We start from the raw sequence: 60,948 nt of genomic DNA, 5'->3' as shown, positions 1-60,948 counted from the left end.
CAGCAGTCTCCAGTCCAGGGAAGACACTTTATTGCAGAGCAGTTTTCTCCTCAGGAAAACAAAGACCATGCTGAGCGAGAGAGATGTTTATAGAGAGGATAAAACTGTTTCTTGTACCACCTGAAGAGCCGGAGCCCAGCAGGAACTCGCTGCTAGCTGAACTTACAGCTGCAAAGTTCTTCGTGGGGATTGAGAAATTAGATTTAAAAGAAATTTAAGAACCATTTCCAAACAACACTTTTATTTCTGCTTAAACAATACACAGCCCTGAGTTATTTTTCCACACCCTATCTCTTGATCAAAAGGCCTTAAAACAAGTCTCTCATTATCTTTAGTTGTAACTTCGTTCTATTCAGAAGTGACATGTTTATCTTTGTTTTTGAGACAGGGTCTCACTATGTAGTTCAGACTGGTCATGAACTTACTATGTAGCCTTGGCTGGCTTCAAACTTGAAGTGACCCTGCTGCCTTAGCCCCCTGAGTGTTGGGATTACAGGTGTGCACCACCACATCCAGCCAACATGTTTAGTTTTAAAACCCTGATCTTACAGCTCAGGCACTGGCTGCTTAAGCATCTATGATTAGTTTAAGCACAGAATAGCACCTATTGGCTGCATGGAACGCTGTTTTTGCGAGAGGAAGCAACAAAAGCTGTTCACCCACCTGCAAGCTAAGTTTTGATAGGTTTGCCTTCAAAGACATCAAACATGTCTTCTAAGGACTTCTCAACACACTGTAGAAACTCCCGGGCATTGCGTCCCGGATAAGAAGAGATATTGCAGCCTATCCAATTGTCATGAACAGCATAGCCAACACCAAAGCCATCAGGGACCACGGGGGCAAAACCGCCAAGGCTCACTGCGGGGCTGTTCAGTGTGCTGGTGGACAGGATGTTGTGGTTTATCTGCCCATATGCAGGGTCGAGGTAGAGCTCAGGAAGGGTAGTCCCTTTGGCTGTCGCCAGGTACCGCAGAGCAAACAAGTGTCGGTCAAAGCCCTGGCCTGTCAACAGACAAAATGGAAAAAGAATCACAGCACTGAAAAGACCACAGACAAACCCTCCAGCCATGGTAGGAATCCTCTTCCCAGAACCCTGCAGAAAGGAAGAAGGGTCTGTCTAGCTCTGAATGCATACCTCTTGCACACTTACCTTTGGAGCAGCTCATTCCAGAATAGTTTACATTATTTTAAAAACATATTTTTAGCTGTCAACTGCTGGACTAAAAACAGAGAATAACATGGAAACATGGTATTAAAAACTGAGTCACGTTTTGCTGGTAAGGCCTATGTCAGACTTCTGACCTACAAAACTGAGAGGTAATAAATTTATGTTGCTTTTTTTTGGTTTTTTTTTTTTTTTTTTTTTTTTTTTTTTGAGATGGGGTCTCACTATGCAGTTTAGGCTGGCCTTGAGCTCACTTTATAGCCCAGGCTGGTCTCGAACTCGCAACGATCCTCCTACCTCAGCCTCCGGAGTGCTGGGATTACAGGTGTGAGCCACCACGCCCGGCTTTATGTTGTTTTTAAAAAATAAAACAAGTGACCAAATCCCAACAGATCTCAAACATTACTGTCCTACAAAATATATATCAGTCATCAGCCATGATGACTCCCCTATCTAAGAAAAAGAAAAAATTTAAAAAATAAGATAAAAACTGAGTCACAGTCAAACTGTCAAGATCATACAAGAAAGCTAGACTCAAAAACTAAGATATGGGGCTAGATGTGTAGCTCTGTGATACAGCATGTGCTGAGCACGCGTGAGGCTGATTCAGTCCCCAGCACACATGCACACACACACAAAACTAAGACAAAACTCAAAGTCCAGTCCACATGTGAAAAGCCAGATTGAGCTGGCCTTCTACTTGCTGTGTAACACCAGGCCAGCAGTCCCACTTTCCTACCTACAAATGGAAAAGGTCCCCAAGGTCCCTTTCTGTTTCAAGACTTTATAGCTGCACAGAAGGACTGGACTAAGGAATTCATCACATCCTTTCCAGGTCTTAAATTTTATCACCAAGAGGTGAAGAAGGATGACATTTGAAATTGGGAAGAGCTTCTGAGGTACTGTATTTATAGGGAGCCAGCACACTACATGTGAGAATGAGGAAAGGCTGGAGCTTAGAAATCTTCAACTGTCAGAAATGACTGGCAACAGAGAGAGAGGAGAAAGAGAGAGAGAGGGAGAGAGAGAGAATGAATCGTGTTACAGCTGAAAGTGACCTTAAATGAGGGGAAAGTTAGGTCCATTTCCCCATTTCTGTGGAGGACATGAGGTCATTCTGATCCCTAGTGGCCAGTCTAGCTCTTCAGACTGCTAGTGTGGAAAGCAATCACTCTGGGAGGTGTTGGGTAGAATAAGCCCCGTGACAGCCCAGAAATCAAGTGTAGGATGGAATATTCTAGAAACTGACCATGCACCAAAGGTCACAGAACACAGGGGCTCCTCACCCCGCCTCACCCATTGCTGCCTCTTTGGTCAGCTGCCCATGATACTTGGAGCACTCAGCCACCATCTGGCGGAGCTCGCTAGTGCTGTGCTTGGAGGGCTCCCTGACAAAGGCCTTGGAGCACCTCTTTGTGAAGATGGAGGCTGGCCGGATGGTCTCGGTGCGACCATGCTTGAAGGCTGCAGTGCTGCAGGACTCGTAGGTGGCCACTGTTTGCCCGTACTGCCGCAGGAAAGCCATCTGGAAGGCCAGCTGGGCCACTGCATCAGGGCTCAGCTTCTGCTTCTTCAAGAATTCTTTGCCTGCTCTCTGAAACTGTATACAGTCAATGGTTAGGGTTTTCATGGTGGCATCAAACTTTTCCTTAGCAGCCATGATGCCTGCCTTTAAGGCATCATTCAGCTTGAAGCTGAGTCTCTGCACACATGCAGAAGAGTTGGTGGTAGCTGGCTGGTTCTGGGGAGTTATGGCAGGGGTCTGGGTGCTATCTTTAAATACTTCATTGAAAAACCTGAGCACTGCCACACCATCACCCCACGCATGCTCGAAGTGGACAGCAGCACAGCCATCCTGGGCTACAATGAGGTTAAAGGACTTGTCAAACCATCGGTTTGTGCCATCTCCGTGCAGCATGGTGTGAGACAAGTGGACAAGGTCCTTGATGGGGAAGTCATCGAGGCAGAGGCAGAACACGGCAGAGTCTACTTTCCACAGCGCCTCCTCATTGCCACCGTGCACCAGCTTCTGCCTGAGCTCTGCCCACACATCACGGTTCTCACTAGTAAGGAAGGTCAGAGGAAGCTCGGGCGCAGGACTGCTGTCCTCGAGAATGTACTTCAGGTGAGCCTGGATCTCTGAGGGGCTCACGATGTTCCCGTCTCGATCCAGGACGTCAAAGACATAGAAATGTCCTTTTCTTAGGACCAGGAGGTGTCTGGCCTTGTCGTCAGTAAACAGTTCATCCCGACTGGGTTTGGGTAGACGAGTTGAATTGAAAAGCCGAAAATACTGGGACATGTCTAGGGGATATGCATTGACCAAGTACGCCCCATACCAGGACAGAGAGGAAGGCACAAAGCGGATGAGTCTCTTAAAGGTGTTGGTATCACTTTTGGCAGGGTTCAAGTGAAACACCTCTGGTTCCAGAAGGCCAGCCCGCAGCGTCTTCAGAAACCGGAGGGCAGAAACAACCAGGTTGGTTGCCCGGGTAAGCTGGTCATTGTATCCAGATTTAGGGTCAGGATTGAATGCCATAAATGGATTAAAGTTCAGGACAATGGAGTCCCGAGCAGTTAAATACATATCAAACCAAGGCCCTAGGGAAAAAAAGAGAAAAGCCAACATAAAGAGTCAGTACAGCCCCTAAAAATAAAAATAAAAGTCTGGCATAGGCAGTAAAAATGACTTCCACTTCCACAGGGTGGGATTCCATGATTATTTTTTGACTGTGCAATAATTTCTGACAGATACATGGGATCACCCAATATGTGATGGTCTTTTGCATCTGGATTCTGTCACTTTCAGTGTTTTTGAGGTTCATCCATGATGTAGCATGCATTTCTTTTTATTGTCAAATAATGTTCCACTGTATAAATATACTACATTTTGTTTATCCACTCATCAGCTGATAGACATCTGGGTAGTTTCTACTTCTTAGCTATTATGAATTATATTGCTGTGAGCCTTCATATGTAAGTTTTTGTGTGGACATATGCTCTCATATGAACATATATATACAGATAGATACAAATATATATATAGTAGATAAAAATATCTATAGATAGTAGACAGTAATGTTTAGATGGTAGTACAGTAGATAGATATTGAATATGTATCTGTATGTATCTACATACATGAGTGGAATTGCTAGGTTATGAGGTACATATCTGTTAAGCTTTTCTTTTTTCAGTACTGAGGACAGAACTCAGTACTGAACTCGGACCTTCATACTGAGCCATATTCCCAGCCTTTTAAAATTTTGAGACAGGTTTTCACAAAGTTGCTAAGGTACCCAGACTGGGCTTGAATTCACAATCTCCTGCCTCAGCCTCCCATTGTTCTGAGATTACAAGCAAGTGCCCCCTCACACTTGGCTCTGTTAAACCTTTTTGAGAACTTTCAGGTCATTTTCCAAAGTGGCTGTATATAAGGGTTACAATTTCCCATCCTCACCCATACCTGTATTTTTTTCCCCATGAGACGTCACTGTGTTGCCCAAGCCGACTGCCAACTCCCTGTCTGCTGCCTCAGCCTCCCTAGAAGCTGGGAATCCAGGTGCACGCCACCCGCGCCTGTATGTCTTTGACTGAAGCCATTCTGGTAGGTGTGAAGCAGTGTAGCACTGTGTGTGATCTGCAGTTCCCTAATGTCTGTCAGCTGCTCATTCTTCCCATTCTAGTTCCTTTCCTGGTTCTTGAACTGGAGTCCCCAAGGTCACACCCTCCAGCCCCCCACCCACCCCAACACACCTACAAAGTGTGGTTTACTAATCTCTTGGCAGCTCTCAATCCAATTAAGCTTGCAAACAAGATTAACCATGAAAATAGTGCCTAAAACTAATAGATAATGCCTAAAACTAAAAAGATCAGATACAGTAATATAAGCATATAATTTAGATGTATGGAAGTATTTCAAAAGAGGAGCTGAAAGAAGGTAAGAATTTTGAAATTAGGGGAGTGGCAAAAAAAATTTTCCCCTAATAAGTTATAGAACCACTTAATTTTTTAAGTGATGTGCATGTATAACCTTGATGAAAATATAAACTACACCATAAAGCATGGCAGTCATCAAGAAATCAAAAAGTAACAAACGATGCTGTCACTGCAGTGAAAAACAAACCCTCCTACGTTGTTGGTGGGAATGAAAACTAGTACTCGACAACCGCTATGGAAATTTCTCAAAGATTGAAATTAGAAATTCTATATAAACAGCTATCCCTCTTCTAGGCAAAGAGCTAAAGACATCATACAATACGTATGACACATATGTAACAGTGTTTATAGCGGCACAATCATAATAGCTAAAGCCTGCATTCCCATCAACAGATGATAGAGAAAATGTGGTATCTATGTGTAATGGAATACTACTCATGTCTAAAAAAGGCAGATTTGAGACATTTGTAGGAAAACAGATGCTCCTGGAAAATATAATGTTAAGTGAAATAAATCAGACACAGCAGCTTACACATCACATAGTGTCTCTCATTTGAGTGAGGCAAAGTACAAACAAAAAGCACAATAAAGGTAGAAGGAAACGAGGGGAACAGATCTTTTGCAAATGGGAGGATGTCCCAGAGAAGGTGAGCGAGAGGAGAGAAGGAGGGCAGGGGAAGTAAGTGAATAAAGACACGGCGCCTACAGGAGGCTAATAACCTCACTGAATGCAAATATTGTATGTTATAAACCTGAGATAAGATTAATAATATGAACAAAACAAACATGGAGAAAGGAGATTTAGAGGAGGGAAGGAGGGAGGCAAAGGAAAGGGATTTTAAAAAAAGAACTGTGTTGCATTTGTGTACCTCCTCCCTCAGATGATTATAAACTGAACGTACTGCTGACATGTACTAATAAAAAAGAGAATAAATTAAAAGTACCAAAGGAAAAAGGGTGGAGATAACCGATTCTGAATGGAGAGGTAAAAGGACTGAGGTTGCCTGGATCCCGAGGAAGAATTTTCCAGGTCAAGAACGGAAGTGGGGACGAGATGGATAAAGGCACAGAAGGATGGAGGACACTGTGGGGTTCAGACTTGCTGAGGCATGAGGAGTGTCAGGGAAGTCATGAGAGACGAGGCCTGAGCGGGAGGGTCTGGAATGGCACGCTGAGGCACGGCACTCGACTCTGCGTCCTTTTCAGACACAGCCATCAAGTAGGCTCGGCCTTGATCCACTCCCCTGGACACAAGTCACACCTCAGTTAAGTGAGGAACTCACACAGCCGTAACTGTGCTCCAGCCACAGGTGGTGAGCCATTCCTTCAATGCTGGTCTGCTAAAAATGTTACTGAGACTAAAACAGGAGAGAAGATACCTTATTTTTTATTGCGGAAGGTTCTAGGAAGAAATCATGGCCACAGCTCAGCAAACCTACCGGAAATGTAGCTTGTATGTTTATTCTGCTTGTCGTGAGCAACCAGCTGCTTGTGCAGTTCCTTTCCAGTGCCATTTTCAAAACTCTTACAAAATTGTTCTGTTTTCCTGAAATGTCCAAGAACAGACAGAATCAATGGTAGGAAATACATGATTTTTAGGTTCATGGCTAAGAGCTCATACACAGAGCCTTGGGTTCCCATCAGCATATCCTGGAAGCTAGGAATGAAGCGAGAAAGTAGCTCTGAATAGAAGAACAGGAGTCAACCTACCACTGATAAATCTAGGACATGAAGATGGTCAGTAAATACCTCACAGAGGAGTATGTACCCTAGTTTGGCATTGAGAAAAGGATACATGGTCTGGAATAAAAAGTGTCACTTTCAAATTATGTGACACTGGACAAGTTATTCAGTTTCTCTGAGATAATACCACCTTACAAGATTAAAAAATACTTGTAAACCTGAGGATATATGGCTGTCTAAAACTTAATACTTTGTAACTGGTAGCTGTTAATTTGCTGCCATATTAGGAGAAACTGCAGTTCCTAAGTGACTAACAGGGAATATTTAAAAGCACAAGCCTAGATATGAACAGTTCATCTGTTTCTCTGTCACTGTCCAATAAAGAACTTCATGATTTGAATACAATGCCAGTTATCTGTGCCCCAAAAAAACCCGTTATGGAAGAAGACTATGGAACCACACTGGACTCTGGGAGTTTAATGCAATCCACTTTTTGACCATGACCGATATTATCATCCGGCATGAAAGAGGTATTCTTTTTTCTTTTATATCCAATATTATTAGATTCCACTATGTATTAGTTTCCTAGAGCTGCAATAACAAAGTATCACATCCTGAGAGGTACTTAAAACAAGGATATTTATTCTCTCTCAGCTCTCAAGGCTGGAAATACAAAACCAAGACCATATTCTCTCTGAAGACACTAGGGAAAAACCTGTGCCATCATCTTTCTTGCATCTGATGTTGCCAACAGTCTTCACTGTCCTCAGCTTATGGATGTGACACTCTAGTCCTGCCTCTGTCTTCACATGCTGTCTCTGTGTCGCTTCTGTCTTCTGAGGACTCCAGTTATAGAGATCTCTTTCCTGTCCTCGTCATGATCCAGGAAGTTAATATTTGGAATCCCATGGAGAAGTTACTGGAATTCTAGTGAGTTAATTCCAATCTGCTCTTCCAGTGCAACCCAAGATGAGAATAAAGTCACTAAGACATGTGGGGAGCCAAGTGGGTCCTAAGTCCAGCCAAGATGGTGGTTCACCAGAACAAAGGCCACAACCCAGGGCCCAATCCACGTTTTATTAATTCTCCATGAGGGGAGTGGCTCAGGAATGAGTGACAGTGAGAGTGGTGGGGAATATATGACTGCCTGAGCCGGGCTAGATAGATCATCTCTGCAAGATGCAGAGGGCAAGAAATACAGAGAGAGTAATCTGCTTAACACAGCTGAAGCAGTATCTATAACTTGGGGTTGGTGCTTCAGCTCTGATGTACAATCTTCTTTTTGCCCTGGGGAGTCCTAGCTTCTTTCTCAAGGCTTGGTCCCAGCCCACAGCATGGTGCACGGCTCTCTATCCCACCTGGCGCAACCATGTTTTTCTGAGAGTCCCTAGGTGGGGAAACAGTGGCTGTGCCTTGCTTCAAGATTACATATCAGTTCCTCAGCTAGCCGAATTTACAGTGCTTAAAGCGAATTGAAGGAATAGAGAAACAGCCTAGCCAGCTCTGTACACGTCAATATGCAGAGACAGGGCCAAGTTCATGCAAACTGGAGATAACTGCTCTTCTTTCAAGGAGAGTGAGTCCTCTGGTGGTTCCCGACAACCAGTCATACTGGATGAAGGACTTACTCTGCTCCAGGAGGCCCTGACCCTACCTCACTGTACTGCAGTAATCCTGTTTCCGAAAGAGGTCACATTCAGAGCTTCTGAAAGGGCAGGGATGTGGGAGGCCACTATCCAACTCAGGACACTCACTCAGCAAGCGAACTTCGGGTCTCCCACGTGGCCCTCTGTGGCTCTCTCTACCAAGAACACTTGGCCTCTTGCTGATGACCAGTACCAGCTGTCAGTCCAGCTGCACTTGCCAGTACCAAGTACAAACCTGGCATTGTGGCTTCTACACCAGCTCTGGTTGGGTCAGGTTAGGGACTCTCACCTCAGGGCTTGGTCACAGCTTCAAGAATGAAAACTTATTTCCTAAACTTGAACTTGCAGACTGGGCTCTGGGTTCTGGAGACCAGTTAAGTTGCAGACATTGTTTGAAGCCCACCACTACTTTCCAGCCTCTTGAACCACCATGATCATGGCCTATGGAGGTCTCAGCGTTTACCTGAACTGGTCGTCACTCAGGAGAGGCTTCTGCGCACTGAGATACCTCCGAATAGTGTCCTCAAGTTTGGGAATAGGCAGCCTGAGGAGACAGCAAAGTCAGTGTTGGGGTGACGGTAGATGTGAGCGGGTGATTAGTTTCATAAGCCAAGGGAGTAAACCGATTACAGGATAATTCATTTCCCTACTTATAAAACAACAGAGCGACTTGTTCACCAATCAGAATGGATGGGTGGGAGAGGGGTGCAGCTCGGCAGTGGAGCACTTGCTGAGTATGAATGAGGGCCTGGGTTTGACCCCCAGCACCACACATGCACATGCAGACGTATGCACAGCTGCACACACATGCACACACACACACCCCTCCCAGAACTGATGATTTACTAATGTATCAATGGTAACTCTATTTTTAAGTAAAATTAAAACATAATTCTTTTTAATAATAATAGATTCTAAATGAGAAAGCAGAATTTGTCCTTAATATTCCTGTTTCCTGGCCACAAAAATAATCCTTGTGCTAACATTGTGCTGATACTGACTGAATTCTACCCTTGAACAACTGTGTTTTCCTCTCTCAGGATAAAAAGAAAAAGATTCATTTTTTAATTTTCGTGTATGTGTGTGTGTGTGTGTGTGTGTGTGTAGTTTGTGCATCTGCATGTTTGGGGGGTTGTGCAATCTTTGATTTTTTTTTTAATTGCTATTTTGTTGTTATTTTTTTGAAATGGGGTCTCACTAAGTTGCCTGGGCCTACCTTGAACTTTAGATCCTCCTGCCTCAGCCTCCCAAGTAGCTGGGAGTACTGCGTGCCAGTATGCTTAGGACTATTTCTTAGACATTTCACCACAGAGAATCATGTAAGACCTGTCCTAAAGCCAGCCCAATATGTGGGCTACATTTGCTAAGGCAAAAAACTGATCATGAAGCCATGCCTAGTCACCGGAAGTCCTACTAGGAAACACTAGGTATTTCCATGAGCTTAAAACTCAGGATGGCAGGGTGCCTGCCGACTCCTCGGCCTCCAGCAGTGGGCTCCAAGGATGGCTGTCAGGGGGAAGTGACTGGTCCACAGTGAAATGAAAGCACGGACGTGTGCAAGGTGTACTCTCTCTTTCATTTCAGTGGTTTCAGTGACAGGTATATCCCAGTGTTAAACCAGCAGGAGTCTGGTGACTCAAAATCGACACTGATACTTACATATAAAACCTAAATGCATTTGTCGTTGAGGAACACTGAAACATCATGCACAAGCATAGTTTAAAAATTCAGTTCGTGACATACAGTGGTTCTGCTTATTTTCCAGTGCATATTTATCTAAAACATGACAATAAAAATAAATCCAAATGATCTGTAGCTGTAAACTGGGCATGGTGGCGCATGCCTGGGATCCAAGCCCTGAGGCAAGAGGAGCACACCAAGTTTGAGGCGACCTGGGTCACACAGAGAGTTCAAGGCCAGTTCGAACTACACAGCAAGACAATGTCTCAAAAAAGTCTTTACAGCCACTATGGACTTATCCTAAATAATTTTCACAAGGTTTCTTTCTACCCAAGTCTTACATTCACTGACTCACAAACACTACCACAGTTACCTCCTAATTACAAAGCTGCTTACTTATGTTTCTCAGGACTTTAACAGCCAGAATATTAACAAAGTTTTATCTTTTTAAAAGAAAATTCTAAATTACAGATAATAGGCAATTTGATAAAAGTTTGTATTAAAAAACTTGTCATTAATTCTAGTCTGCCCTTCCTTTAATGGGGTAAAGCAAGTCTCAGGAAAACATTTTTATAAATATAATAGACTAAACTTTCCAAATGGAATTGAAATTGAAGCAGCATACTTTACACACAAAAATTACTACTGCGGATACAAAAATCACCTGTTTCCTACGAACAGCTTACTGTCAGCCTTCCCAGGTCTGCATTTTTGCCTTACATAAAGTACCCTCAACGTAGATGCCATCTAGCAATGCAGATCTCATCCCTGGATTACCTGCTACTGGTCAGACAATAGCCACAGTGACAGTTACTGGTTCACTGTGAATGAAAAATACGGACAGTGTGATCCTTGTTCCCAAAGCTGAATTTGCTCCATTGAACAATCTTCTCAGTATTTTGATAGGTACCATTAAAAGTCATCCCTTTATGAAAATCCTGACAGTTCAGTGTTTTTTCCCCTGAAATTGTATTGATCTGTGAAATCTTGACTGACATAGGAGAAACAGAATGAGGTTTAAACTCACAACTGGGACCTCAGTTCTGCTGGTTTTCTCTGGTAACATGGATCTAGGTGGCACACTGCTGATGCTTCAAAGATCCACTTCTGGACTACGTGGTAGAGAAAACTGCCTCGTAGATCTGAAATTTACTTGTCCAGTTCCAAGCTCACCCAGCCCATGTCTATCACTGACATGTCCAGGATATTAGAGAGATGAATATCACTGCTTTTAGAATCACACAGATTGAGTCTTGGATCCTGGACTTACTATCCATGTGATCTTGGGTAAATTTTTTATCTCTCTAACCCTTCTATATTTGTTAAATGACAGCTCATTAGGCTTCTGATTAAATGAAATAAAATATATGAGAACTCATCAAGGTACCTATATAATAAACTTTGAAATACAGATACACTAAAGTTGTAGCTATCCAGATGTCTACAAGTACACACAGATAGGACAGACACGCTAAGCCTTCCCATTTCCTTGTTAGTTTCCTGCTTCATTAGGCACTAACTTGGTCCCCTTCTATTTCCTTCTGTCCGCTTGGCAACATCTAGTATGGCCTCATGGACCTCTGACTATGCTTCAGCCCCTTCCACTACACCTTTTGGCACACCCATTCCATCTAAAAAACCTACCTCTACTCTGTAACGTCTTCTCTAATAGGTGTCCTGCTCTTCTTTCTAAAACTCACTATTGTGAAATACCACCTGCCTTGGATTTATCCCTAAAAGAGCCACTCTCAACCTTCTAGACAGGACCAGCTCTCTCCTCACCTGAGCTGCCATCATGGTTTAACAAGTCTCTTTCCTCTCAAAGCCAATCGTACAACCTCCTCCCAGCCTTCATCTCTATCCAGCTCCAAAGAGAGGTGAGCTGTAAACTAGCTCGCTGTACAGTACATCCCTGAATTGTAGCATTTACTAATTTCTGTGGTGGATAAGATACTTCCACCATGGTCAGTTTCCACAGCTGTCCAAATGATGTCACTGAATAAGGAGCGGGAAAGAAGAGTACAGGATTGGTTCTCACCGTTAAGGTTATGCATACAGGGGCCCTCGCCGCAATATTCTTTCTCTGATATCCCTCTCTGACCTCCATTAGCCACAGAGAAAGCATTTAATACATGTATATTCAACAAATTCATTGGTTTCTCCTTTCTTTTTCTTTCTTTCTTTCTTGGCACTGAACACTGAACCCAGGGCCTTTGCACTGAGTTATATTCCCAGCACCTTGTGTGTGTATGTGTGCTTGAGAGCAATATCTCACTAAGTGGCAGCATGGCACAGGTTGAGCTTGAACTGGTGATCCTTCTATCTCAGCCTCCCAGAGTGCTGGAATTTCAAGGGTATACCACCATGCCCAGCTACTACTCATTCTTTAATCCTGTCTTCATCCATTTCATGATGCTGTAACAGAATACCAGAGACTTAGTAATCTATAAAGAAAAGAATTTGAATCCTCACGTTCTGGGGGCTGGAAGTCCAAGATCAAGGTGCTAGCATTTGCAAGGGTTTCCTGCTGCACCACAGCCTGGCACCACGGGCAGGGCCCTCATGACCTGGTCACTTCCTAAGATCCCATCTCTTGATGCTGCACTGAGGATGAGGGTTCCCACATACAGACTTTGGGGCACACGTTCAAACCACAGCAGCCCCAGCCAAGCTCAGAACCTCTGTCATGTTTAGTGGATTTGCTTTCTCTCTACTCACTGGACTGGGAGATTCTAAAGAGATGCCTGAAACTGAAATCATGTAGAAGATATAGAGAGCAACGCCCTCCACCCGCCTTTTGGATTTGATGTCGTCTTCTCTGTCTCTTCCCTGGTTGTTTTCTTCCCCTAAACACATGTTTTCTCCAGACAGGTCCTCTGCCCTCTTCTGACTGCATGTTCTGTTGTTACCTGCCTCCTCTAACTGCCGCTCCTCAACTGTGGCAGGCTCCTCCAACAGGCAGTGACGTGACAACTGAAGAAGCAGAATCCTGCCAACCGCAGGTCTATGCTTTGTTTAGGGAGAGCGTGGAATGCTCGGGCAAGGGATAAGCTTAAATCAGACAAACCTGAGTTCAAACATTTCTAGAAGGTAGATTAACACTTACAAAGGGTGAAGGGGTGGGGGTGGGACTAGGAGAGAAAGCATGGTTTTGAGGGGAGGGGTAAATGAATTAGTGGTGATAATTACACAACCCTGCAGATACTCTTATTAAAAAGTGGGTCTTATGGCATGTGAATTATATCTCAATGAAGCTGTTACAATTTTTTTAAATAAGTCATTTTTCATCGCTGCTAACAGCACTGCCCAGTGGGTCAGAGAGCAGACTCCAGCCTCATCACTCACAGAGTGTGGTTGCGGGTTCGTACCCACCCTGCACTTTGGCTGCCTGGCCGATACTATGAGAGTAACATGCATGTGCACCTCTGAAAGTCTGCACAGATGACTGTCTCAGGGCAGTGCCTGGCACATAGTAAACTCGTTCTCAAGTCCTGTGGAGCCAAATTTGGCCTGTTCACTTTCCTGGGAAACTAACTCAGCTTCTCTGCTCAGTGCCAGGCACAGAATTGTGAGAGATTTTCACAGCAGTTCCCCACCCCCACCCTTATGGAAAAGTTTTCTGTCATAATACAGCTGGAAGACAAGTACGCGCCGGGCGGATCCATCTCCTGTGTGAGCTCCTCTTAGTCACCTGCTATCAAAGCAGTCTGCCTGAGCAGTAGGCACCTCGGTGTTCTTCCTGCAAGAACACAGCTAAAAAGCCTTTTCCATGTTTGCAAGACTGAGTTGTAAATATTCATAGTTACTGACTTACAAGCACTGTACAGCATTACTGGGGAATAAAATTATTCTAGAAGTCAGGATGATCATTCTAAAAGATGTCTTTGAGGCCTAAAATATTTTGTGTCTATATTATCCTCCATGTCCTCTCTGGCTTCATACTTTAGAAAACCTGCCCATTATGTTTGGAACCCCAGTTATCACCTAAAGTAGTAGGGATTAAAAGACAGATAAATGACTTTTTTATTTTACCAAATATAGACCTAACATAATGCCTTTCTCCCCCCACTACCTCCAACCCAGGTCAATTTTAATAATGTAAGGACTAAATGGTGAGTCTCTGGGCTATGTATAACATAAACCTCAAAATTTCTGATCCTATCTCGTATTTTAGGTGCCTGTTCTTCGCAGGTGCGTTTCCGTCCCTCTCTCATTTCTCTTACACAGGTCCCCTTCTCTACTCACACAGCAGTGGCTCTCTTATGACACATTCAGACACACAATGGACACCGGCCTACAGCCGCTACAGTACCATGAATGTCCACTAAGTACTACGTGCAGACTCAGCACTTTATGCTTTATATTAGGGTTTTTAATTCTTACTACTCAGAAAGGAAGTTAATATTATCATTTCTTTTCTTAGGAAAGATGACTTCTTCATGGCCATGCTTCAAGGAAGAAGTAGAAATAAAAGTCAGGTCTGAGATTCACTTCCCAGCAACATACATAAACACTCAAGCCTCATGATCTTAAGAATTATAAGATGATGCTTCTCAGTTATCCAATTACAACTCTGCCTATTCTCCTCCAGTGTACTCTGGGTGTTTTTTGTTTTGTTTTGTTTTGGGGGGTTTTTTTGGTACTGGGGACTGAATTCAGGACCTTGAGCTTACCGGGTAAGTACTTGAGCCACTGAGCTAAATCCCAAGGCCCTCCTACATTGTAATCTTAAGTGCTTTAACCATGATCAATATGTGCTGATCAAATTAGTAATGTGAGTAAGGGATACAGCTTAGTGGCACAGTACCTGCCTGGCAAGCGCAAGGTCCTGATTTCAATTCTTGATATAAAACGAAAAATGGCATGTAGCTAAAGCATATAGCCAAAAATGGTTAAATGGTCAATTTTGTTAAATATATTTTACCACACTCACCAAAGAGAGAAGGAAAAAACACACATGTAAAAAAAAGATGAAATAAGTGACAGTGCAAGGTTCCCTAGTGCAAAGAGTCCAAGGTTCCCTGGTGCTTGACTAATTACAAGGGTATTTATCTCAGGCATTTTATTTCAGTGTGCTGCCTTTCTGACATGACAGGTGATTGTGGCTCCAAGAAGTTAGCTAAACTGCCCAAAATTATAGCCAAAGATTTGCAGATATAGAATCTGAAACTAGAATTTTCAAACTCAGAGGCTTTTCAGCAAATTTGACATCAACATGAAATGTCAAAGATAGTATCTTTTCCTAGCCCAGAATCTCAGAGAGAAGAAATTTCACCTCTCATCTAACTCCTGCTTTACTGATGAGTTAATGGTTGCTTAAAGGGTGATGAGTGGTATTGTCTGTACTTTCAGATTCCTACAGATTTTTGTGCTACAGATGGGCTCGGTCTAAACAATCTTGAATATTCTTTCCAGCGTTCCAATTCTCAAATCCTGAACATCCTCTGATCTTAAATCTAGGTGGGGCCTGGGCTGGCCTGCTACAAAGTCAATGACCATGACTCTTGGCTTGGCTAGTGAAGACAGGCTCTGCCAGTCCACAGTCACCTTTCCCCTACATAGTGATGCAACTCAGACACACTGGCTGTCAGGAGGAGGTGGGTCCCAGGCTAATCATGCAGTCACAGAGACCTACCTTCTTTCCCTCTGCCCCTTCCAAACTCAGATTACTGCATTATTTAGCTTGTCTTAAGAGTCTGAAGTGTAATTTCACAGGATGCTGGCACTGAGAGCACAGTGAGCAATGACAGTGCAGGCTTAAACAACTCCGGGATACAGAGAAAAACCACAACCCAACCATTGAGGCAATGCCTGGGAAACAATGTTTTTTTTCTGGGGAGGAAGCACAGGCCTCCAGCCTCTGGACAGAGGTATCCTGACAGAAATTTGCTAATTAAACGTGAGAAGGCTTTATGAGACAAATTTGGAGTTTGGCCTCAGAAACTAAAAGGTGAATGAATGGAGAAGACAGTTCAGGTTTAATTTTAGACAGTAAAGGAAATTTCTAGTATTAAAAGATGAGACTTGGTAAATCAGAGGCTAGGGGACCAGAGATGGGTGAAACCAGAAGGAAGATTGCAGTTAGAAGTTACAGTGGAAATGGGGGGCAGGGAGTAAGCAGGGTGAGGGTGAACTGGAGGGGACTGACAGGTTACTAAGGGGACTTGAGGGGACTGACAGGTTACTAAGGGGACTTGAGGGGACTGACAGGTTACTAAGGGGACTTAAGGGGACTGACAAGTTACTAAGAGCAGGAGGAATGAGGTGAAGGCTGAGGGTTACGAGTAATCGGTGAACAAGATGAAGTACTGGGGGTTGAGGGAGAGTAACTTCTGTGCTATGTGTCAGAAATTGGACACCTACATCAGCGCGGTCATTAAAGTACGGGGGGGGGGGGGCTGCCCTAGTTGTGGGGTTAGGGAAGTGTTGGAGTTAGGCAGAAAGGATGCTTTTCAGGGAGAATGAAAGATGAGATTAGGATACATAGCCGGAAGATAAGTTAAACAGAGAATCTGAGCAGGGAGTTTAAGAAGGGCTCAAAACACAGGAATCTCAACAGCGGGGGGGGGGGGGGGGGTTCCAGAAGAGAACTCGGGGTGCTGGAGTCCCTAGGTTGAAGATTCTGGAAGTCCCAGGACTTCCAGACTGTGTTCTGGGGTTGCCTGCAGGGTAGACAGCTGCGAGCCGGTCCTGCCTGAGTAGACTTAGGCGCAGGCCGATCCAGGGCAGGCGGCGGGGCAGGGAGGCCGGGCTCACCTGGGCAGGCTATCCTGGTAGTGCATGGTGGGCACGATGCTGTGCTGCAGGAACTGGCCGGGCCCGGGGCCGGCGCTAAGGGGTCGAGAGGGCGCTCCCGGGCCCAAGGCAGGGGCCCGGGACAGGGCGCGCAGCAGCAGGCGGGGCACCATCGTCCTGGCGGCGGCGGCGGCGGCGGGAGAGCGCGGCGGCGGGCGAGGAAGTTCCGCGATCGAGCAGAGCTGCCAGCCGCAGCACCGCGAGCGGGCACCCGGGACCTGAAACCCAGGTCGCCTGCCCCCGGGGGCACTTCCGGCCGGCGGCGGCCACCGCCCCGCCCATCGAGGGCCCGCCCACACGGAGGCCCCGCCCCTGGAGGAAGGCCCGCCCTCTGCCCGCCCAGGAAGCGCTGGAGGCGGCGAGCCGAGCTCAGGAGCGGCGGTTTTCTTTTATCCTGCGCGTTAGAAGCGGCAGCTGAAGCGAAGGAGACACTGAAATATACTTGTGCACTCTGGTAAGCCTCTGTTGATCAAGGCTTGGTCCCTGGAGACGTAGACACTTTAAGTCTCTGCGCTTCACTGAAGCAGAGATCGTGTCCAGCGTACCTCCCGCAATTCTGGATTTACTTCACAATTACTAGGTTTGTTTCACCAAGATAGTTCCATATGTGAAGTACTCAGCGTTTACTGGGTAAGCAGTGGAGGCGACTGCTGTCACTAAGTGGCGATCCGTGGCGCCCGCCTCGCTGGAGATCCTCCACGTGCAGTCGCTCAGTGCAGTGCACCCTCAGCTGGCTGGTGATGGCGTTTGCACCGAGCCCAAAGCCACGAAGTCTCAGGTCTGTCCCCCGTCCCCTGTCGAAAGCCCCTTTTGAGCAGAAGCCTCTTTGCATGAACAGCTGCGTTTGAACTGTTTCGAAACGGAAGGCTCGTTGCTAAGAGGAAACTCAGTCCTTGTTGCTCTGGGGTGTCTGGGCTGAGCTGACCTCAGAAGCTGCCACCCATCGTCCTCAAGACTGATTTCAACACAGACTCGAGGATTCCACAGCTTCCACGAGGCCCCAGCACCCCTCAATCATCACCAACGGCTGCAGCATAACAACTCGAACCCCTCCAACCCCAGTGGCTGATCTTAAAGGATTAAGTAAGTGCTGCTCCTATTTTACAGAAGAAGAGAGGTACCACTGCCATAAAATTATGCTGTCTGGCTAGGGGCTTAACTTAATTCTATGCTGGGAACACAACCCCCAGCTCTCAGTAGAGACCCTGTGGGTTTGAATCAGCCGAGTATTCCGTTGTGTAACTAGCTAGGCAAAGCCAGCTAGAGCCACCCAAAGAGCACTGGTTTGGGAGTGTGGAGACCTGAGTTTGGGTTTCAGCTCTCTTTCTCTAATTAGGAGACTTCTGGTTGAACGGGATGATCAGTAACCAGCTCTGCCACTTATTCAGCAGTCATTGCAAATACTGAAGCAGTACATGGAACTCAGAATACTGCTTGTCCTAACCCTTGAGAGAATGTATATGTTCAACTGACTCAGAGCAAAATGTGTGCACCATTTGCTTGTGTGTGGTGCCAGAGCCATTGCCTCTAAATCCTAAGTTGTCAGAGCTTGAGGCAGATCTCTGGATCTGTGTAGAGGTAAGAGGATGAGAGGACCAAGGAAAAAACAGCAGACCTAGCAGAAGAGCAGAGTGTCTATTCTAAAGATAGAAGAGGGCCAAGGGATAATGCGTGTCCAAACTGATGGCCAAAGCGTTAACCTGAAAGCCTTCTGAGGGTGTATGACCAATAGGAACAAATCCAACTCTGGACTGGGTTCAAGGCCTTCTGAATTCTAGCCCCCACCTGCCTCTCCCGCTCCCAACCTGTCCCCTGAAGGACTCTATGCTGTAACAACACTGAACTATTTAGTATTCTCATACCAGTCTTTATTCCGTGATTTTTAAAAAAGTTGTCTCACTACCTAGAATGTTCTTTCCATCATCTGTATCTACTAAACTCTTACTCATCCTTCAAAATCCATTTCATAACTCGCAACCTCTACTAAGTCTTCAATTCTCATCCTTCTTCCATCTCTCAAGAATGAATCCTTCGAACTGTGGGAGTAATAAAACCCAAAATGTGTAATTGTCATTGTACAAAAGAAAGGAAAAGCAAGTTCTCTAAAAGGTATAACTGCATATATATTTAAGTGTACAAGATAGATAACCATATTACTGAGTTTTGTTGGATCATTGAGCAAAACTGTTTGCAATCTCACTGTTTGAAAGTCCCTCTACATGCTTTAATTTTGTAACTTCAACAACTGTTTCTAAGATGACAATATGTAATTAATTAGTGATTTCCTACTGTTTATTTTTTCTGAAATTCTGTGTAACTTGTACCCTTTTTCTGTTTTTTTCTTTTTTCTCCTTAAATAAAATTTTTTAAAAAATTTTATTTTTTTCGGGTGGCTCCCTCTGTTCTCCCACAGAACTTTTCACATTCTCTTATTGTTGTATGTGTTAACACAGAGTTCAGGTAGCTGAAGCTGTCATCCCCACAAAACCTAACATAGGGTTCAGGTAGATGAGGCCTGTCACCCCCAGAAAACCCAATGTAGGGTTCAGGTGGGTGAGGCCTGTCACCCCCAGAAAACCCATATGAAAATGGCACAGGTAGAGAGTGCTGGAGGGGAGCTTAGCCTTCTCTATTTGGGCAGAGCTAAATGTACAAGTCAGGAATCTACTGCTAGGAAGTCCAGAGAAGGGCAAGGGCCTCCCCCTGCCAAGGCCCTGCCCCAAAGGTGTCCTGGGCTGTGGGGAAGTCCCCACCTCCTCACCCTCCTCTTCTACTGCATCCTTGTAACCAGGGACCCAGACATCCACCAGTTCTGATGGCTGCCGCCTGTGCCTGACACGCATCACCTTAGTCCTCTGAAGCCCTCAAAAGAACCCTCTCTTTGCCACTAGCTGCAGACACTTTGCACTAAGTACCCTACATTCTGGTCATTGATTTTTTTTCCTCAATACTTTCAAGCAGTGCTTCAAAAAATAAATGTCAGGTCAGTTGTAAAGTTAAAAGGAACAGATCTTTTTTTCACACCACTGATCTTTATTGACTGATCAAATATCTAGTGTATCTACAAGTAAGTGGCAGAGAGAGCATTTTTTTAACACGGTGGTTTCACTCTTGTATTTTAATACTTTCTCACATACTTAATTTCTTTTTAAAGGTTTAGAGCACATTATGACTGTGGGGGTGACAGCCTCAGCCACCTGAACCCTGTGTTGGGTTTTGTGGGGGTGACAGGCCTCACCCATCTGCAGCCCCAAGTCCATAGCTGCATAAACACAGGGAAGACAACTTTCATAATTCCAAAATAACAAACTAATCCAGCCCCTTCCACCTGACAGGTGGTAAGGGGCCATTTTCCAATGAAAGTTTTGTTTCCTCCCTGCATCATCAGGTCCCAGATTTCTTTGTGCTCCTTTACTGATTTCAGTGAGAGAAAGAAGCTTAAAGGGTGAGTGTGTGTACTTTCTAGGTTAGTAAAAACCTCCCTGAATTCCCACCCTGAGTCATACAGAAATTCAGATTTTTTTTTTTTTAGGGTTATAGGACAAATGGGCAAATGATAAAAAAAGTTACTGGTGTCAAGAATTTGATATTTTGGGTCTGAGAATGTAGTAGTACACTTGCCTAGCATATGCAGGTCTGTAAGGTTTCATTTCCAGCACTTCTTGGGAAAAAAGTATTTAAAAATTTTTCCCAACTGCTAGCCCTATCGTGGTATCAGTATTTACTAATGGTGACCCAGAGTCGGTGCGGAGGTCCCATCAAAGAGTGAGACAAGCCAATAAAACAGAGGCTGTAAGTAACTTAGGTCTAAAGTAAAAATGATGGTTGGCCAACCTAAGGAAGCAAATTCTTTGCCGTGCATATGTTAACTGAGAAAAAGTAAAAGAAAAGGTCAGAGAGATGGGGAGAGAACATGGCAGAGTGCTGTAGGTGAAGATGGCAAGCAGGTGCCTGCCAGATGGAAGCAACATGATATGACCGGATATGATGCCCTCTTGGCATGGAAGGTAAATGATGGCAGGGCTGGGTACAAGAAGGACAAGGTGGTTATTCAGCCCCTTCACGTGTCAAAAAAGGATGGAAAAGCCTGCTCCCATGGGTCCTGGCTACCTGATCTAGATGTCTTCTACTCCACTCCAAGAAAGACTCTGTGGAGGAGGAGATTCCAACCATCATGACCCCAACGATGGGATGAGCAGCTGGGCCATGGTGGCTTTCCCCATACTTCTCATCCACACCCTTTTCTGATCATGTTGCCTGACCTATTTAGCCAGGGCCTGATGGATGGTGGGATACTAATTTAAAACAGCAGGGACTTTACCCAAGTTCTCAGTCGTATGCCTGGTTGATTCCTGGATATTCCTGCTGGAATAGCAAGTGACATTAAATTGAGGGGTCAACCTTTACTGGATATGCAATTCCAAAGCCACCAACACCAGTGACACGGGCAAGACTGCACTGCACAGCACACTTGGGGTGAGAATGTTGGGATTCATCTGAAAAGAGGCAACGTGGAAGAATCAGTTCCCTTTGCAGGCAGCTCAGGAGTGCAGACTGAACAATGTCTGTGCAGCCCCTGACCTGTAGGCAGAAAGGGAACGGAAGAAAAATTTGGCCTCAGAAGACTCCCTCAGGAACCAGCCCCACACTTCCTTCCCAGGACGAGTTGTCTCCTTCAGGCCCATTCCTTCTAGCCAGGCTGTCTTTCTACTCTCCCTAAAATACCCCAGACTCATTCTGGACAGTTTGGGCATATTTCTCATCTTCTGCTATCTCCTCCTTGTTTGTGCCGTTCTTGTCTTCCTTCAAGCTCCCATTTTACCCACTGACCCTTGCGGCTCCCTCAGTAACTGCTCCCTCTTGTCGACTCAGGCACTCTGTCGTCTCTTTCATTTGTCACTTGGCTGCATAGGAATACCTTGAGATATCACATCATGAGATGTCGTTACAGTGACATCATGTCTGAAGTCTTGTGACAGAAGCTGAATTGTGTGTATCTTGTTAACCTAAGATGGTGGCTGCTTACACTTTCCCACTGAGGGTCCTCTAGTGCGAGAGGGAAGCAAAAGTGTTCATTTGGCAGGTTCAAAGCTAGAGCCCACAGGGGATTTCTGTGTGTCTAGTTGCTGGCTTTTATCTCTGAAGTTCATGAGGATTTCTTGTTCTTTATCATGTGACACTTATGTTTGTTCTATACAAAAATATTTTTCTTCATGTTGTATAGGATTGAGGAAGTTCTTCTGTGTCTCTAAGCCTCAGTTTCCTCATCTGTGAAGGGAGATAATAGTCTCCACAGGATATGAGCTGTATGAAAGGTTCTTTATACAGGTCTCCTAAACATCAGTATTTGTAACTTCTTTTTTAGTCATGTAAACTCTGAGCCACGTATCCCCATGTTTATGGGAATACATGGAAAGAGACACACCTAGCCCATCCTGCACGGTCTCCTTAGCTCCATTCCAGCTGGGGTGGCCATGTGATCTGAGCTGGAAGCAAAATTCTGCAGGGTGTGGGCTCCAGGGGAGTTTTTGTGTTCTTGACAGAGTGAAAGACTTGGATGGCAAAGACCCTGGTTTTACTTCTGTGCCTCTTCCTACTTCTTCCGGTCAGGAAGATTCTTGGAAACACATTGCCATCTTGGGCCCCAAATCAGCATGCCAAAGGTGGCGATGTGAAAAGATGGAAGGAATCTAGAACACTGAAGACTTTGCAGAAAAGCTGCACAGCTGCCCTCAAGTACGTACCCCTGCCCTCTTGCCTACAAGGCAGAAAATGTTAGACGTTTTTTTCTCTGCCTGTTTATATTGTGTCACAGTGGGCTTGAGTTGTTCTGTTAGCAGCAGACAGGTGCCTGATGCACTAACATCAAAGTGGGAGGCCTTACACAAGTCGGTTGACACAGGTACAGTCCATGAGACATCAGATGGGTCAAGACAACTTTGCCAGCCACTTCTGCCACCCGCCCCAATATCTGCATTTCTGTCCTTTCCTTTCATATCCTGTCCTATAGCTTCATACCCTATGGCATTGGAATAAAGTGGAACCCAGGTACAGATCCTTCTCAAGATTGTCTGAGAATCCCAGTTTTGAGGACTTACTATTTCCACATCTAGGAATGTAAAGCTAATGGTAGCAAAGTCTGAACTCTGGGTCCCTTTAAGGTCACATAAATCCACTTGACCCACCAACAAGGAGGGACCTTCACCCTGCGCACAGGGTTTCCACCTTGCACATCTTGGGAGCAGGAGCCTGATGCAGCAGGAAAGGGTGGGGTTCTTCCATGACTTGTCATGTAATCTTAAACAAGTCCACTTATTTCTGAGCCTCAGTTTCCTTTATTTGCAAAATCTCACTAACACTTGTACGGACTCCTCAAGACTTGCATGAAAGGAATTAGCAAACTGGTAATGCAGATGTGGATTTTTAAATTATTGCAAGAGTGAAATCTCCCAATCTGTAAAATCTAGCTCCCCTGTATCTTTCCTATTCTTTAGCCTGTTAGGAGCAGGAACCAGGGGTCCGGCAGTGAACGGGTGTGGAAAACCACACACTGAAGCTGGACCTCAACCAGTTCCTCATCCTGCAGTAACCTCAGCCTTCTAGACAAAGCATCGCACTGATATTAACCTGAGAATAGCTTCATAACATAAACAAAAGAAGTTTCTCATGGACCCAGGAACATGTTTACCTCCTGGGCTGCACAACATAGAAGTTTCTCATGTGCCCAAGAACATGTTTACCTTTGCTGTATGCACAAGAAAGTGTCCTGAAGTGACTTGTACTGCTCTTTGTTTGAAACATTATAAAAACTCTGGAGTCCTTCAATAAATCGCCTTTTGCCTCCTGAGCAACTGGTCTCCCTGTGTCTTCAGTCTCTCGCCTGACTCCTTCCCCGCGCTGACCGTGGCACCTGGCACCTGGCGCCCAACGTGGGGCTTGGAATATAAGCATTCGGAGCGTTTTTCCAGTGGAAGGAGAATCGGCAGTTCCCAGAAGACCGCTGCTACAGACGACCCGGGTAAGTGAAAAGTGAAAGTAGCAGGGAGTGGCACATACGCAGGGATTGAGAATGGGTAACTCCCCGTCATCAGAATGGGAACTTTTTGAACAAGTTATTTCCTCTTTGTTAAAGAGTAGGGGCATTCCTGTAGCTAAGCTCCAAATTCATCGGTTTGTTGATTTTTTGCATCAGGCTTGCCCCTGGTTTCCCGAACAGGGAACAGTTAATGTTGAGACTTGGAAGACAGTAGGAGAAAAGATTAAAGATTATTATTGTGCTTGGGGTCCTGAGAAGGTTCCTGTGGATGTGTTTCCGATTTGGACTTTAATTAAGGACTGTTTAAAAGGGGACTCTGAGTCTAGTAAATGGGAAAAAAGAACTCGAGAAAGTTTTATAAGAAAAACCAAATCCTCAGAGAATGTGGCATCCTCCTTATACGCCCCCTGCCCTCTGCTCCGCCACCCGCTCTCTGAGCTGCCCTGTTACGAGCAGCTCGACCTCCCTACGACTAACAAAATAAACAATAGGCCTGATGATTTACAAGTCAATAACCCTGATAAAGAAACTGATTCAGATTCAGATGAAGAATTAGGTCCAAAAGAATGGGAAGAGTTAGAGCGTGAAGCCTCTCAATATGAGCATCAACATGAGGCTTTCATGCTTCAAGATCAGGCAAACCCACAATGTAAAGAACCAATGGAGGGCCTAGAAAACTTGATTGAAACATTTAAAAAAGAATTGTCTGATGTGGCTAAGCAGATTCAAAAGTTATCTGAGGCTAATTTAAAGGATCAACAGCATAAAAGTTGTAGTACTTCTTCATTGGCAAGGCCTTTGTTTGATCGATATGAAACTTCTACTACACCTCTTGTTGCTCGAGTAGGATTTAGACCAAAGCCTTTATTGCCCCCACCTGTGCCTATATGTCCTGTTGCACCTTCAGCGATATCCCCCTTACAATGTGCACCTCAAGAAGCTAGAAAGCAAGGCGAAAATTTAGAGGGATTTCAAGTTTATCCAGTAGTAAGGAGAGTTACTCCACAAGGACAATCATACAATGAACATGAGGGGCTTCCTTTTAAAACAATTAAAGAATTAAAAATGGCAGCTACACAATACGGAGCTACTGCTCCTTTTACTATGTCTATTCTTGAATCAGTAGTGAGCCAGGCTTTGCCACATCAAGATTGGAAGCTTTTAGCTAAGGCTATACTGAATGGGGGAGATTATCTTCTTTGGCTATCAGAATATGAAGAGACTACCATGGGATATGCATTAGACGATCAAGCTATTGCTAATGGAATGTCTATGGATCATCTTCAAGGGAAAGGAGCTTTTGCGGCCCTGGGTGCTCAATTAAATTACCCTGGCTATGCCTATGATTTGATTCGGTGGGCCGCTTTAGCAGCATGGAAAAAATTGCCCCAATCACGATCAAAGAAGGGAGAGTTAGGCAAGATTAAACAAGGCCCTGATGAGCTGTTCCAGGACTTTGTCTCTCGCCTCCTTCAGGCTGCAGGACGATTAATAAATGACCAAGAAGCCAGCAATATATTAGTAGAAGAATTGGCCTTTGAAAATGCCAATGCAGTCTGCCAAGCAGCTCTTCGACCCTGGAAGGGACGGGGCACCTTAAATGATTACATCAGACTTTGTGCAGACATAGGAGCAGGATATATTCAAGGATTGTCTATGGCAGCTGCTTTGAAGGGACAAACCCTGTAAGAATGTTTGGCAATACAACATAGCAAACGCAAAAAACGTGCCCCTGGCCCTCCAGGAAGTTGTTATAATTCTGGAAAAGTGGGGCATATTGCCAAACAATGCTCTGATTCTCCAAAAGGTGATAATAATGCAAATAATAAGGTTAAAATTGATAAAAAGCCAAAAGCCCCAGGGTTATGTCCATGCTGTAAGAGAGGAGATCACTGGGCTAATGAATGTTATTCTAAAAGAGATAAGGAAGGCAATTTACTACCCCCCCCCCAGCAGGGAAACTCCAAGAGGGGCCAGCCCCAGGCCTGACAACAAATTTTGGGGGCAATTCAACCCAGAAACAATCCGTTTCAGACCTCTCCAGTGCAGGATTGGACCTCAGTTCCACCACCCACATCATATTAACCCCAGAGCTAGGAGTCCAACTGATACCTACCGGTATTTATGGCCCGTTACCTCCAAACACTTGGGGGCTTTTACTAGGGAGAAGTGGGTTTACTTTAAAAGGACTTATAGTACTTCCTGGAGTGATAGATCAAGATTATGAGGGAGAAATTAAAGTTATGGCTAAAACTGATATAGTAGTCATTAATATACCTCCGGGTACTCGTATAGCACAGTTATTATTGTTGCCTCTTATTCAAGGAAAACAAAAGATGCTTAGGAAAAAACGAGGCACCCAAAGGTTTGGATCCTCTGATGCTTTTCTTATTCGACAAATACAAGATGAAAGGCCAGAATGCTTACTAAAAACACAGGGAAAAACCTTTCTTGGAATAATGGATACAGGGGCTGATGATGTTTCTGGTATAAGACAACAAGATTGGCCTTCATCCTGGCCCTTGGATCCTGCCCCTGCCATTCTCCAAGGAATTGGGCAAGCCTCCGCTCCTTTTAAATCCTCTTCTATATTATCTTGGGCTGATTTAGAGGGACATACTGGAGAATTCCAACCATATGTTTTACCTAATCTTCCCCTAAATTTGTGGGGACGAGACATACTAAGCCAAATGGGAGTGTACTTGTGGAGTCCAAGTCCCACTGTAACCAAACAGATGTTGCAAATGGGCCAACTGTCATTTGCAGGCATGGGAAAAAATAATCAAGGTATCAAAGACCCTTTATCCATCCCACAAAAGGTTGATAAACAGGACTTGGGTTTTTCTTAGTGGCCGCTGATCATCCTGCTATCCATGCTGATAAAATTAATTGGAAATCTGATACACCAGTATGGGTAGATCAGTGGCCCATGCCTGAGGCTAAACTCCAAGCCGCCAGGCAATTAGTGGAGGAACAGTTAGTCTGTGGTCATATCCGACCTTCCTCCTCCCCCTGGAATTCGCTTATATTTGTGATAAAAAAATAGAATCAATAAAAAAATAAAGAAATCAGGAAAATGGAGGTTATTACAAGACCTTAGAAAAGTTAATGATACTATGTTTCCTATGGGGGCTCTTCAGCCTGGACTTCTGTCACCTATGGCAATACCTCTGTCACATCATCGTATTGTTCTTGATTTGAAAGATTGTTTTTATACTATCCCTCTCCACCCCGAGGATTGCAAGAGGTTTTCTTTTAGAATTCCTTTCTGTAATTTGTCCTTACCTATGGAAAGATATGAGTGGATTGTGTTACCTCAAGGAATGGCTAATAGCCCCACCTTGTGTCAAAAGTTTGTACATGCAGCCATTGCCAATACCAGATCTAAATTTGCCTCTGCCACCATTATTCATTATATGGATGATATTTTAATAGCCTATCAAGACTCTGAGATGCTTTTGCAAGTATATGCCTCTCTTCATCAGGATTTAACAAATAATGGGCTGGTCATCGCACCTGAGAAGGTCCAAACTTCACCTCCTTATTCTTATCTAGGTTTTCACTTATATCCACGGCATTTTTCTCCTCAATGATTGTGTTAATACTTCTCACTTGTGTATGTTACATGATTTTCAAAAACTCTTAGGCGAAATTAATTGGATCCGGCTGTCTCTAAAGTTAACTACTCAAGACCTCCACCCATTGTTTTCCTTATTAGCTGGAGATTCTGACCCAAGTTCACCCCCCAAATGACAGCAGAAGCTCGCAAAGCTCTTGAACTGGTTAATAAGGCTCTTCAAAGTGCGCAGCTTCATTATTCTGATTATTCCACTCCCTGGTCTCTTATCATCATACCCACGTCCTTTTCTCCTACAGGTGTGTTATATCAACAGGGAGTTCTCTCATGGATTCATGGTTCGCATTCCCCGAAAAGGGCTCTCCCCCCTTACGCCTCTTTGGTTGCAGAAAGGATTATGCAAGGAAGGAAATTATCTATAATGCATTTAGGAAGAGACCTTCACTCTATTATAATCCCTTATACATCTGAACAGCTCGAATGGTTGCTTAATATGACTGATTATTTTCCTCTTTCTCTAGCATCCTATGCCGGTCAAATCCAACATCATTATCCCAAGGATAAAATTCTTCAGTTTGCCTCTAAAGTTACCTTCTCATTTCCTCAAATCATACGCATGAAACCCCTTGTTAATGCTATTACTTTATTTTCAGATGGAAGCTCCAATGGAAAAGCTACTTTAGTATCCCCAAATCAAACTTACGTATGGCAATTAAGGAGTACTTCAGCTCAGGAGACTGAACTTTATGCTGTTCATCAGGCTTTTATTCTTTTCTTTGATGTTCCCTTTAATTTGTTTTCAGATAGCCAATATGTAGTACAAGCCTTGTCTGTTTTAGAATGCGTACCTGTTATCAACACTGCTAATATCCTTGTTGCACAGTTATTTGGTCTTATTCAATCATCTTTACATTCTCGATCTGCACCTTGTTTTGTAGGACATATTCGCAGTCACTCTAATCTTCCAGGCGCTTTGACTCATGGAAATGCAATTGCAGAACGAGCCATGCATATTGGACTGTCTGCTGTTTTGCAAGCACAACAGTCACATGCTCTTCATCACCAAGCTGCACAGGTTTTACGTTATCAGTATGGTATAACACGGCAGCAAGCACGAGAAATTGTTAAAAACTGTCCCTCATGTGCGCCTCTCCTTCCAGTACCTCATTTTGGAGTAAACCCTCGAGGACTCCGTCCAAATGACATCTGGCAGATGGATGTCACTCATTATCCTTTTTTTGGGTCATTAAAAAACCTACACATTACCATAGACACCTTTTCTCATTACATGCTTGTTTCACCTATGACTGGAGAAACTGCCACCCATGTAATACAACACCTACTACATTGTTTCTCTATCCTGAGCATTCCTTGATCCATTAAAACTGATAATGGCCCAGCATATGTTAGTAAACCCTTTGCCAAATTCTGTCAGACTTTCCATATTAAACATGTTACTGGATTGCCTTATAACCCTCAAGGACAAGGAATTGTTGAACGTGCTAATCTCTCACTAAAAAACACATTAAAGAAATTAAAAAGGGGGAGAAGGTATAAGTATTCTCCCAAAACCCTTCTTAACCATGCTCTTTACCTTCTTAATTTTTTAACTTTTGATGCTTCCAATAGATCTGCAGAATAAGCCAATGGTTTATTGGAAAGACCCATTAACTAATCTATTACATGGTCCTGACCCAGTATTGATATGGGGAAGAGGATATGTTTGTGTTTTTCCCACAGATGGTGATACACCCAGGTGGATCCCAGAATGTTGTGTACGACACACCCAAGAGCAAGATAGACAAATTGCGCAGGAAGATGCTTCGACTAACTATGACCTCGAGGATGAGAACAACGACCAGAAGGCCTCCTGCGACAAGAGATGAAACTCTTCTGTTTTTGGCTCAACTGCTAAGCATTATTTGGGTTTTGCATACATTTTATATGCCTGTGCGGGCGGATAATTATTGGGCATTTGTACCTAATCCTCCTTTGTTGCACCCTATGTCATGGGGCGACAACGATGATGTTACTGTTTATGTAAAAATACTCTTGTCTTAAGTTTTCCTTCTTCCACTCATATACAACCTATCTCTATTGTATATAATTACACTGGAATGTCTGCTTCATTACCCCTATGTTTTTCTAAAACAAATAAGAATTGTACATTAATAGAAAGATACTCTGATTGGGATGGAAACTTTACTAATGGAATGCACTGGGGAGTAGATATGATGTATGTATTTTGCGACAGTAGTGAAATTAGAGTGGGAAAAGGCAATCCCCCTGAGCATATTCCCGAATGTAGACAAAAATACCCAAGCAAAAGTGTGTATGGACCCTCATGGTGTTTGTGCCATCATAATTATACTACATGTTACAAAGATCTATGTGACTGGGATGATTACAGAGAAACAACCTACAGGCCCTGAAATTTATTATATGGAATATGGACAAGGAATAACATCACCTTTTTTTAGCATGCTGTGGAAGTTGGTTGCAGCTCTTGATTATACTGCTGTTGCAAAAGAAAAAGTTGTATGGCAACATACAGGGACACAGGATGCTATTTCTGTTAATGGCACAGTAAAAAATGTAACTATTATAGCTTGTGTTTCTGAACCATATGGTGTTACAAGTGGAGAACTTACTGTAAATAAGAACAATGAATCTTACAAAATTACTTGTAAAGATTGCATCTTATCCAATTGTGTTAATGCTTCACAAAACCACTCATCCATATTACTGGTCAAACAACCTCCATTTGTATTTTTACCTGTTAATATCACCACAGAGTGGTATCAAGATCCTTCTGTGATTATTTTGCAAAAATTAACTAACCTTTTAAATTGGGCCAAATGATTTGTGGGGATGTTAATGACTGGAATTGCTGCACTTATTACTGTAATAGCCTCCACTGCAATGTCTGCAATATCTCTTATGGAAAGTGTGCAAACTGCATCCTATGTCAATGAATTATCCCATCATGTTTCTTTGGTTTTGAAAATACAGGAAAATTGGAATAGCCTGATTGAACAAAAATTAAATGCTCTACAAGATACAGTAATAACCTTAGGAGACCAATTATATGCTTTGCAAGTACAATCTTCTTTGAAATGTCATGCCTTATATGAACATATTTGTGTTACTTCACATAGATATAATGAAAGTGATGTACCTTGGGATAGGGTGAAAAATCATTTGCTAGGAATATGGCATAATTCCAATACTTCTCTAGATTTGCTTACGCTGCATAAAACTATCCAAGATATAACCAATGCACCAGCAATAAAAGTTGACATAGCAAAAGAAACTGAGCAAATATTCAACGCATTAACCAGCCATTTCCCAAGCCTCACGGGCATTTCACATTTTATCATTCTAGCTGGTATTGGAGCTCTAGCATTTATTGTCAAGCTAACAATTTTTCCATATTTTGTGAGAATTGTTGTTGGGCAAATGAGAAATGTGCGTTGGACTTGAAACGTTTTAAGTTAGAATCAACTGCTAATGAAATTCCCATGCGATGCTTTGTCTAAGAAATAAGGGGGATATGTTGGGAGCAGGAGCCAGGGGTCCGGCAGTGAACGGGTGTGGAAAACCACACACTGAAGCTGGACCTCAACCAGTTCCTCATCCTGCAGTAACCTCAGCCTTCTAGACAAAGCATTGCGCTGATATTAACCTGGGAATAGCTTCATAACATAAGCAAAGCAGTTTCTCATGGGCCCAGGACCATGTTTACCTTTGCTGTATGCACAAGAAAGTGTCCTGAAGTGACTTGTACTGCTCTTTGTTTTGAAACATTATAAAAACTCTGGAGTCCTTCAATAAATCACCTTTTGTCTCCTGAGCAACTGGTGTCCCTGTGTCTTCAGTCTCTCGCCTGACTCCTTCCCCGCGCTGGCCGCGGCACCTGGCATTAGCCAGATGAATTTAAGTTTCTCACCATCTTATCTATCTGCAGTCCAAGTTCCCTCCAGTCTATTCTCCATCAAACTGCCCATGTAATATTTCTAAAACGCAATCCTGGAAATTATAAAATAGTAATACAATAATAATGGTAATGATGTTTGTTACATTCCAGAATTCAGTCTTCTTAAAATCCTGGCTTTGTGATGAGGGACAAACTCTGTGCTTTAGCACTGCTTCACGATCTTGCTCCTGGCATCTTCTCTAGCCCACTTTCCTCTCCTTGAGTGAACTCAGGTCTTTTCCAGTACCTATTATCTTTCCCTCTTTTCTTTTAAATCACTCCTATAATACTTTGAACTTGGTCCTTCCTTGACCTCATACAGAGAAGTCTTCCTGTTCTTGACTCGTCTCGCTGGCTGAATGTCCCTGGCCCCATCCTGGGGTCCTGCACAAGGCCCTCTGTGCCCAGCATTTATCATATGCTCTTTCACTGCTGGCTCTTTTGTTTGTTCTCCTCACCAACATCAATGCCTGACAGAGAGTAGAAGCTCAACAACTATCAGCTGATGAATGATCAAAACTATCTGGAGATTAGAGTTAGAAAGAATACTAGGCTCTAGGCCAGTGGTTTTTAACCCTGGCTGAGAACTAGAATTATCTAGTTTACTTATTAAAACTATAAGCATGAATACATACTTTATAAATCTCACCAGATAATTCTAGTGTATAGCCTTCTTAAGATCATTGTTAATCACCTTTGATATTCGAAGTGTAGTCAGTGTTTGAAGCCACTTGGGAACTTGCTGGAAATGCAGAACCCAGCCCCCATCCATATCTTCTGACACACAGTCTACTTTTTAACAGATCCCACAGTGATGCATAGCCAAGTTAGAATTTGACACATGCTAATCTGTTTCATGTGACTGTCTTATACTGGCAGTTGGCCACTTTGTGATGCATAGAATGCATTTGAATAGTGGGAGGAAGAGCAACTGCGAAACATCAACTGCCTGTTCTCTGCTATGTGCTGTGTCTGTGTTATTTCATTTAATCTTCACAACAATCATTAAAATAGGTATGGGTCACAGTACGTGTTCCTAGAGTTTGGCCAAGGAATCCAACCAGGATGAGTTCTTAAATCAGATACACATATATTTTAAGCCTAGAGATCCTAAGATTCTTTGATTCATTAAAGTCAATCTATCACCATGTTTTTGAGGACTTGCCAGATGAGATGTAACCAAAGCGCCTCTAATGCCAGAATCAAGATTTCCGTCTAGGGCATCTAAGATGAATGCACACGTCTCAGATGAAGAAGTACAAGCTGCAAATAAATATATGAAAAAATGCTCAACATCACTGGTCTTTCAAGAGATGCAAATTAAAACAGAACTGAGATCCCACCTCACCCCAGAAAGAATGGCTAAAGAAATCAACCAATAACAAATGTTTGCAGGGCTGTGGGGGGAAAGGAAGCCTTCTCCACTGTTGGTGGGAATATAGACTGGTACAATCACCATGGAAATCAGTGTGGAGATTCCTCAAAAAACTAGGACTAGAGGTCCCACTTGACCCAGCTAGTCCCCTTCTGGATATCTTCCTGAAAGAATTAAAAGCCTCATATCACAGCAATCTATGAATACTCATGTTTATAGCAGCACAGGCTGTAATAGCTAAATCTTGGAAACAGCTCAAATGCCCATCAACTGAGGAATGGATAGAGAAGATGTGTTTTTTATATAGACAATGGAGTACTACTCTGCCATAAAGGAGAAACTTGAGACATTCCTAGCTAAATGGATGTATCTTGAGACCATACTCTTAAGTGAAATAAATCAGACACACATGTGTAAATACCACATTGTTTCTCTGATAAGAGAAACTGAAATTGTAAATAAGGACCCAAATGTATAAATAGGTATTGTGAAAAAGGAAGAAAACGTTCAAATGGGAGAACAAGAGAAGGGGAGAGGGAAGAAAAGGGGAAAGTTTTAAAAAATGAGAAAAGAAGGAAAAAGTGGAAACAAAGCATTTGTAAAGTGTGGGAGGAGGGTTGGAAGAAGGGTAGGGGATGGGGGAGAAGAATCAAGTCACATCATATACGGGTACACATTCTCTACGATGAATGTGATCAGTATGTGTATCTAAAGTGTACCAATAAAATTGGATTTAAAAAAAGGTCCCATCTACCTGACATGGCTTCTTTACCCAACTAAATGAAATAAGAACAAGGCCGAATGGTGGGTCCGTGGACTGCATCAGAGTCCTCCTAAAAAGGACTTCTTGGTGCATTTGGGAGTGGGATGGTCTTCCTGTGGCCATGCTGGAAGCCTGCGGCATTCACAGAGGATCACCCTTTGGTTGTGGAGCAAAAGAAAAAGAGTGGGTTGTCACGTGAGGGCCCCCTGCACTTCTTGGACGTGTCTTGCCTGCTCCCCGAAAACTGACTTGGTAGGTAGTGATGGCTTCATGAAGCCATTCGAATCTTCTCTGGGCCATTTTTATTTTGTAGACAAGTTCTCGTTAAGTTGTTTAGGTGGGCCTGGAACTTTCCATCTCCCTGGCTCAACCTCCTAAGTGGTTAGGATGATAGATGTGTATCAGCTGACCTGAAAAACCAGCCCCCAACTTTTAAAAAAATTTATATATATGTATATTTTTTATTAGTGCCTATTAACTTTTGTAAAGCGGTGGATTTTGATGTGATATCTTTCATACATGCATATATTTTAATTATATCTATTTCCCCTTTCTCCTCCTTTATACCACCTTACCTTTTTTTTATTTCTCTTGTCTGATAATAATCTCTCTTCTACTTTTATGTTATCTTCTAAGGATATCATATATTAGGGAAAACGTGGTATTCATCCTTCTGACTCGGGCCTATTTTGCTTAACATGATCTCTAGTTTCATACATGTTCTTGAAACATAATTTTTTTTCTTTACAGCTGAACAATATTCCATTGTGTATGTATTTTGTTATTCATTCATTTGTCGATGGGTACCTAAGCTGGTTCCATGTCTTGGTTATTGTGACTTGTACTACAATAAACATAGGTACGCAGATTGCTGACTGCAGTTCCTTCAGTCAGTTATATACCAAGGAGTGCTGTAGCTCGGCCATATGGTAGCTCTATTTTTAGTTTTCTGAGGAACCTCCATGCTGATTTCCACAATGGTTATTCTAATTTTCATTCCTACCAGCAGTGTAAAGAGTTCCTTTTCCCTTCTATCCTCATCCGCTTTTACTCTTTTATCGTCATTTTGACTGCAGTGAGATGGAATCTCAGTTTAGTTTTGATTTGCATTTCCTGATGACTCAAGATATTGAGTGATTTTTGGTAATTTGTAATTCTTTTGTTTTGTTTTCTGGTTTTGAGAATTGAACTCAGACCATTCACACTAAACTCATCCCAAGACCTTTTTATTTTTTGAGAGAGTCTCCCTACCATTGAGCAGGCTGGGCTCAAATTTGTGATCTTTCTGCCTCAGCCTTCCAGAGTGCTGGGATTATGGGCATGCACCACCTGGCCTGGTTATACTTTTTTTGAGAAGTTCTTATGAAATTCATTTGTCCAATTATTGATTGTTGTATTTTTTTCTTTTTCTGTTTTTTTTTTTTAGACAGAGTTTCAGTGTGCAGTTCAAGCTGGCCTTGAGCTCACTTTGTAGCCCAGGCTGGTCTTGAACTTGAACTTGAACTCCTGCCTCAGTCTCTGGAGTGCTGGGATTGCAGGTGTATGCCACCATGCCTGGTTGGTTTTTTTTTTTTTCTTTTAAAGGTAATAAAACAAAACAATAAAATGGAATAAAACAATGAGAACAATATTGGATTACAAAATGAGACAGTAGGATATCCCCAATAGTTACTATATTACATATTGTTATCCTCTAAATAGATGCTCAGACTACTGGCTTTAGACCAGCAAAGTCAGTCAAACTATGCAAGCATTAAATTGTTTCTTTACTTCAGTTGCTATCATCTTGTCCTGTGTTCCTCCAAATCAGTCAGTTGCTTGGAGAGGCATGTGCCTCTTCTCTCCTGGCCTGCACCCTGGCTAGCTGTTGGAACAGCACGGTTTAGTTTCTTGGTTCTGTCTCCCAGCCGCTGATTTTTAAGGCATTATTGCAGCAGCCAGAGCCTAAGGAGTCTACAAGGAGACTTCTGGAAAGATAGCAAGAAGCTGAACATTATGTCCCAGTACTCCATTCAAGGCTCCCAGCGATGGTTCAGGTCACCTATGATTGCTCCTAATCTATGACTGCAAAGCCATTCTGTGTCAGGGTGAAAGGCTCATTAAACCAGGGCTCAGACTCTGGGAGAACATGGCGGACAGACAACAGCAACTACCGGAGGCTCTCTGAAAGGCTCGGCTCAGAGGCCAGGAATGATGCGGACTAAGGAGACATGAACCGGTAGAGATATGCTCTGCTGACTCAGGAACGAACTGGGCTGAGAGAAACCAACTTAGAATACAGTCCTGGCGCTAAAATAGGAACAGAAAAGACTCGGTGTGGAGGCTCGACCCCACGCCATTGGAAACGGCGATTTGGGTTTCCCGCCGCCCGGCGGCTGGCTGCCTCCACTACGGCTCGGCAAGGAGAGACGCGCAGAAGCTCTGGGAATGGGAGTCTGCGAACGGAGTCGAAAACAGGACAGACAAGGAGGCGTACACTGACTTGTGGCGAGGTGAGTGAGAGAAACTGACACTCTACCACAGTTTGACTCCCGCGGAGGACTTTCTGGGCTCGGGCAGCCCTGTAAGAGCAGGGCGTGGTGGCGACTCCAGCCACACATTCCCCTCTCGGACAGGATTGGTGAAAAGTGCCTGGCCTGCGTGACGCTGCGGGTGGACTTGGTAGGCTGGCCTAACCCAGATCCCAGAGCCTGATGGTGGCCTGGAGGAGCAACTGACTCCCGCGTAGGCTACCTCCTCCGCAACTCCCTGGTGCGCAGCGGTGGGCGGGAACAACTAGCCAGCGCAATTTGATCAGGCTGTGGCTGACAGGCAGGGAAGCCAGGCCTCCTATGTAAGCTTGCATTTTATAAGGAACAGAAAATATGGGGAAGGGAAGCAACAAGAAAGGCCCCTTGGCCCCCAATTCTGAGAAACAGGCAATAGTGGACACCGCACCAATATACATTGAGTGCCATATAGAGAGCCTCATAGACCAATTCAGGAATGAAGTTATCAACGACCTGAAGCTAGAAGTATGCAGAATAGTTAGAGAAATTCTAAGCACCACCCAGGAAAAAACAGATGGTGGAATGGAAGAACAGAAAAAGAGGGGAGAATTGCTTGATGGAGAAAACAGAGAAAGCATTGAGTATGTGAAGCAGGTTCAAAGGGACTATCAAGAAATTAAGAAGTCTATCCAAGACTGGCATAACAGCTTGAAAGAAACTAAGGACAGACTATCTGAACTGGAGGGCAGACTTGTAATATGGGAGAATGAAATGAAAAACTTCTTAAAAATAACAAAGAAACAAACAGCAATAATACAAAGACAAGAAGATGATAAGAGGAGCCATAACTTAAGGATTAAGAACATAAAAGAAGAAGTAGGGACACAAACAAGTGAACTACAAAAGCTACTCACAGAAATAATCCAGGAGAATTTTCCTAATTTAGCAAAAGGTAAAGATACTCAGATGTATGAGGCATACAGGACCCCAGCTACCTACAACCCTAACAGAGAAACACCCAGGCATATAATAATAAAAATTCCAGAAATTCAATACAAGAACAGAATATTAAAAGCTGTCAGAGACAAGAAACAGACCACTTACAAGGGAACACCCATCAGAATTACAGCAGATTTCTCTGCACAAACCATCAAATCATGAAGAGCATGGGGGGAAATAATTCAAGCTTTGAAAGATAATAATCTCCAGCCAAGATTGAGATATCCTGCACAACTGTCCCTGGAAATTGATGGAAAAACAAGGTGCTTCCAGGATAAAGAGGAACTGGGGGAATTTGCAACCACCAATTCAACCCTACAGAAAGTATTGCAGGATATTCTAAAAAAAGAAAAATACAAAGAACCCAGAAATAGTGGCGGGGAGGCCACAACGAATGGAGCAGAGAACAAAATGAAGAAGACAAACTGACAGCTACTGACAGAAAAAGAGCTCAACAGAAATGAGACAGAGAAGATTGGATGATAGGAACAGCTATTTTGGAGAAAATGACATCTTAATAGGTAATACTGATTTAGTACCATTTGTTTTGAAGTCTCATCTAGCTTTTGTTCTTCTGTCTCCAATGGTCTAAACAGGTTGTATCTTATTGGATTTTATTATGTACGATAGTATAAGCAAAAACCTTTTAAAGACAAGGAGATTATACAGAAACCATTGTTCATTTTCTGTTAGTCGATTCTAAATACTCTATAATGCTGTCATTCTCTTAAATGGTTTTACATTGTTTTGATATACTTAATGCTACAGTATACGAAGTTGTACTCAAGGACTTCAAGGAAAGAGTCAATATGGTAACTACTTTTGGGTCGGAATTATCTGGTGGTAAAACACTATTCTGCTTAAATGGTTATGTTTTGATCTGCCCTGTTTCGCTGTTATGCCCTCTTTTTTCTCAATCTCCACTCCATTATTTACTTTTTTATTTTTATCCGTTTAATTAAAGGGAAAAACATAGCAGGATATAATATAGTAACCCACTTTGACTTTCTATTATCTCGATTTGAAGCCCTGTATTACTTTCACCATCTTGTTTTTGACTGAGGTTCCTCTATTCTGTTTTGCTGGATAGTATCGGGTTCGAAAGTTTAGGCATCAGCTGAGAAGATAATGAGATTCATTATAACGCCCATTCTCGTTGACTTTTATCTACTTTTGAAGACCTACAATGTCTCCAATGTTTTGGTTTTGTCGGTTTTGTTCAATTGTATTACAACTAATGATATAGGCAATTCTATTAGAGATAGCGGGAGGCATTATGGTAACCATTGTTGATCACCTTGTATTATATTTTTATATTATCTATTATGTCCACCCTTTTGACTTGACCGATTCTGTTCTGTTATGTCACATTTGGTTTTACTCTCTTCCAAAAAAGCAATAAGAACCGTGGGAGCAATGAAACCCAAAATATGTAATATTCATTGTACAAAAGAGAGGAAAAGAAAGTGCTCTAAACTATATAACTGCATGTATATTTAAGTGTATAAGATAGAAAATGATATCACTGAGTTTTATTGGATCATTGAACAGAACTGTTTGCAGTATCATTGTTGGAATGTCCACTCTACAAGCTTTAATTTTGTGACTTGAACAATTATTTCTAAGATGGCAATATGTAATCCATTAACTAGTGATTTCCTACTGAGCATTTTTTTCTTCTGTAAATCTGTATAACTTGTACCCCTTCACTGTTTTTTTTTCTTTTCTCCTTAAATAAAAAAAAAAAAAAAAAAAAAACCAGGGCTCACACCTGTACAGAATACAGCTGGGCCAAGTGTTTGGGGCCCATCACACACATTACTGAGGCACAGGCAGACATTTCCCCAGCCACTCCCACAAATCCACCCCCTCCACTGCGTTGTCAGCTTCTCCTACCTCATAATTCTGCATTGTCAAAGAGGATGAGAGAATCCTACAGAACGTGTATTTCAGATGGACCTAGATTTCTGAGGTTTCATATTGTTCCGACTTGTTGATGAAAGATTCAAAATGTAAAAATCTCCCCTTTCTAGTACTGAGCAGTGTTAGGTCCTTTTATCATTGTAAAGTTGTCTTTCTGAAGCTTCAGATACTAGCTTGTATTAAAAAGTAGGAAATAGGACAGGCCATGGAGTAATAGACCAACAATGTGGAGAAAATGGTACTGAACTTGAGAGGTCTGTTGAATAAACTTCTTAAATGTTTTTTTTAAAAAATTAGTGCAAGCTTGCAGTGCATAATGATTACATTCCCTGGGGGGAGTTGGCACACATACATAACGCATCTCACTTCTTTTGTATCCCCACGCTCTCCTCTTCCCCTTCACATTCGCAAAGGTTCCAGCTCCCTGTGAGACAGGGTCTCATTCTGTAGTCTCAGACTGTCAATTATCCTGCCTTGGTGTCTCTGCATATGTCGGAGTCACTCCCGGCCGGCAGGAAGGACACACAACAAAGTCTGGCAGTGGACAACCTTTTCTTTTATTTTCCTTCTCCGTACAGCCTGCCCCGGGAATCCTCCCGGCCGAAGCCTCTGTTGGTCCGCTCCCCGCGGCTCCTTGCGTGCTTCTTCTGCTTCTTTTGCTTCTTCTTTCGTGGCGGGAGAGGCACTCACTTTTATACAGTGGCCAATCAGTTCAAAGCGCGCGATGCGGGCTGATTGGCTAACATCAGTTGTTGCTAGGCAGACTATCTAACAGGGCGGGTTGTGAAGCAGGAGATCTTACAGGGCGGGTTGTTTACCAAGCAGGAAGCAGGAGATCTTACAGGGCGGGTTGTTTACCAAGCAGGAAGCAGGAGATAAGCGCCATCTTAGCACACTCGATGGGAGGGGTAATCTAGCTCAGGCTTTGCTCTTTCCTACAGGCCTCACGTCCGCCAAGTAAGGCGACCGGGCTCGGCCGCGGCTCCCAACATGCATATACTTCATAAAGCTCTCAAGGCTGATCATGTGGAGACAGAGATGCAAGACCTTGAGTTCTAGACAATCGCATCTAAAAGATGCAGGAAACTCAGTTAGACAGCTGATTTTGTGGCCTCGGTGCACAGCTCCTTACCTTTAGCTCTGTGATCTTGGTGGAATGCCAACCATGCTTTGTATTAACTAGGGCTGAGTAATGGCATTTTTGGTCAGAATCCCTCTCCATCTCCAGAAAGGAAGGGTGTGGAGCCATAAAGAGAGCAGAACGAGCGTGTTCTCTAGTGTGGCAAAGACAGCAAGCAGTTTTTTCAAGATGACTGAAGCTGTTACCTTCCTGGGGCTGATGCTTCATTCAGTCCTGCAGCCATTTCCAGGAGCTTCCTCTGGCTGGCTACAGAGATAAATATGGAGCATGGTGTAGCCTTGAAGTAGCAGATAGCCCTACAAGTAGATAAGCACACTTCAGAGTAACTGACACATGCAGCAGCAACAGCCATGCCCAGCTACTGACACAAAGAAGGCAGGCTATTCCCCATGACCCCTCAGTATGCAGACCGGGACTTGGAGGCAGCCTGGACCTCCCCTAACTCCTCAGGACTCAACAGCCTCTGTATGCTGTGCATCAGAAATGCCTTTGGCCAGCTCATGTCTCCCTGGTCTCAGCCAGGCCTTACCAGAGAGAGCTTCACTGTCACTTGTCAACTCTGGACCTCACAGTTTGTCCCATGAGAGGTCTCATTTCTCATCTCCTCTTCTCAGCTAGTCCCCCCACACTACTGCCTCTGCTTTGTGTCTGTATCACTAGCTTACTGCCAGGAGGACTGGTGCACTCCTGTAATCCTAGTGCTCTGGAGGCCAAGGCAGGAGTATCACTGCAAATTCAAGACCAGCATGACCCACATAGTGAGATCAAAGCCAGCTGGATCTATGTAGTGAGACCCTATTTCAAAAAAGAAAAAAGGAAAGGAAAACATACAAATAAAAAAGGCAGCCTCACCCGCATTTCCTGTCCTCCTCCTGGCTTTATTTTTTCCACTCCACTGCTCTCAATGCCACCTGAAAGACTATCTATGTCTTTATCTCTCTGTTTTCTGCCTGCCTCTGTGCCAGAGGGCATAAACTTTCTGTGAACAGCAGGTTTTGGTGGTCTCACGTGCCTCTGGTGCCTTGAACAGTGCCTGGCACACAATTGGCATTAAGCAAATCTTTGGATAATGGGTGCATGCTGGAGACACTGCCTGTTTCTTGCGGTGTCATCTCTCTTTTGCCCCAGCGCCACACTGCTGCTTCCACACACAGCCCCACTGTCCTACAGGAGCCTGCAGCCCTGCATTAGAAAGCTGTTTCCCGTGAGAGCGTGGCCCTCCTCGGCCTGGCCCTGGTTCTCCTCTACTTCCACTCCCCTCTCAGGGCTAGGCCCCACCACACCTGATGTTTCCTTCACTCATCTTTCGTGTCCTTTGGTGACCCTTTGGTGAATCATGCCCTGCGCTCTGTCTGGACCACCTTCCTTTTCTCCGCTGTCCACTTCTGTGTGGTCTTTTGGACAATTCCCTGAGACCTGGACAACATGGCTCTTCATCTGCAGGACCGCCCCAGGCCCCAGACCCTCCTCCTCTGCGTCAAGTTCTGACGCCCAGCACGCTCCCAAATCAAGACCTTTTACTGCATGGCATTGGCGGGTCACATTTGACCCTCATCTAAATTATAGGGCTGTGTAATAATGTAGTAAAGGCTACTAACAAACTGTGATGCTGCGTCTACAACTTCAAAATAATGCAGCTGTCCTCAGTTTAAAGTCCACTGAGGCGCCTGCTTTCAAAACTGGCAGTCAATTGCAGATGATGTTTGCAGTCTGGCCACACAGTGGCGCCCGCCAGCGGATGAATAGCGAACAGCGACCCCGGCTGGCTGGCTGAGCTGTTCACACACTCTGGGATTTCTGCAAGTGACTGTGGCGGCTTTATTCCGGTTTTGTGCCTTAAAAAAATCTAAATGACTTATAATAATGTCATCCAAATAGCCTACAACGGTGGTACTCCCGAGATCGCTGACAAACGGAAAGAACGCAGCAGAAATGGGGCATTCACATCCAGGGGCATCCGCGCGGCTCCTGGCTGCTGCTCAGGGTGACTGGCAGTGACCGTGCTCCTCCCCCGGGGCTCCTCGCCAGGCCCCCACGCGGGCTCGCTCGGGGCTCCGCTTTCCCCCAGAGCCCAGCAACCTGAGCCAAGGGCTGAGTGGCCGGCACTGGGGTCCACACAGTTGGAGAGTCATTAGGTGGATGAGAAACTCAGAGGCAGCACAGAGCGTGGGCACGGAGGGAAGAGCGTGGCATGCCCGCAGGTAGGGCAAAGCCGAGAAGGGAGGATGACAGCTGGACGGGGAGGGTCCTGTGAGGGGAAGGGGATATCAGACTGAGGTGGCAGCCATGAGAAGAACTGCGGAGAGCAGGAGCCGTCAGGCACTGGGGGAGTGACCCGGAGGCCACGGGGATGCAGGCTTTTAGAATAACGCTACTGCACATAATTGGCTTCCTGCTCTTGAATAATGGGTCCTGTCTGCCAGAGGTGACAAACATTCCATCCACTGAGGCCCCAGACAGTCTGCTTGGTTGATTGCTCAACTCCCTGGCAGGGAAAGTTCTTGCGTTAGGGTTCCTTCCAGAAACAGAACCAAAGTGTGTGTGTGTGTGTGTGTGTGTGTGTGTGGACAGGGAAGGGTGGGGTCATCTCAAACTTGTAAGAAATCAACTCACGTGACTGTGGAGAAGCAAGTCCAAAATCTGCAGGGGAGCCTGGCAGCCACTGGAGACCCAGGGAAGGGATATAGTTCCAGCCCAGAGCTGGCCAGTCAGCTGGCAGAATTCCTTCTTGCTGAGAGGCAGTCTGTCTTTGTCCTGTTAGGGCCTTCCTCTTATTAGATGAGGTTTAGCACATTTGGAAGGCAGGGGAATTCCCCCAAAGTTTGTTGATTTAAATGTTAATCTCATTTTAGAAAACATCTTTACAGAAACATCCAGAATATTTCACCCAGTTTCTAGGTGCCATAATGACCCAGCCAAAATGACACATAAAATTAACCAACATTGAACCCTATTAATTCACCCACATTCCTGACATGAACAGTCCCCCTGCGCCTGTTCACCCGTCTCTGTCTTGTCTGCTGACTCTCTATATGTATTTATGTCTATATATACACATATGTATGTGCGTGTTTATACAGAGACACCAACACACACACACACACACACACACACACACACACACACACACACACACACACAGCTTGAGGGAATTATGTGTACCACTGAGGGAAAACTCAGGGGCTGTCTCCAGCTCATTTGCCCACACAGGCCATTCCACTCCATCTGTGTTTTTCTCACCTCTAGTAACTCATGCAGAACTTCTGAGAGTAAACAGGGAGCAAGTTCTCTGCATTCCTGGGTTCTAAGTTTTGGCGGGATTATTGATGTTTCTTCTTGGCCCGGGCTGGAGAGGCAGGGGCAGAGAGCAGAGAGTATGCTCAAATTGTGCTGTGTAAGGAACCATTTACAAAGGGATGGGCGGGTTGTGTCTGATGCAGTGTCTCTGGCCTAGTCAGAGGAGTGGGTGGGTGGCCCCACTGGGATTGCAGGGGTTCACTGGTGCCATGTGACCTTGCCCAGTACACTTCTAAGTCGACAGGACTCATCAGGAAGGCAGCAGGAAGTGAGTAAATCAGCCTCGCCTTCCTCCGATCTTCTTTACCCCACTAGTCTTGCTCCCCATGATCTGAACCCCTTCAGAAGCATAGGACTAAGGAGCCCGTGGATAGGGTAGTGAGGGGCACAGAGAGCAAGAGGAAGAAGGCCAAGAGGAACCATGGACCGGCCCTAGAGCCATCTAACCCCTTCTCACGGGAATCACACCTAGAGCTTGAACTTCTCTGAAGCCTCCCACCTTGCCTCCAGCTCAAAACAGCATGATGACAGAGGATGAAGACTTGCTCTGTTTTGTTATTTCTCTTTGAAATAGTTTCTGTTCCATACCTGAGCTCTAGACTATTGTAGCTTAGGGTGAAAGTTTGTCTTTGCTTTTGAACTGGCCGTTTCTGGTAAATAGTGACCTCTAGGCCTGCTATCTAAAGTGAGGGAGGGAGTTTGAGCAGCAGATGAACATTTTTGTAAATTTCCAAAACAATGCTCCACCATAGTTCACGCTTACTAAAGGCATACTGTGTGCCACACCCCACACAGCTCAGGAACCTGCACCTGGCTCAGCAGTGGTTTCCTCCCCTCTAAGCACACACACAGATGAGGAGTGGTCTACAGCCAAGAGAATGAGGTACAGCTCCTACCCTGAAAGAGCTGGGCATCCTGTTGTAATAGTTCAGTTTAGTTTAGTTATTATGAGTAGACATTCAGAGAGACTGACAGCAGTGGAAGTGAGATAGATTAGGGCACGGCCAGCTGGCTGAACAAGTGGGAATGACCCGTGTCTATCATGGAGTGCCAGTCATGGAGAGACCAATCGGAAAGTGCTATTTTCAATTCTCCTAGAGCAAAATCAAGCACGTTTTTGATAGGATGGCTGTCTTAATTACTTTTTACTCATCGCTGAGACCCTGAAGCCCCAAATAGGGAAAGGAAAGTTTTATTTCTTACAGTTTTTGGAGTTTCAGTCCATACTCAGTTGGCTCCAAGGCAAGGTGGCATGGCTGGGCTGCAGTTCATGGCAGCTGCTACAGCAAGGCAGAAACCCCGCAAAAGAGCAAGACACACCTTCTTCCTGCCATTACATCACATCCTGGCTCCACCCCTAGGCCAGTGTAGCACTCACATCCCCAATCCAAGCCCTAGACAATGAACCAATCACAAATGCATAATGCAAATGCATGAGGCCTGGGGCCACCAACATAAACCATGACATTCCACCCCTGGCCCCCAGGACTCATGTACATCTTTTATACAAAAGATATTTATTTAGTCCATCTCCAAGAGTTGCCAAAGTCCTAATAGTTTCAGCATTGCTCAACAGTCCAAGTCCCTAGTTTCCTCCAAGATCTATGGCAAACTCTTACCTGTAACCCCCTGTACAAATGAAACAAGGTTAAACATTTCTGAAATGCAAAGGCACAAGATAAACATTACCATTCCAAAAGTTACAAACGGGAATATAAAGCATTGGAAACAAAGCAAGCCCAACATCCAGCAGGGCTAACAGTAAGTCCTAGAGTTTCATGCCCAGCATTTGAAGCAATCTGGTTGCAAGCTCCAAAAGGCTTGGGTGATTCCACTCCCACGGCACTTCCAGGGATATCAGCTCCCACAGCTTGTCTCTTAAACCCTCGATGCTCACTTCTTGCAGCTTTCCTTGGATGATCCATGTTCCTGGCTTTTCCAAACTTTTGGGGTCTCCACTGCACCTTTGGCTTCACCCTTACATCTTTACAAATTGCTCTCTCAGGGGCACACCGTTTGGCCTCCCAGGCCCTTTACGATCGAGGTGGAAGCCATCTTACCCTCAGAATTTGTGCATTTTCCTTGTACCTAAAATCAGCACCATGTGGATGCCACCAAGGTTTGCTGCCAGCTGGAGCAGTAGCCAGCCAGCTCTCTTGCCGGTTTCTGTCTTGCTGTTTGCAGCCACCATGAGCTGTGGCCCAGCCATGCCACCCTGCCTTGGAGCCAACTGAGTATGGACTGAAACCTCCAAAAAACTGTAGGAAATAAACCTTTCCTTTCCCAAGTTTGGGCTTCAGGTATTTTGTCTCAGTGATGAGTACAAAGTAACTACGACAATGGCCTTGATCTGATGTCAGCCTTAAGAAAAAGGGATACAAAAGTCTTTTACCATTAACCTTCTGGCCATTGTGAACTCTCAGTGAAATGTTCTCACTCTGCAGAGCATATTTCTTCTCCTATCTTTAACAGGTATACAATCTTGCTACCTACTTTGCATGTCTTGCCCAATTGTTTGTTTCAGGACACCAAGGACCTGGCAAGAGTACAGAATCCGATAATAGTAGCATCAGATTAAAAAAAGAAACATCGCTCGCAAGTTAATTAACTGATTCAGACAGCTAATTCAAGCTGAAAGATACAAAGGCAAATGAGAATAAAGCATAAAATAGAGAGATAAGGGATCTTCCTTCTAGGAAGAAGATGCTTATCAAAATATGCTAAATTAGACTTTAGCAGCCTTTTTTAACCTCAGACTTGGCCCATGTAAAAGTGCAGTGTAATGTAAAAGTACCTGTAAGAAATTATTATGTTCTGTATTACTCACTCATTTGCCTGTTTAATGTGTTTTAATACTAGTTAAGGTACCTATGGCTGCTTCGTTAAAGATTTTTTGACCGTATATCAATTTCATTTTTTCTAGCCTCTTTTTGAGACTCTCAATGGAAAACTGGATATTTGAGTTTTCAGAATAGCCAAACTTAATATATATATATATATATATATATATATATATATATTAAATATATATTTGGTAATTCCTTTATTCTGTTTTGTTTTTCTTGGTTTTATTCTCTTTAGAATAAAAATCACCAAAAAACTTGGTAGGTTTTAGGCTTACAAGAGGCTTACAGGTAAAAACCTTAAGGTTTGATGACAAAGATTATGTATACTTAGGTAAATGTACATGTTTCTGTGTGTTAATTTTCAAACATATGTTCTATTTTCTTTGGCTAGTAAGTGGACACTCATGATATTAGCGCAAATGCTCATTGTTCACACAGCGTAACAGCAGACTAATTTCAATTGGTTGATAAGGATAAAAATATTTTTATTTATTTATTTTTTGTCTTTTTTATTTTTATCCGTACCGGGGGTTGAACTCACGACCACCTGCTTGCAGGGCAGGTGCTTATGCCACTGAGCTAAATCCCCAGCCCCAAGAATAAAAATATTTTTTAAAATTGGTAACATGTGGGGGCTGGAGATTTAGCTCAGTGGCATAAGCGCCTGCCTTGCAAGCAGGCGGTCGTGAGTTCGATCCCTGGTACCGATAAAAAGGAAAAAGACAAAAAAAAAAAAAATTTGGTAACGTGTTTCCATACAGGTTACTAGCCTGTGAAGATAAAAATGGATTTATAAATACAAGGTCTATTGTTGTTTGTGTATAAGAATTTTTCCTTTGTTAAAGGTAATATATATAGCTTTAAAGTGTTAACTGCTATGATTTGGTTCTCATGAATCATCTAAAATAATTGTTAAGATAAATAAAAATGGGGACCCCTTGGTCTTGGGCAACTGCCAGACAAAATGTCCCTGCAATAGCAGCTGCCTGAACCAATTTCTTCAGTTTTCCCTACTAACTGGTGACTTCTTTGGTTTTTCCCAGAGTCTACCTAATATACCACCAACAAATATTATTAAATGAATTATTATAATATATTTAAATTGGTTATAATTAAAAGACTAAGCTATGTTTAAAATAATAAGGTTTTCTGAAGATATTAAGACATTCTTTTTGTTCAACTTTATAATACCTAATGAGATAGACAATTCTTTTTAAGGAAACAAGAGACATTATGGTAACCATTGTTGATAACCTTATACTCTGTTCTTACATCATGTACTATGTCTATCCTTGGTTTTGACTGACAGCTTTGTTTTGCCATATTTGACTTTATTCTCTTCCAAAAAAAAAGTAATAAGAACTAAGGAGTAATAAAACCCAAAATGTGTAAATTTTGTTGTAAAAAAGAGAGGGGAAAAAAGTGCTCTAAAGGATACAACTGCAAGTGTGTTTAGGGGTGTTGAATAGCTGACCATATTAATGTTTTTGGTTGGATCATTGAACACAACTGTTTGTAGACTCTGTTTGAATGTTCACTTTGTATGCTTTGATACTGTGACTTGAGCAACTGTCTCTAAGACGATAATGTGTAATCTATTAACTGGTGATTTCTTACTGTTTTTTTTTTTTGTAGTTCTGTATTACTTGTACCCTTACACCACTTTGTTTTGTTTTGTTTTTTCTCTTTTTCCTTTTAAATAAAATTTTTTTTAAAAAACATTCTTGGTTAAATCACAAAGGTAAATTTTTTAAAAAATGAAGATTCTATATTTTACTAAATGGGCTCTTATGTTTCCCATTGTTAGACCTTTAGTTAATAAAAGTTGAGTTTTAAGAGTTAAAGATTACTTAAATATTGCCTTATAAAATGCTTCCAATAATCAGTTTATGGTTAGATGAATAAACAACTGTTTTCTTAGTTTATGATTTCACCTACTTATCTGGGAATATATCTATGTGTATATATGTATATATATAGTCTAAAAACAATATATGCTGTGAATCCAAGCTTTAAAGTTTAATTTATAGAGTTAAGATTAGATAACCTTAATACATACAAAGTAACTAATAAATACTCTGTTTTATACATTTAGACTCTAGGTATATAAAATAATCAAGATTTTTTGACATATCTTTAAACTTGGTCCTGCCATTTTGAGGAGATTAGGGCAAGGCAAAGCTGTCTGGGAAAGAAATGTGTGATCTGTTAATTAGCAAATCCCAGGATGCATTTGCAGAACAGATTCCAAAGCCCTGCATGTGAACTTCTCATGAAGACTGGAGCAAGTTTTCAATAGGCTGGCCTAGACCTGACCTCAGTCTGAGGAGAGGGTGATACAAATAGGACAGTCACGATTCAGTTTGTGCCACCCTGTTTTCTCTTTCATAGTGGCCTACCTTCACATTTTTATCCTGCTTTTACTTTGTCCAAACTCACTCTGCAGAACCTGTTTCTTTTCCTACCTTTAATGAAACTTTGCTACCATTTGCACTTGTCTTGACTAATTCTTTGCTCAGGGCAGAAAGAACTTAGAAATCACCTGCAGAAGGAGATTCTAGCACCCTAAAATCCGGTAACAATTTTAGTTTTTTTGATACAGGGTCTCACTATGTAGTTCAGGTTGGCCTTGGACTCCAGGCAATTCTCCTGCCTCAGCCTCCAGAGTGCTGAGATTACAGGCATGTGCCACCAAACCCAGACAATCTGGTAACAATTTAAAACTTGATCTACCTCTATTGATTTTGATTAAACATTCTGTACTATATAAATGAAATACATTATGTAATATACATTATAATGTAAAATAGTGTATGTTATGTATTGGATAATAAGCCTATTGGAGATCGATAATACTATTTCCTAACATAAAAGGTTTAAGAATGTCCTTTAATGTTTTTCAAGGTTTTTTTTTTTACTTTAGTTGCTGTCATCCCAGCCTGAGTTCCTCTGAATCAGACAGTGGCTTACAGGGATGCCGCTGGTGGTGGTGTTGCTCTTCTTGTCTCCTGGCTGCCTCACAGGAAGGCATGGTTTGGCTTCTTGATTCTCTTCCAGTTCCCCATGGCTGCCCCTGGCTCATGGGAAGGTCATGTTCTTAGAGTCTAAATTTTGCCATGAGAATAAAAACTAAATATATATATATATAAAGATTTCTACACTGCTTTGATGCTAGTAATACTTCATGGTATATTAAATATGTTTATGTTTCCCAAGGGTACAGGCCTTCAAAAATACAAAACTTAAAAAACATCTTATCATACTAATGACTTCCATACTATAGCTGTTTACAGTGAAAACTTTTTCAGGCTCAAACATCTGGCTTTTTCTTACTTGTATTCCAACTAGTGATAAAATGTACATGCCAATCCAATAGGAGACAGCAAAATGATGTAAACACTCTTACATGCTTATGCTTATGTGATTGATATATAATTATGCTATAATAGATGTATCAAAATATTACACAGTTCAGATAGTGTCACTCTAATGATTAGAGATTAGGCACTAATTACCTATAAAGTACCTCTATAAACAAATATATTCTAGTTAAAAGACACTTCACTAAAAGAAAATGTAAATAAAAATTTATGTCATTTAATATCTTATAGACAAAGATAACAACTGATAAAATATGTATTTAAAGTTATTTCTACTATGATAACAAAAACATAATAGTTCTAATGTCATGATTGTTATGCTAAGATGCTATGTTTGCTCCTGGTTTCATATTTTCCTTGTAAATCTTTATAACTGTTATCTGTTAATATTCTAAAACAAGCATGATTGATAAGAAAATGACAGTTTTCTAGCCATACTTTGTATTTCAAAGTGCCTGATAGCCACACAAGCTTAGGATGGTTACCGCTCTCACTTCAATGCTGATAAAACTGACCTGGGTGTTTAACAACTGGATTAGAGACCAAAGCTCAGAAAGAGGTCACTGGGCTAAGAGGGCAGCCGTGTGGCACTCGGGCCCTCCAAGCTCAACAAAGATTCAGGACATGACGAAACCTCACTAAAAAGGTCCTACAGTGTCAATAAGTCACCTACCTTCCAGACAGGAAGACTGTTAGACCCTGGAGGACAGAGTTAACCAGTGTGCTGGAAAAAGGATCAGCAAAGAGAAAAATGTCTCCCATGTTTCCAAAGAAGCCATGTGGTCACACAAGACTGTGACCCATCCTGACAGATGACACCGGTGAAAGAGCTGAGGCTTCACACGTGGGCCCAAAAATAGTTCCTGAGGAGCGGCCACTAGCCTTGATGTATAAAGAGTTCATTTTAACTAACACCATTCTCACTTTACCTTGGCCTTAAATACCGGTAGGAAGGTGTAACCGAAATGAGATGTGGACATATAAGATAATTATGCGGGCTGAATATAGACAGGAGGCTTCCGCCCAGCCCTGGACCCCTGTCGGTCAGCAGCTGCAGGTGCAGCTTGTCATTACTATGGCTCAGTGGGGCTGAGAGGCCACAAGGGCAGCTATAAAAGCTTGACAAAATTCTTTAAATTCCTTAACTAAAATTGTCCTTCAAAACTATAAAACGCTCCATATCTTTACTGCCAAAATTAGAGAGACTTACATATTAATAAGTAAAACTTGTTGTTGGTAGATAAATAACATCAGGTTAAAAAAGGTTCTTAAACCATAAAATGTCAGACTTATAGATAACGTCTGTAAATAGAAAGGTCTAGGACCCAGTTGGTTTCAATCCCTTCTCCAGTCCCTTAAAAAGTGTCTAGACGTGGCTGCTTCTCTTCATAATAAAATTTATTCCTCCTTGCCTGAAAAATATCAGATGGTCATAAAGATAAAGCTAATAGTAAATGTGCCCAACTCTTTTTACCAAGGTCCATTAGATCGACCTTCTTAAGGGAGTCCCTAGCTGCTAAACCTCAACCTGACTTCTACCTAGGGTAACTGTCTTAGTTACTTTTTACTCATTGCTGAGACAAAATACCTGAAGCCCAAAGTTGGGAAAGGAAAGGTTTATTTCTTACAGTTTTGGGGGGTTTCAGTCTATACTCAGCTGGCTCCAAGGCAGGGAGGCATGGCGGGGCCACAGTTCATGGCGGCTGCAAACAGCAAGGCAGAAACCGGAAAAGAGTGAGACATGCCTTCTTCCTGCCATTACATCACATCCAGACTCCACTCCTATGTGGGTGTAGCACTGACACCATCAATCCAAGTATAGACAATGAACCAATCACAAATGCACAGTGCAAGCACATGAGACCTGGGAGGCCACAGACATAAACCCTGACAGTAACTTAAATTAGCTCTCTAGAAAAATCCCTGACTGATGTCTCTTCCACATAGGCCTTTCTCAGCTGGCTGAGGCCGACTCCATCTTTACCCCTTGTTCCCTAATGGCTGTTAGGGACACTTCTTCAGAGGGTGGAATGTAGCAGTTCAGTTTAGCTATGATGAGTGAACTGTCAGAGAGGCGGGTAAGAGTGGCAGTGTCAGATAGATAGATGGTAAATAGATAGATAGATAGATAGATAGATAGAGATAAATAAATCAGCCCACTCAAGTCAAGAATTAATTCAAACAACAAGTCAAACTTAAAGACACAAATGTAAACCCAAGAACAAAGGATACGAAGTTAAGACAAAAGCAGAGAAATAAGACAAGGGTCAGACCTCTTGCAGTGGAGGAGTCGTCCAAGGGAGCAGGGCTGAGAGCTGAGGAGGACGGAGGGGGAAATAAGCAGGACGGAGATGTGTCATGGACAGGAACCAAATAACCTCAAAGAATGCAAATGGTATATGCCATCCCTTGAGCTAAGACAATATTGACAGGAAAGGAAAACGGGGTGGGGAACTGGAGGGGGAGAGCAGGGAGGCGGAGGGAAGGGGAAGGGGTTTGAAAAAAAGAAACAAGCTGTAATCTGTATGTGTGACCATTTCCCGAAAAGATATAAACCATGTGAGCTGCAAACATGTACAAACCAAATAAAACTTTGGAAAAAAATAAAGAGATAAGGGCTCTTCTCTCCAGGAAGAAGGCTCTTATTCAAAATATGTAAATTAGACTTTAACAGCCATACCTCTAGACTTGGAGCAAACAGATATGCAGATTAATCTGTTTTCTTTCTAAACTTCATGAAAGAAACCCAGCCCGATACTCCCCAGTCTACTTACACATATAAAGACCCTTAGCCTTCTACTCACAATGTCGGATGGGATTGGCACCAAGAACTTTTTTCTTCTTATTTCTAGTAAACACTCTTGTAAGTTCCTCCTTTTGTGCTCAAATTTATTCTTCAGTTTCAAAACCAAAAATCTTAGCTTTATGCAAAGTTAACTGTGTCACCCCTGGGGAGGCAGACTCCGAGCAGCTGCCAGGTGTGACCCATGCTGTAGTAGGGAGATGAGGAGGCATGGATTTTATACTCCGGTGTCAGTGAGGACGTCACAGAAGAGGTGATGCTCACGTTTAGTCTTTGTTTTGAGGGTTTTTTTTTGTTTATTTGTTTTCAGTACCGAGGATTGAGCTCAGGACCCTTACACCGAGCTATATCCCAAGACCTTTTAAAACTTTCTATTTAGTGACAAGGTCTCACCAAGTTGCTAAAGTAGCCAAAATGGGTTCAAACCTGTGATCCTACTGCCTCAGCCTCCCAGAGTGTTGAGGTCACAGTATGTACCCCATGTATGCCAGTCCAGCCGTGCTGAGGTCTAATGGACTGTTGGGTTCACTGGATGACTGAGCAGAGAGGCCACCCCAGGTGATGGGAACAGCACATGCAAAGCCTCAGAGATAAGGCACGTGAGTTGGAGAGCTCTACAATGAGGGGAAGAGGCAAAAATGAGGGAAAGTGTGGGGTGGAGGCAAGCTTTTTGTCTTTGTAAAATACAGGATATGACTGCCATTAATCTCCGTCCAGATTCACCATCTTGCTTCAGACACACTTACCCCACTGTCCTTGGCACTTCGTGAAGCAGGTCTGGGGTGCCCTGTTGTGACGGTTGCACCGTGGTGACTCCTCAGTCAGCCTCCTGCACAGATTCAGAATGCTTACCTTCGTGGTTGTTTTGATTTTGGGGAGAGCCCCAAGTCACCCAGTCTCAGATCCGGTAAGTGAAGTGGGTGGGGTCATACTGCTTTTCTGATGGATGGAGTGGCAGCCACATTCGTTGTGTTTTTTATCAACCACGTAGAGACACTCACGAAAGAGGACTCCTAGAACTGCTTCAGAAGGTCTTAAGCAGGATGGGATAAGTGTATTGAAGCAAGGGGCTGAGTTTGGGGGGAATTCATGGAAATGTGTCTTTTACTCTGAAAAAAGTTGAACATTCACCATAGATTTTGATCACACTTCATAAATTCTCATGACAGAATTCTTTTTTTTTTTTTTTTTTTTTTTTTGTCTTTTTCGTTTTTACCGGTACCAGGGATTGAACTCACAACTGCCTGCTTGCAAGGCAGGCGTTTATGCCGCTGAGCTAAATCCCCAGCCCCTCATGACAGAATTCTTACTGGTGGGCAAATTGAATTTAGAACACAAAGATATCAGTCAAAGGCTCCACGTTGGAAGTGTTAAATAAATTTCATGTGTTCTTGGCCAAACAGTCTTAAGCAGAGCTAATCAACAGCTTGAAAAACATATTTTGAATTTTGTAAAAATCCAGAAGAACCTCTGCAAGCTCCAGAAAATGGACTTCCTCGTGCTTCAGAAGTTGTGTGTGTCCGGGCACGGCTAACAAACAGGAGAATCCTACGGTCCCAGGACCATGAGGGCAGAGTGGCCCCACAGTGACCCTGCAGGGCCTGCTCCCTGCCTGCAGTCCTGGTGCTTCCTCCTCACAGCCACTCCACTGCTGGTACCCACAGTCTCAACTACCCCGGATCAAGGATCTCCAGGGGGAGGAAGGGGAGTGCAGTTTGCAATCAGTCTGAGGAACAGTAAATTTATGTGGCATCTATTCTATGCCAGGCCCTATGCGGTTGCCATGGTTCATCGTCACAGGACACAATCAGGAAGTAGGAGCACTCAGAGCAGAATAAAGAGAGATGGAGGCCGCCCAGATGACAGCAGGCTACGGATTGAGGGCTTATCACAGTGCAAGAGTCAGCCACTGTCATTTGCATTTGGGGTAGACTCCAAGGCAGGTGAAGGAGCAGGAGAAGCTGAGAGTGGGCAGAGATGCAGGAGTCTCTGATGGAAGCTGGGACTGAGGTGGCCACAAGCAAGCTTTTAAACTTTTCATTTTGTGTTTGCAGTATTGGGGATTGAGCCTAGGATGGGCTGAAGTCTCTCCCAGACCTCAGGGGACCGGTGACGTCTTGATCTCAGCCTTCTGCCCTCTAGGCCCATGAGAGAGTACATCTATCCTGCTTAGCAAGTTTGTGGTAATATTCCAGCACAGGGAAGGAGCAGCACCCACAGAAAGAAACTGCTTTTGTCAGGGCAAATAATTGTGTAATTTTGAATATGATGTTTATAAAAAGAAAAAAAAGGAGCTCCTGTGATGCTTACTGGGCATATTGTTTCCATTTTCATATTTTCTTCCATTCATTGTACTTACAAATAGTGTAAAACTGGTATTCATAATCTCCATCTTCGTCCAACCTGATAGTGGGGACACGGTTGGGTTATATTTTGCAGGGCGGAGCCAGAAGCATTAATTATTAATCATCCCTCTGTGGTTAGATTTCTAGGCTGTTTCTGTGTTAAAGATGATGCTGGCGTGAGAGCGGCAGGGTTCACCACCACTGAGGTGCCCCTGTGATGTCTCTGCCCCATGACTTCACATCATGATTGTATTTTCACCTCTCAGGAACTCTGAAGCAATAGATAACAAACAAAAAAACCCCAAAACAAACATAAAAACTGGAGGGGTGTCACAGATGAGGAAACTTGATATCTGAGAGGTGACCCAGCATGTCCAAGGCACAAAGCCAGGAAGCACAGAGCTTGGACTGCAATTAGGTGGAACTAGTTCCAAAACCCAGCTTTTATCATCTCCCAAAAGTCACTGCAAAAAAAAAAAAAAAAAGATTCAGTTTGCATCATCTGCTCAGATCACGTTTTCAAGTGAGATAACCAAGTGTGGGTCAAAGGGCTGTCGTGCCCAAATATGTCCTACTAATCCCAGCGGGTTATTTTGCCTCAAGCCACCTACCCTTCCAGCTGCTGTCCATCCTTTCCTGCCCTGCCCAGGTGAGACCTGATCAGTGTCTGTTCCAGCAGCCCCGTGTGCTCAGCTCACATCTGGGTGCCACCTAGCCACCTCTCGTCTGAGGGCTGCGGCCTGGCTGGCTGAAACTTCCAGTAGTGGAAGCCCCTCACTGCGCAGGACTCTTTTGTCTGACAGTCACAGTCAGCCAGCGTCACAAAGACATTAGTCACAAGGACATTTATTCCAGCACTGTACACGAAAGCAAACAAATTAGAAACAAACCGAGTTTCCAGCCCCCAGGGACTGGCCGAGTACACTGTGAAACAGGCGTGTCGTGTGTCACAGAGCAGCCACCATAACAGGCCTTGGGGAGAACTACTCATAGAGAGGATGTTCATACTATGTTAGGTTAAAAAGCAATATATACAGTAGCTAAAAGGCAGCAGCAAACCATGTATGCAGTGACGGATGGATGGGCGAGCAAAATGTGATGCACATACCAGGGGACGGTGAGGCACAACACGGAAGGGAAGTCTGCCTCGCTTCACTGCATACACGACACTTGGGGATGCTTTCCTAAGTGAGACGAGCCAGAGACAAAAGGACCCAGGGTGTTGTCATTCCACTTAGATGAGGGTCCTAGACTAGCCAGCTTCTCAGAGATAGAAAACAGATGGTGGTTTTCAAGGGAAGTGGGGTGGCGGGAAGAGGAGTTACTGTTTAATGGAGGCGGAATTTCAGCTGAAGAATACGAAAAGGCTCTAGAAATGGATGGTGGTGACGACTGCATTATAACGCACTTAATCCTACAAAATTGTATTCCTAAATTTGGTCACAGTAGTGATAAATCATATATGTATTTTAACACAAGAAAAAGAGCAACATATATCAATCAGTTAATTTTGCAAAAACAAATTAGACATAGAAAAATATCTGTGAGTATACACCAAAAAGTAATTTCTTGGTGTTGGGTTATTTTTATGTGTTTTTCTTGACAGTGAACATGATTACTTGCAGGGTTTCTCCTTTTAGTCAAAAAAGGGCAAGATTGGGGCCAACTGGTTGGGCCTGCCTCTGACAGGCGGTGGGGGAGGGCAGGTGCAGCGGGTCTGCACAGCCAGATCACCCAGGCAGGACCCTGCCCGCCAGGACGCCGAGCCTGGGCCGTTCCTCCATCCTGTCCACACACAGACATGTAGTGCGAAGCGGTTTCCATGCTGCTCTCACATCTCGCCACTGTCATTTTGCTCATAAGGTGCCTTGTCTTTCCCCCTGGCACCTGTTCATCTTTGTCCTCAGTAAGATTCAGTTCAGCCAGCATCTCCTCCGGGGAGCCTTCCCAGACCAGCCTCCACCAGCCTGGAGTCCCTCTTGCACCCTCCCAGATGCCCAGCTGCCTTGAGTAGCACCTGTCACACAGGCCTGAGCTCCTGGAGCCAGGCCACAGCTCTGCAGCTGCTCTGCAGCCCCAGGACCCAGCACCCAGCACCCAGCACCCTGGAGGAGCTCAGTGCTGCTGAGGGGCAGCTGGTAGCAGGTGGGAGTTCACCCTTTGCCAGCAGTGGTGCTCACAGCTCCTTCCCTGATGCATTCTAAGAATTGTGCCAAGTAATTGCTGCCCGAAGACAAAAGGGAGGTGGGTGGTAAGCCTCAGAGGCCTGTTTGGAAAGCTGCTGGTGGAGCTGTGCACCTGCAGGGACCCTGATTGCTGATGTAGCCCAAGGCACACAGCTGGTGGTGGTGTCCATGCCCCCCCCCCCGTGTGTGTGTGTGTGTGTGTGTGTGTGTGTGTGTGTGTGTGTGTGTAATCCCAAAGAGATGACTTTGCATTTCTGCAAATCAAGTTTTTCACTGAATTGTAACAATAATCTCTGGTCAGAACATTTTATAGGGCCAGAGGTGGTGGCACTCACCTGTAATTTCATCACTAGGGAATCTGAGGCAGGAGGATCACCACAAGTTTGAGGCCAGCCTGGGTTGCATAATGAGTCCAAGACCAGCTTGAACTATTCAGCAAGACCCTGCAAAACAAAATAAAACAAAAACAAAAAACCTTTTGTAGGGACATTATGAGAGCAAATCAAACAATGGGTAACAGAAGAAGGAGAGGAGGAGCAAAGACAGTGTGTCGTTGCTACAGCCAGTTTGCACACTATACCAAGTCGCCCCGATCACCGGCTCATAAGGAAAAGGCTTGCTTGGTTCCTGGTGTTGGAGTTTCAGGCCAGGGCTCATTGGTGTGTGTGAAAAACACTCTCCTCATGCCAGGAATCAAAAGAGGAAAATAACAGCCAGGGTCCCACCGTCCCCTTTGCAGGCATAACCTGGTGACCTTTGACCTCCTACAAGGAGCTCCAGCCTGCAACATGCAAACTGGAACAGATGCAAAGAGTATGGGGAGGGAAAGTGTCAGAAGAAGAGGGGAGTGGAGGACGGAAGAGGAAGAAGAAAGAGAAGCAGACCATCCAGGGTGAGCCAACCTGGGATGCAGCCCCAGCAACCAAACAAAATTATTTGTATAAAATCCACCAGCCATGTATTGATGGCAGAGAGCGGTTCTGAGAAACACACTTCAAGGCAATCTCACCCTGTGCACGTGGCAGCTGATCCATTTTCAGTCCTAGGCAGCAGAGGTCAGTCACTTGGCACAGCAGCTCAAAGCAATCAATATGAGATACATACTTGTTATCCCAGCAGTCTGGAAGGCTGAGACAGGAGAATTACAAACATGAGGGCAATTTAGCAACTTAGTAAGACTGGCTCAAAGTAAAAAAAAAAAAAAAATTTAAAAGGATTGAGGATGTAGCTCAATGCAAAAGCCCTGGGTTCAAACCCCAGTGCCAAAGAGACAGAGACAGAGACAGAAAGACAGACAGAAAGGCAGAGAGGAGACACACGCAGCACTGTAGGGTCCATACATAAACCAGCAACTTATTACCATGCCGAGTACCATGCATTGCCCATAACTGTATTGCTATACTTTTATACAAATAGTGACACATTAGCTTTGTTTACATCAGCATTACCACAAACAGGAGTTCCAGGGCATGCTACATTATGAAAGCCATGCTTTCACTAGGTGATAGGACTTTTTCAGTGCCTGTGTAGTCATGGGGCCACTTGTGTATGTGGCCGGCTGCTGACCGGACGAGATTACTACACCATACTCCCCTCTACTTTATTTACTTTAAAATAAAACATGAGGAGGTAGAGGAGGATAGAGGGCAGTAAAAAGAATTAAGATGTGTTACACACCTGTATCCTCCCCATGAAGAATGTAATCATCACGTCCTGCTAACTTTAGTAATAAAAACAAAAATTTTGTAACATGAAAAAAGCACTTACCTGAAATGAAATATTCTGTATTTGCTTCTCTCTCTCTCTGTCTCTGTCTCTGTCTCTGTCTCTCTCTCATCTCTGTCTTTGACACAGGATCTCACTTTGTAGTTCAGCCGATTCCTAAACTCATTATGTGGCCCAGCCTGATCTTGAACTCATGGCGATCCTCCTGCCTTAGCCTCCCAAGTGCTAGGATTACAGGCATGCACCACCACACCTGGCTAATTCTCCGTTTTGTAGAAAATGTTATTTTGTTATTTTCAACACAACACTAATCAGAATGGTTAACAATGGCACTTAGTAATTAATAATAGGACTAGGAAACATCTTTGTATAAATATACATAACTTTGTCCATTACAGGGTGCAGGTTAATGAAACAGCAATATATATCAGAAAAATGTGATATTTCTGTCCTCTGACACAGCTAGTTTTTTTTTTTTGCTTTTAAAACTCTTTATTGGTTATTTAAATTTTGTAGGCTATTACCCACTTGCCTTTGGAAGACTGAAGTTCTTGCCGAAAACTCCAGAAGCTGTGCAGAAGAAACCAGTGGGACAAAGTATCTGTTTATTCACTGAGAGGAGGTCTCCTTATGCAGCCCAGGCTGGTCTTCAACTCCTGAGCTCAAGGGGTCTTCCTGCCTCAGCCTCTAGACTACTGGGACTGCTGGCACATGCCACCACACCAAACTGGGAGAAACTATTTTGCCCAAATACCTTCAACTTCAATATCTTTGCTGAATCCCAGTGAGTAAGTCTGTTCTAGCAAAATGGGAATATTTTAGCAGGAAAGTCTTCCAAATTTCAGTTTGTCTTGGGTTCTCATCATTAAACTTTTCTGGAGACTTCAAATCTTCCTACCTCATAAACTCAATTTCTTTATTGAAAAATAAACTAGGCCATGTGTGGTGGCTCACAGCTGTAATCCCCAGCACTCGGGAGGCGGAAGCAGGAGGATTGTTGTGAGTTCGAGACCAGCCTAGGCTACAAAGTGAGCTCAAGTTCAGCCTGAACTGCGTAGAGAGACCCTCTCTCAAAAAGACAAAAAAGAAAGAAAGAAAGAAAGAAAGAAAAATAAACTCAATAAGATGATAACCATTCTAGGAAGAGGAAGTAAAAACCATTGACATGTGTAAGGTACATGGACCGATTCCTCGAGGTGACTAGTCATGGTGCACTGCAACCGGGCACAGTGCTAACAGAAATGTGGAAACCCTTAAGAGACAGTAATCATTCTAAACTGTTTTGATTCCATTTTTAGCCTTTACTGTAAATGTCACGAGTAGAGCATTGGCCACGTTCTTGGCCACTGACTCCTGTCCCCCATAACTGTATTTGAGCTTTATTTGCTCGTATTTCCCTGGAGCTGCTTTGCAGTGGGGCTCCCTCCGGGCCCACGAGCAGGCCCCCAGCTTTATGCTAATGAGTGAACAGTCCACCCACCTGCAGACCCTGAGGCCCCTGCTAGGCGGTGGCAGGTTCTGCTGTGCTCTTTCACCAATCCTGGTGCTTATACTTCATGCAGAGGGAGTGACAGGAAACAATTAGGGCAGAACACACAATCCAACTAGAGCTGCGGCCCCCTTCCTTGCCTATTTTAAAAGAGAGAGTGCAGTGACATATGTCACCTCTAATCCTGGGACTTGGGGAGACTGAGGCAGAGGCTTTCAAGTTTAAGCTCTGCCTGGGCAACTTAGTGAGACCATCTCAAAATGAAGTTAAAGGAGCTGGAGTACAGCTCAGTGTTAGTGCACTCCCAGATTCTATCCTCAGGAGTAGGGATGCAGGGGGAGAGAGGGAGGGAAGGACAGAGCAGGGGAGAGGGAGAGGGCTGGGGGAGGGCAGAGGGGAAGATCGGGGAGAGAGGGAAAAAGCAGTGGCCCCGGTATCCCACTCCCCCTTCCCGTCAGTATCCCAGCTATGTCGTAATTGATTTGCTTATGCCGTCTCCCCAGTGAGACTGTTCCCCCATATTTGTATCCCCAGAACTTAACAGAGGGCTTGGCATAAGCTGGGCTTCCTTTAAACAGGTATTAAGTGAATTTCAAATGACGCTTTCATCCCTGCCATGAATTCACTCCACACAACATCCTATCAAAGTCCACCTCATGAGCCAGGCAGACACCATGAAGCACCAGCTAGGCC

General features: G+C 43.7%; 1 protein-coding gene and 2 long non-coding RNA genes across 4 annotated transcripts; 1 reads left to right on the top strand and 2 right to left on the bottom strand.

The window, feature by feature from the left end:
- Positions 1 to 224: 224 nt before the first annotated feature.
- On the bottom strand, positions 225 to 17,172 carry Cpt2 (carnitine palmitoyltransferase 2). 2 transcript variants are annotated; one of them, XM_003460955.5, is made up of 5 exons: positions 16,867 to 17,168; positions 8,894 to 8,974; positions 6,541 to 6,647; positions 2,462 to 3,766; positions 225 to 1,002 (listed from the first exon to the last, which is right to left on the bottom strand). In XM_003460955.5, exons 1-5 carry the CDS (start codon positions 17,016 to 17,018, stop codon positions 671 to 673), a joined length of 1,977 nt encoding a protein of 658 aa, XP_003461003.1. In that variant the 5' UTR covers positions 17,019 to 17,168; the 3' UTR covers positions 225 to 670. The 2 variants fall into 2 exon arrangements, with proteins under 2 accessions (XP_003461003.1, XP_013002104.1); XM_013146650.3 differs by having other exon boundaries at positions 854 to 1,002; positions 2,452 to 3,766; positions 16,867 to 17,172.
- A 27-nt stretch (positions 17,173 to 17,199) lies between these two features.
- On the top strand, positions 17,200 to 30,535 carry LOC134473077 (uncharacterized). The gene is made up of 3 exons (XR_010043185.1): positions 17,200 to 17,988; positions 23,778 to 23,923; positions 29,259 to 30,535. It is a non-coding gene; the product is annotated as an uncharacterized LOC134473077 (long non-coding RNA).
- A 14,122-nt stretch (positions 30,536 to 44,657) lies between these two features.
- Positions 44,658 to 55,584, bottom strand: LOC134473076 (uncharacterized). The gene is made up of 2 exons (XR_010043184.1): positions 52,512 to 55,584; positions 44,658 to 51,410 (listed from the first exon to the last, which is right to left on the bottom strand). It is a non-coding gene; the product is annotated as an uncharacterized LOC134473076 (long non-coding RNA).
- Positions 55,585 to 60,948: the final 5,364 nt, after the last annotated feature.

This window comes from Cavia porcellus, unplaced genomic scaffold (genome assembly GCF_034190915.1).
Source record: "Cavia porcellus strain 051 isolate PalLab524CR breed Dunkin Hartley unplaced genomic scaffold, mCavPor4.1 scaffold_25, whole genome shotgun sequence".
Classification (NCBI taxonomy): Eukaryota; Metazoa; Chordata; class Mammalia; order Rodentia; family Caviidae; genus Cavia; species Cavia porcellus.
This window is presented reverse-complemented; position numbering and strand designations above follow the sequence as displayed.

Excerpts from the sequence above, each read along its gene's own strand:
- Cpt2 (XM_003460955.5), bottom strand. The coding sequence starts at position 17,018 with ATGGTGCCCCGCCTGCTGCTGCGCGCCCTGTCCCGGGCCCCTGCCTTG. Across the intron at positions 6,648-8,893 it reads CTGAGTGACGACCAGTTCAG|GAAAACAGAACAATTTTGTA; the intron begins GTAAACGCTGAG and ends TGGACATTTCAG. Across the intron at positions 1,003-2,461 it reads GACCAAAGAGGCAGCAATGG|GCCAGGGCTTTGACCGACAC; the intron begins GTGAGGCGGGGT and ends GTCTGTTGACAG.